This window comes from Pan paniscus, chromosome 20 (assembly GCF_029289425.2).
Source record: "Pan paniscus chromosome 20, NHGRI_mPanPan1-v2.0_pri, whole genome shotgun sequence".
Classification (NCBI taxonomy): Eukaryota; Metazoa; Chordata; class Mammalia; order Primates; family Hominidae; genus Pan; species Pan paniscus.
Window position 1 is genome coordinate 16,678,726 of NC_073269.2, and position 71,559 is coordinate 16,750,284.

Sequence of the window (71,559 nt, forward strand, 5' to 3'; positions counted from 1 at the left end):
ATTGGATTGCTGGGTCAAACGGTAAGTCAGTTTTTAGTGCTTTGAGGAATCACCACGCTGCTTTCCATAATGGCTGAACTAACTTAAACTCCCACCAGCAGAGTATAAGCATTCCCTTTTCTCCACAACCTTGCCAGCATCTGTTATTTTTTGACTTTTTATTAATGGCCATTCTAACTGGTGTGAAATGGTATCTCATTGTGGTTTTGATGTGCATTTCTCTAATGATTAGTGATATTGGGCATTTTGTTTTCATTTGCTTGTTGATTACATGCATGTCTTCTTTTGAAAAGTGTCTTTAATCCATCTTGAGTTGATTTTTGTATATGGTTTGAGAAAGGGGTTCAGTTTCAATCTTTTGCGTATGGCTAGCCAGTTATCCCAGCACCATTGATGAGTCCTTCCCCACTGCTTGTTTTTGTCAGCTTTGTGAAAGATCAGATGGTTGAAGGTGAGCAGCATTATTTCTAGGCTCTCTATTCTGTTCCACTGGTAATGTGTCAGTTTTTGTAAAAATACCTTACTGTAGCCCTGTAGTATACAGTTTGAAGTCTGGTAGCATGATGCCTCCAGCTTTGTTCTTTTTGCTTAGGATTGCCTTGACTATTTGGGACTTTTTAAGTTATTTTTTTCCAAGAACTAAGTCTTGCATTTGCTAATCTTTTGTATTTTTTTTTTTTTTTGTATCTCAATTTCCTTCAGTTTAGCTCTCATTTTGGTCATTTTAGCTCTGATTTTGGTCATTTCTTGTCTTCTGCTAGCTTTGGGATTAGTTTGCTCTTGCTTCTCTAGTTCTTCTAGTTGTGATGTTGGGTTATTAATTTCAGATCTTTCTTTTTGATTTGGGCAGTTAGTGCTATAAATTTCCATCTTAACACTTCTTCAGCTGTGCCCCAGAGATTCTGGTATGTTGTATCTTTCTTCTCAGTTTCCAAGAATTTCTTGATTTTGGTGTTAATTTCATTATTTACTCAGAAGTCATTCTGAACCAGGTCATTTAATTTTGATATAGTATGGTTTGGGGAGATTTTCTTAGTCTTGATTTCTATTTTTATTGCACTGTGGTCTGAGAGTGCAGTTGGTATGATTTTGTTTGCTTGTTTTTTTAATTTGCTGAGGGTTATTTTATGTCTGATTATGTTACTGATTTTAGAGTATGTGCCATGTGGTGAGGAGAAGAATGTATAATCTGTTGGTTTTGGGTGGAAAGTTCTGTAGATGTCATATCCATTTGGTCAGGTGTTGGTGGAAGGCTAAGGAGGAGCAAAGGCAAATGTTACATGGCGGCAGGCAAGAGAGCGTGTACAGGGAAACTGCCCTTTATAAAGCCATCAGATTTCATGAGACTTATTCACTACCACGAGAACAGCGTGGGAAAACTGCCTCCATGATTCAATTACCTCCCACTGGATCACTCCCATGACATGTGGGGATTATGGGAGCTGCAATTCAAAATGAGATTTGGGTGAGTAAGTCTCATGAGATCCGATGGCTTTATAAAGGGCAGTTCCCCTGCACACGCTCTCTTGCCTGCCGCCGTGTAACATTTGCTTTTGCTCCTCCTTTGCCTTCCACCATGATTGTGAGGCCTCCCCAGCCATACTGAATTGTGAGTGAATTAAACCTCTTTTTCTTCGTATCACCATGGGTGCCAGCTCCCAGTTAATAATGTTTTTGTTTGTTTTTAAATAGAGATGGGGGTTTCACCACATTGCCCAGGCTGGTCTTGAGCTCCTGAGCTCAAGCAATCCACCCACCTCAGCCTCCCAAAGTGGTGGGATTGCAGGCATGAGCCATGGTGCCTGGCCTCATAATGCTTTTATATCTGGTATTCTTCATAAAAATATGAAGATGAATGTTTTCAAATTCAAAGTCTAATGTCTCAGCCTTTGATTGAAGCATTTAATTCAATAACATTTAAAGGCTTGATGGAAGGAGCATTTCCACACTGTGTTTAGAAGACAGGAGGGCAAATTGAACTCCCAGAGTTAAATCCATTAGTGCCCCTGACTCATCCCCAGGTTCTGATCCACCCTAGGGCTCCATTTCAGGAATTATCGTCTGGCCTCCAAGCTTTGGAATATGTTTGGCCTCCTGAAAGTGGTTGACTTGTGACCTGTGTGTGGATGCAGCAGGCTGCTTATCTGAGCTAGTTCAAGTTTTTGCTTTATAAAATATTGCCGCCATATAATTCCAGTTTTTCCACACATTTAACAATTTTATTCTATTTTATTTTTTATTTTTTATTTATTTTTTTTTTTGAGACGGAGTCTCCCTCTGTCTCGCCCACTCTGTCACTGCAGCCTCTGCCTTCCAGGTTCAAGCGATTCCTCTGTCTCAGCCTCCTGAGTAGCTGGGACTACAGGCGTGCGCCACCACATCCGGCTAATCTTTGTATTTTAGAGACGGGATTTCACCATGTTGGCCAGACTGGTCTCGAATTTCTGACCTCAGGTGATCCACCTGCCTCGGCCTCCCAAAGTGCTGGGATTACAGGTGTGAGCCACCACACCCGGCTTTGTTGGGGTGTTTTTATATTCTGCACTGAAAATTAGTAGATTGAGACCAATCTCCCACTAAGGTGGGAGAAAGGCTTGGCCTGTGCAGCCAACAGCCTCATCCAAAACTCCTGATTCCTGGAGGACATCAGCCCCTCCCTTCTGCTGCAGTGTGGCCTGGGCTCCCTTCCTGCTCTCAAATCATGGGATAGCTCCACTGGACAGTGAGTCTGGAATTTCCTGCACAGACTTGTGGGTCCCTGTCCAAGAGGAAAAAGGAGGAAGGTCAGGACATACTGCCTAAACGCAAATGTCCCCTGGGAGGGGGTCAGGTCACAGCGCAGGGAGGAAGCTAGTCCTCTCAAGGCCTGTCTGGAATCTGTTTATCAGGCTCCACTCCGCTGCCCGAGATCGCTTCTTCCGTTACTCAGTCCCCGGGGGAGGGACCTGGCGCACTATCCAATCAGGGCCGCGGGGCGGGGTCGTGAGAACTGTCAATCAGGCGCGCTGACCGGAGGAGGGTGCAAGGTTCAAAGAGCCCGCCGAGTCCTCTCCACGCCCCTGCACTGGGCTCCGGGTTCTGTCACTGAGAGACGCCCTGGAACGTCTGTGGCAGCTTCTGTCTCGCTGGGACCCGCACTGACAGCGGGAGGCCGAGGGAGGAACCTGGACGCCGGAAGCCGGGAAATGGTGAGTGTGTGAGGTCTGGTGTCCCGACGCGTGAGAGGAGAGACTGGTTGGAACCGGCCGGAACCGGCTGTGGTGGCACCAGGGCTTCCCCGCCGGCGACACCCTGGCGCAGCTCGGCCCTCGGTTCCCTCGGCCGCACGATGGGGCTGGGGCGGCAGCCGGGACCCCGGGCGTCCTGTCCCGTCCCTGCGCGGCCACTGCGGCCCTGGCCCTGGAGGCCTGTCTGGGCAGCTCCGCGCCCGCAGTCCTGCGTCTCCCCAGATTGTGCGGCTGTAACCGGCACAGGTTCGCGGCCCGAGTCACTGCACCGAGACGCCGAGGGCTGCAGCAGAAACAGTTTAATAGGGGGAGAGGGGAGGACACCCCAGATCCGCCTTCCTGAGAGGTTTGGGGATGGGGTGTTTAGGGGTGTGGACAGGGGCGGCTGGGGCGTGGGGTCGCTGGATGGTGGGGAAGTGAGGGGTGACTCCTGGGACTGGAGGTGAAGAAACCGCATTCTTCTGCTGAGTGGGTTCCCTCGTGGGGTCTTCAGCCTGGTTGGCGCCAGCCTTTCTGCTGGGATTCAGGATCTGAGAAAGAACTCAGGCGACTCTTGAGCAACTCTCAGAGATCTCATCCCCAAGCACAATGGCGAAGCCGGCGGTCAGCATCTGCTGTGGCCTGACTCTTGGGGAGGCGGCCCCGCGAGGCAGCGGGGCTGAGGGCACCTGGTTAATACCTAACTGCAATCTCGCCTCCAGCCTGGCTCGCAGTTCCTGTGAACTCGGTGAGGAGGCTGCACGGTGACGACGGGTCACCAGGCAGACTCGTGTGTGGGGTTTGTGTGTGGGAGGAGTTGTGGTCTGTGTCCCTGTCCCTTCTTTCTTCCCAAGGGCGACCCGTTCGCCTTCAAGTCTTCCAAAGATGTGGGCAGCAGGGTCTCAAGTGCACCACTGTGTTCTCTCATCCTAACTCCTCCTAGGGCCGACAGAAAATCCCTTGGCTTCCAGAGCCTTCCTCAGGCTTTCTCTCCTCAATTCACAGCAACTTTATGAACTGCTTGTCCCCCAGTTTATTTTTCAAACAGAGGCTAGTATTTTAATTGTCATTTTGTTTATACATAGCAATATATGGCTCTTTGTAAAAGGTTTTGTGTTTGTGAACATTTCACATGTGAGGAAGCAGAGAAAAACCACCAGACATTTCGCTGTAAAAAAAATGAATATTAATAAATAAAATCTTTGTTGCTGTCCTCCCTTCATCATCCCTAGACAGAGACATCTTTTGAGAATGTCTTTGGATTAAGTTTCCTCTTTGGAAACGTTACAGAGTGATGAGTCCCCAGCCCATCCTCTATGGTTTCCTGGTCCTGGGTTTCAGAGCTGCCTGGGGCCACCCCAAGATGCCCACAGCTGCCAAGTCTTTTGTAGTGTCAAGTGAATATCAGTCCCTTTGTCACTCCTCCCAGAGGACACCCTGAGGTGGAGATGGTGGGACCTTGTAGGGAAGCAGCATGATGCCCTGTAGTGGGAGGAGTCTCCTGGTATACCCTTCCTCAATAAGCTACTTCCTTAGAACACTCAGCTTTTCTTCCCCCATCCCTTCCTTGGGGATATATGGCTGGTCAGCCAATTGGATGGTGGTATTAAGGGGACAGGACTGAAATGATTCTTCCCTTCTGATGTTCTCAGACTAATGAAGGGAGAAAACTATCCCTAAGGACAGGAAAACCAACTCCACTGAGGTGGTGCAAGAACCTGAAAAGCTAACAATGTAGTGTCTCCTGGGATCATGGTTACTGAGCACTTCGGTGAGCAGCATGGGGACGGGGGATGTTCCAGGTGATAGGAGGACCTGACTTGACACACTCTGCACCCATAGGGAGGTGGTGAAAGGAGATGATGGTATAAGGGATGATGCATATGGATCAACAAAATTGAAGAACTTGGAGAAGATAGAGAACTAGAAACTGTGTCAAGGGTCATAAAACCCCTTTTTTGGTATGGAAAAACAAAACCACATTCAAAATGGAAGCTGAGGTAACAAACTGAGTAAAAATTAATGAAAACTGGAAAGTCTATAGTTAGTTGATCATTGTATATGGAGATGCTGGGCAGAAGATGGATTATTCTCCTGTAGGTAACCATTTGTCTCCATCATTTCTGTTGAAGTGTCCCTCATTTGTATCACTGCCTGGCAATACCTGCTGTGTCATAGGTTCTTGTACCTTAAGTAGATGCTCTTGTTCCAGAATTTGCCATTTTTCATTGGTTTATGTATCCATCAGTCTGCTAATATCATACTCTCCTGATTACTATAGTCTTCAAAGCCTTGATGTGTGGTAGAGAAAGACCCTTCCTAACTTAGTCCTTTGGGTTGCTATAACAAATTTACCATAGACTGCATGCCTTACACAACAGATATTCATTTCTCAAAGCTATAAAGGCTGAGAATTCAGTTTCAAGCAGCAGGTCAGTTGTCTAGTAAAGGCCTCTTTTTTTTTTATTTTTTTTTTGAGATGGAGTCTTGCTCTGTTGCCCAGGCTGGAGAACAGTGGCATGATCTCAGCTCACTGCAACCTCCGCCTCCTGGGTTCAAGTGATTCTCCTGCCTCAGCTTCTCAAGTAGCTGGGACTACAGGCACATGCCACCACCCCAGCTAATTTTTTGTATTTTTAGTAGAGACGGTGTTTCACCATGTTAGCCAGGATGGTCTCGATCTCCTGACCTCATGATCTGCCCACCTCGGCCTCCCAAAGTGCTGGGATTACAGGTGTGAGCCACCGTGCCCAGCCTGGGCCTCTTTCTTGATTTGCAGATGGCATTCTTCCTGTTATGCCCTCACATGGTGGAGATATGTCTGTAATGTCTGTCTAGTTTTGGTGTTAAGGCAGTTGTATTAGTCCATTTTCACACTGCTATAAAGAACTACCAGAAAAGAGGTTTAATTGACTCACAGTTCCTCATGGCTGGGGAGGCCTCAGGAAACTTACAATTGTGGCGGAAGGGGAAGCAGGCACTTCTTACATGGTGGCAGGCAAGACAGCATGTGAAAGAGGAACTGTCAAACACTTATAAAACCGTCAGATTTCATGAGAACCCACTATCACAAGAACAGCGTGGGGGAAACCGCCCCCATGATCCAGTCACCTCTCACAGGTCCCTCCCTTGATACATGGGGATTATGGGGATTACAGTTGAAGATTAGATTTGGGTGGCGACAAAGAGCCAAACCATATTATCAGTGTTGGCCTTACAACATGAATTAGAAAGTGTTCCCTCTGCTTGTATTTTCTGAAAGAGATTATAGAGAATTGGTGTCATTTCTTCCATAAGTGTTTTCCAGAATTCAACAGTGAAACCATGCTGGCCTGTTCCTTTTTCTTGGGACTTTTTGTTTGTTTGTTTGCTTGAAGTGGAGTTTTGCTTTGTTGTCCAGGCTGAAGTGCAGTATCATGATCTCACTGCAACTTCTGCTCCCTGGGATCAAGTGATCCTCCCACCTCAGCCTCCTGAGTGGCTGGAACTCCCACTACAGCCTCCTGAGTGGCTGGATGTGCCACCCCATCCTGCTAATTTTTTGTGTTTTCTGTAGAGATGGGGTTTCACCATGTTGCCGAGGCTGGTCTTGAACTCCTGGGCTCAAGCAGTCTGCTGATCTTGGCCTCCCAAAGTGCTGGGATTACATGTGTGAGCCACCACGCCTAGCCTACCACTGCACGATAGCCTGGGTGACAGAACAAAACTCTGTTTCAAAAAAAAAAAAAAAAAAAAATTGAATGCAATCTCTAGAAAGCAAAGATATAAAACCAATGCTTAAAAACCTTCCACTTTAGGAAACTAAAGAAAGAATAGCAGGATACATGTAAATCGAGCAGAGGAAAATAACAATGAGAGAAGGTATTAATGAAATAGTAAGCAAGAAATCAGTAGAAAACATTAACAAACCAAAAGCTGGTTCCTTCAAAAGATCAATAAAATGAATAAGCCCATAGGCAAGCTAACTCAGAAGAAAGGGGGGTTATGATTACTCATCTCGTGTACATTAAAGGACCTCAAAGGAGTATTAGGAACAACTGCATGCCCACATAGTTGATAAATTACATGGAATGGACCAATTCCTTGAATGACACAAGCTACCAAAACTCACAAAAGGAGAACTAATTAATATGAAAAGGCTTATAACTATTGAAGAAATTGAATCAATAAATAATAAAAGTCCCAGGCTGTGGGCAGCAAGCCACCCAGGCACCGAGGCAAGAGACCGAGGACACAAGCTGTTCCAGTATAATAAAATATAAAACAAGAATAGTTATACCAGATATAGATCTTAGATATGATTATATATGAATATCATTAATCATTAGTTGGTAGTAATTACTCTTTATTCCAATATTATAATAATCCTCACTCTATAATCATAACCTACGAAAAACCAGGCCATACAGAGATAGGAGCTGAGGGGACATAGTGAGGTGTGACCAGAAGACAAGAGTGTGAGCCTTCTGTTATGCCCGGACAGGGCCACCAGAGGGCTCCTTGGTCTAGCAGTGACGCCAGCGTCTGGGAAGACGCCCGTTGCCAGGCGGACCGTGGTCTAGCGGTAGTGAAAAGTGTCAAGGAACACCCACTACTTAGCAGACCGGGAAAGGGAGTCTCCTTTTCCCCGGGGGAGTTTAGAGAAGACTGCTCCTCCACCTCTTGTGGAGGGCCTGACATCAGTCAGGTTTGCCTGCAGTTACCTGGAGGCCTAACCATCTCCCTGTGATGCTGTGCTTCAGTGGTCACACTCCTAGTCCGCCTTCATGTTCCATCCTGTACACCTGGCTCTGCCTTCTAGATAGTGGTATGCAGAAATAATGGCGTAAGCTGTCTTTCTCTCTGTCTCCTCTCCCTCTCTGCCTTGGCTGCCAGGCAGGGAAGGGCCCCCGTCCAGTGGACATGTGACCCACGTGACCTTACCTATCATTGGAGATGACTCACACTCTTTACCCTGCCCCTTTTGCTTTTGTATCCAATAAATAACAGTGCAACCAGACATTTGGGGCCACTACTGGTCTCCGCACATTGGTGGTAGTGGTCCCCGGGCCCAGCTGTCATTTCTTTTATCTCTGTCTTGTGTCTTTATTTCTACACTCTCTTGTCGCCGCACATGGGGAGAAACTCACCGACCCTGTGGGGCTGGTCCCTACACCAGGCCAGGCTGGGTGCACTGGTAGGCTAGGCATGGTGGCTCACATGTGTAATCCCAGCACTTTTAGCTGCTAGCATTCAGGAAATCTATCAGAATACTGGATGAACACAAGCTAAGGGAACAGAGACTTCAGTGACTACACTGGACAGAGAATACAGTCTCTGCAAACATACTCTGAAAATGTTACTAAACAAATGAATAATTAAAACCTTCCACAATCCCAGCACTTTGGGAGACCAAGATTGGCAGACTGCTTGAACCCAGGAGTTCAAGACCAGCCTGGGCAACATGTTGAAACCCCATCTCTACAGAAAACACAAAAAATTAGCAGGATGGGGTGGCACATCCAGCCACTCAGGAGGCTGTAGTGGGAGTTCCAGCCACTCAGGAGGCTGAGGTGGGAGGATCACTTGATCCCAGGAAGCAGAAGTTGCAGTGAGATCATGACACTGCACTTCAGCCTGGACAACAAAGCAAAACTCCTCCTGAGTTCACACCATTCTCCTGCCTAGCTCCCGAGTAGCTGGAACTACAGGCACCTGCCACCACGCCCGACTAATTTTTTGTATTTTTAGTAGAGACAGGGTTTCACCTTGTTAACGAGGATAGTCTCGATCTCCTGACCTCGTGATTCGCCCGCCTCGGCCTCCCAAAGTGCTGGGATTACAGGCGTGAGCCACCGCGCCCGGCCTGCTTTCAATTCTTTACGTTTCCTTCTAAGCACATTGTAAAAATTTTGCTATGATATACTCTTTTTTAATCAACATTGCAATATTTACATTTGCTTTAGAATTCTCTTTGACACTTTTATAGTTGAGAGGCTTGTCACTTAAATCTCCAGGTTTTTTAGGCTTTTCAAGTATGTTTCTGTTATTTATTGCTACTTTAATTATAATATAGTTTGATTGCATATTTTATAGAATTTCTATTTTTAAAAATGTGTTCAAGTGTGTTTTATGATTCAGAATATGGTCTGTCTTGGTATATACTTCATGAGGGCTTGAAAATAATGTGTAGCCTGCTGGTGTAAAATGAAAGAATCTGTAAATACACATCAATTAAATCTAGTTGATTAATAGTATTCTTGAGTTCACATGTATCATTAGTGATTTTCTGCCAAACTGATCTGTCAATTATTGAAAGAGGTGAGTTGTTTTTCTCCAACTATAGTTGTAGATTTGTGTATTTTGTCATGTGGTTTTATAAGTTTTTGCCTTATGTATTTTCATAATCTGTGTTTATGGGCATAAATGTTAAGGATTATTATGTCTTGTAGGATTGACCTCTTTATCATTATGAAATATCTCCATCGTATGTAATTTGTTTGACCTAAAATCTTATTTGTCTGAATTTAGTATCAGTGTTCCATATTTCTTTTGATTAGGGCCAGAATTGCATATATTTATCCAAACCTTTCTATTTAAAATGGTTTTCTTGTGCACATCGATGGGCCTTCTTTTTCATTATACTCTGCCAGTCCCTGCCTTTTTTACTGTTGAATATAGGTAATACACATTCTATGTCATAACTGATGTAATTGGATTAATATCACATATATGTTATTGTTTTCCATTTATTGTACATTATCTGTTTTTTTCCACTTTCTCCTTTCTGCCTTCTTTCATTTTGACTGAGCATGTATATGATTCCATTTGCTTGCTTCTATGAGTATAGTAAATCTATTTGTTTCTTAAATGTTATTAGTGAATTCACTAGAGTTGGTAGAATACTATTCACAACTAATGAGCCTACAGTTTCAAATAACACTATACCGGCTTCAGGGGTAGTGCTGATATAACAAACTATTCTGAATTCCTCTATTGTATTGCCCAATACATTGCTGATATTATTATGTTGAACAAACCTGTATCTATTATATTAGATCAGATAGGTATAAGAAAACTAAAGAATTTCAAATGTCTTCATTTAATTCTAAGACTCTTCGTGTGTGGGTGTATGATCCAAATTTCTAATCTATATAATTTTTCTTCTCTCCGATGAACTTCTTTTAACATTACTAGCAAGGCAGTTGTATCAATCATACATTCTATCAATTTCATTCCTTTTTTTTCTCCTTAGTCTAAATAACTTCAATTGTTCTATCTTCATTTTAGCTGATTTTTTACTTTGGTTGCTCACATCTGTTGAACATCTATAGAGAAATTTTCATTTTAGATGTTGTGCTTTGCAGTTGCATAAATTAAATATGGTCCAATTTCTAATTTTGTATTGATATGATTTTATTCATGCATCCCTTTTCTGGTTTTCTTTTAGTTCTTTGTTCATAATTGCCTTTACCTCATTGAACATATTTAAGACAGTTGCTTTAAAGTTTTTATTCAATAAGTCTAATGTCTGAGGTTCTCAGAGATGGTTTATCTAAATTAAATTTTTTTTTCATTGATGAGCTATATTTTTATTCTTCTTTATAGTCTTTATGGATTTCTTTGTGTTGTAAAGCAGACATTTGAATGTTATAATCTGGAAATCAGATTCCCTTCACTGTTTGCCCTTCTGGTTTGTGGAAGGTTTTAATTATTCATTTGTTTAGTAACATTTTCAGAGCATGTCTGCAGAGACTGTATTCTCTGTCCAGTGTAGTCACTGAAGTCTCTGTTCCCTTAGCTTGTGTTCATCCAGTATTCTGATAGATTTCCTGAATGCTAGCAGCTAAAAGTAAAAAAGACATGCCAAACAAAAAGCTGACCTCTTCCAGTCTTTGTGGATGGGTCTGTGATGTAGTATTTGGTGAACACTTAGCCAGACTGCTTAAAACTCTGCTTTAGCCTTACCTTTCTGTTTTACCAAACTGAGAGATGATGCAGAGCTGAAAATGAGGGCCTCCCCAGGTCTTTTGTGAAAATGTGTTTTTTCCAGTGCATGCATTTCCAGTACATGCATTCTCAATTCCCCAAAACACTGGAGTGCTTTTGAATGCCCCCTTTTTTTTGAGATGGAGTCTCGCGCTGTCGCCCAGGCTGGGGTGCAGTGGGGCAATCTCAGCTCACTGCAAGCTCCGCCTCCTGAGTTAATGCCATTCTCCTGCCTCAGCCTCCCGAGTACCTGGGACTACAGGTGCCCACCACCACGCCCGACTAATTTTTGTATTTTTAGTAGAGACGGGGTTTCACTGTGTTAGCCAGGATGGTCTCGATCTCCTGACCTCGTGATCCGCCCACCTTGGCCTCCCAAAGTGCTGGGATTACAGGCGTGAGCCACCGCGCCCAGCCTTTTTTTTTTTTTTTTTTTTTTTTTGTGACGGAATCTCGCTTTATCACCCAGGCTGGAGTGCAGTGGCTCAATCTCGGCTCACTGCAACCTCCGATTCCCAGGTTCAAGCGATTCTCGTCCCTAAGCCTCTCGAGTAGCTGGAACTACAGGTGCCCGCCACCACACCTGACTAATTTTTGTATTCTTAGTAGAGACGGGGGTTCGACATGTTGGCCAGGCTGGTCTCAAACTCCAGACCTCAGGTGATCCACCTGCCTCAGCCTCCCAAAGTGCTGGGATTACAAACGTGAGCCACCACGCTCAGCCTGAATGCCCTAATTTCTGAGGGAAATTATTCTCTCCTTTTTTATTCCCAGGACTTAGATGTTCTACCATATGTCTTAATCATAATTTGTTGTCCCAGTTGTTTGAAGGTTTTTTATGTATTTTGCAACAATTTGAAGCAGTTCCTGCCAAGCTTGACCTAATTAGGCTCCATCATTGATTAAATAAAAAAGAGAACTTTCTTTCAGACCTTTGGATAGTCCACAGATGGATTGAAAAATACAAAGGTGCAATAACTTACAAATAAGATCTGATCTGCTCTCTCTAGGGATCCACATTGGAAATTTGGTCTGCTGTTTTCAAGACTGGTGCTGATGTGAGGAGGGATTGGGACAAGGACAAATAAAAACTCCACAAAACTTTCCTACTATTTGTCACCTTCCTTATTCTATTTGTTTATCTCTGTGTTAATAGTACAGGGTACTGAATATAATATATTCACAATACTTTATCTGTTTTTGGAAAGCTGTTGCTTTCTTGGTTAGAAGGATTTTAGCATTTTTAGATGTTTGTGACTTCTATTAGATTTGGTCATGTAATTTTTAATGATGACAAAAAGGTCTGTTTAGGGATTTAGGGAAATATTATAGATATTCATGAGAGATGACATTGAGTTTTTTTCTAAGAACATATGCAATCTTGGCCCTTCTTTTCTTCTTTGACATTACTTAATAAAGTTTAATTTTTCCATTGGGATGGTAAAATATCCTTATTAGTCTTTTGTCATACTTAACTACATATGTTCTACAGTAAACCAGTTGCTAGCTTCCAAATGTTCTCTCTTAGTGTAGTCACATAGCACAGGCTAAATCACCCCAAGGCACAAGCGTCACTCATTACAGGCACAGTGACCAGAGTGTTTTTTCCCTTTTTTTTTTTTTTTGAGGCGGAGTTTCTCTCTTGTTGCCCAGGCTGGAGTGCAATGGCGCAATCTCGGCTCACCGCAACCTTCGCCTCCCGGGTTCAAGCAATTCTCCTGCCGCAGCCTCCTGAGTAGCTGGGATTACAAGCATGAACCACCATACCGGGCTAATTTTTTGTATTTTTAGTAGAGACAGGGTTTCTCCCTGTTGGTCAGGCTGGTCTCGAACTCCTGACCTCAGGTGGTCTGCCTGCCTCGGCCTTCCAAAGTGCTGGGATTACAGGTATGTGCCACTGTGCCTGGCCTCAGAGTGTTTTTTTCATGGCTTAGTCTGTTTTTTGTTGCTTATAACAGAATACTTTAACCTGGGTAATTTATAAGAAATGATATTTATTTTTTACACTTCTGGAGGGTGGGAAGCCCAGCATCAAGGCTGGGCATCTGGTGAGAGCCTTCTTGCTGGTAACTCTCTTTTGCACAATAGGTAGTAGGACTTTGTCATGACAAGAACTGCAGACCCACTGTAGAAATAGAAATGAGGAGTGATTCAGGCAATAAGACTCACTTTCTTACCTCACCAACAAGAGGCGTGTTCCTATTCAACTGTTACTTTACAAAACATGTTCATTTCTAGGATCAGAATTGTTGTGTGGGATAAAATGAGTGTAAAGAGAGAATAAGAGTGGGTTTACCATGTTCTTGAATAAATGCTTGGAAACCACAGCATCATGTGAAGGTTATGAAGTGAATTTACATTCCCAGTGCCTTCAGTTTTAATATTCCTCCTCTGCACATGTGAAATATTTCAGGACTCAGTGGCATTTGAGGATGTGGCTATAAACTTCACCTGTGAGGAGTGGGCTTTGCTGGGTCCATCACAGAAGAGTCTCTACAGAGATGTGATGCAGGAAACCATCAGAAACCTGGACTGTATAGGTAAGGATGTCATCATGTCTTCTATTAGTCAATTAGAGACATTTGTTTCTTGGTCATCAATGATGTTCAATTATTTGAAATATGGAAAGGGTATATAATTGGCCCTTGAACCAGCCACCCAAGCAGTCATACATCTTCTCCCACACAACTTAACCACTAGTAGCCTACTGTTTACTGGCAGCATTACTGGTAACAAACAGTTGATTAATACATGTATTATATGTCATATGTATTACATGCTATATATTCTCACAGGAAAGTAAGCTAGAAAAGGAAAATATTCATTAGGAAACCATAGGTAAGTGGAACATTATTTAGTATTCATAGAAAGTACATCATTACAAAGTTTTCATTCTGATTGTCTTTACATTGAGTAGACTGAATAAGAGGAGGGGTTGGTCTTGCTGTCTCAAGAGTAGCAGAGACTGAAGAAATTCATATGTAAGTAGACCTGTGCAGTTCAAACCTGTGTTGAAGACTCAACTGTAGTTTGGTGTGTGAATCATGCATGATTGTAGTGTACATAAAATCTTACAGTCTTTCTATAATTTTATAATAATTTATAGTCATTTTTCGGTTCTAACTTTTAGGAATGATATGGCAAAATCATGATATAGAAGAAGATCAGTACAAAGATCTCAGAAGAAATCTAAGGTAATTTGCACTCACAAGAGAAAGCTGTGTCCTTGGAGTGATTCATAGTATGCCAGAAATTTTATTTTATTTTGTTTGTTTTAGAGACAGTGTCTCACTTTGTTGCTCAGGCTGGAGTACAGTGGTATGATCATAGCTCGCTGTAGCCTCGGATTCCTGTGCTCAATGGTCCTCCCATTTCAGCCTCCTGAGTAGCTAGGGTTACAGGCATGCACCACCACATGTGGCTACGTATTTAGTTTTTGTAGAGATAGGGTCTTGCTATGTTTGACCAGACTCATCTCCAGCTGCTGTCCTTAAGCGTTCCTCCTGCCTTGGCCTCTCAAAAGGCGGGTATTGCAGGCATGAGCCACTGTGACCAGCCCAAAATTTTAAAAAGAAGCAAGGAAAATTAACAAGCCCACCTTAAATTTATTTATTCTTAGAAAATTTTCTTCAAAAACGTATACTTAAATGTGACATGGCTATGGCTATTCAGTGCCTGCAAAATAGTTCCCTTGGAAACAGTATTAAGAATTCCCATATGAATGTCACTATCTTCAAAACAGCTGGGGTTGAGTTATCTTGTACATCATTCTGTCCATTCATGTTCAAAGAGGGCATGAAACCTACACTTTGCATGATAATGTTAGAAATGTAAATCCAGGCCAGGTGCGATAGCTCACACCTGTAATCCCAACTATTTGGGAAGCTGAGGCAGGAAGACTGCTTGAGCCCAGGTGTTCAATCAGCCTGGGCAACGTGGCAAGATGCCCTTTCTACAAAAAATACAAAAATTAGCTAGGCATGGTGGCCTGTGCTTGTGGTTTCAGTTACTTGGGAAGCTGAGACAGGAAGGTTGCTTGAGCCCAGGAGGTCAAGGCTGCAGTAAGCCCTGTTCACATTACTATACTCCAGCCTGGGCAACAGAGCAAAACCCAGTTTCAAAAAAAAAAAAAGAAAAAGAAAAAGAAAGGCTGGGTATGGTGGCTCACCCTTGTAATCCCAGCACTACAAGAGGTCAAGGTGGGCAGATTGCTTGAGATCAGGAGTTCAAGACTAGCCTGGGCAACATGGTGAAACCTTGTCTCTATAAAAAATACAAAAATCTAATCTCAGCATTTTGGGAGGCTGAGGTGGGCAGATCACGAGGTCAGGAGATCGAGACCATCCTGGCTAACATGGTGAAACCCCATCTCTACTAAAAATACAAAAAATTAGCCAGGTGTGGTGGCAGGCGCCTGTGGTCCCAGCTACTTGGGAGGCTGAGGCAGGAGAATGGTGTGAACCCGGGGGAGGTAGAGCTTGCAGTGAGCCGAGATTGCGCCACTGCACTCCAGCCTGGGCAACAGAGTGAGACTCCGTCTCAAAAAAAAAAAAAAAATCAGCCATGTGTGGTGGCATATGCCTGTAGACCCAGCTATTTGAGAGGCTTAGGTGGGAGGATGGTTTGAGTCCGGGAGGTGGAGGTTGCAGTGAGCTGAGATCACACCACCGCACTCCAGCCTGGGCAACAGAGCAAGAACCTGTCTCAGAAAAAAAAAAGAAAAGAAAGAAAGAAAAGAAATGTAAATCCAATACTTATTAATACAAAATCATTTATAAACAAACCTTTACTAATGTACTTCTTATTTTTTACAGATGTCATATGGTAGAGAGATCCTGTGAAATTAAAGATAATAGTCAATGTGGAGGACCCTTTACCCAGATTCAAGACAGTATTGTGAACGAGAAAATACCTGGAGTAGATCCATGGGAAAGCAGTGAGTGTACAGACGCCCTCATGGGTCGTTCATCTCTTAATTGCTACATTAGAGTTGACAGTGAACACAAACCATGTGAGTATCAAGAATATGGAGAGAAGCCATATACACATACACAATGTGGGACAGCTTTCAGTTATCAGCCCTGCTTTCAAATACATGAAAGACCTCAGCATGGAAAGAAACTCTATGATTGTAAGGAATGTGCAAGCTTCAGTTCTCTTGAAAACCTTCAAAGACACATGGCAGCACACCATGGAGATGGACCTCGTATATGTAAGTTGTGTGGAAACGCCTTTATTTGGCCTAGTTTATTTCATATGCTTAGAAGAACTCACACTGAAGAGAAACCATATGAATATGAGCAGTGTTCTACAGCATTTCCTGCTTATAGTTCCACTCTAAGACATGAAAGAACACACAGTGGAGAGAAACCCTATCAATGTAAACAATGTGGGAAAGCCTTCAGTTGTTCCTGTTACACTCAACTGTATGAAAGGACTCACACTGGAGAACAATCCTATGAATGTAAGCAATGTGGGAAAGCATTTTATCATCTTGGAAGCTTTCAAAGACACATGATAGTGCACACTGGAGATGGACCTCATAAATGTAAGATATGTGGAAAAGGCTTTCTTTCTCCCAGTTCAGTTCGAAGACATAAAAGAACTCACACTGGAGAGAAACCGTATGAATGTAAGTATTGTGGGAAAGCATTCTCTGATTGCACAGGTTTTCGAAGACACATGATAACGCACACTGGAGATGGACCTCATAAATGCAAGGTATGTGGGAAAGCCTTTGATTCTCCCAGTTTATGTCGAAGGCATGAAACAACTCATACTGGGGAGAAACCCTATAAATGTGAATGTGGGAAAGCCTTTAGTGATTTCTATTACTTTCGAAATCATGAAACTACTCACACTGGAGAGAAGCCATATAAATGTAAACAATGTGGAAAAGCCTTCATTTGTTGCACTTACCTTCAAATACATGAAAGAATTCACACTGGGGAGAGACCCTATAAATGTAAACAATGCGGAAAAGCCTTCAGGTCTTCCAATTACATTCGAGTACATGAAAAGACTCACACTGGAGAAAAGCCCTATGAATGTAAGCAGTGTGGAAAAGCACTTTCTCATCTGAAAAGCTTTCAGAGACACATGATAATGCACACTGGAGATGGACCTCATAAATGTAAGATATGTGGGAAAAGCTTTGATTCTCCCAGTTCATTTCGAAGACATGAAAGAATTCACACTGGGGAGAGACCCTATAAGTGTAAACTATGTGGGAAAGCCTTCAGGTCTTCCAGTTACATTCAACTACATGAAAGGACTCACACTGGAGAGAAACCCTATGGTTGTCAGCAATGTGGGAAAGCATTATCTGATCTCTCAAGCTTTCGAAGACACATGATAACACATACTGGAAATGGACCTCATAAATGTAAGATATGTGGGAAAGGCTTTGATTATCCCAGTTCAGTGCAAAGACATGAAAGAACTCACACTGGAGAGAAACCCTATGAATGCAAGGAATGTGGTAAAGCCTTCAGTCATTCAAGTTACTTACGAATACATGAAAGAGTTCATACTGGAGAGAAGCCGTATAAATGTAAGGAATGTGGGAAACCATTCCATTGTCCCAGTGCCTTTCATAAACATGAAAGGACCCACAGTATGGAGAAACCCTATAAGTGTAAAGAATGTGGGGAAGCATTTCATTGTATCAGTTCCTTTCATAAACATGAAGTGACTCACTAGAGAAAACCCCTATGAGTGTTGAACATGTGGGAAAGCCTTAAGTACTTTCAGCTTCTTACAAATACATAAAAGAGACTCACACTGAAAAAAGTTGTATGAATATAAAAATGTACTAAAACCTTCCATTTTTTTCAGTACCTTTTGAAAACATGACCAAACTCATACTTCAAAAATATATATATAATGAATGTGAGGAATATGAAAAAACTTTCTTTCTCTAGCAAACTTTCAAAGGTGGTTATTATGACATACTAGCAATGGACCTTACTACTGTAAGGAATGTAGAAATGCATTTATTAGTCCTAATTCATTTCAGTTACATGAAAGATTTCAAACTGCAGAGAACCACTATGAATGTAAACAATGTGGTAAAGCATTTAGTAGCTTCAGTTTCTTTTGAATACAGTCCTCCCTAGTTTGTGAGGTGAATTGATTCCAGCATCCTCAGGAATACCTATATTCAGAGATATTCAAGTCCCTGATATTAAAAACAGCATATTTTCATATAACCTAGGCACATTTTTCTGTATATCTTAAATCATTTCTAGATTACTTATAATACACAATGCATTGTAAATTCTGTATAAGTTGCTTTTGTATTGTTTAGGGAATCATGACAAGAAAAAAGTCTACATGTTCAGTACAAATACAACTGTCATTCATTGTCCTAAGTACGTGTACATGTCAGCAACAATGTCAGGATCTGTGGAGTTTGCGAGTATAAGATCTTTAAGTGTTGAAGGTTTCATCTCCATAATTGCAGCTGCTTTAGCTACAAGTATTATAGGAAGCTGTTCCTTCTTTTTCTTTACATCACCAAACCTTCCAGTGGTTATAGGCATTTTGTTATCCTTCAAGTGACCTGGAGCCTTTGTTGCATGACAGGATTGTACCTGAAGATCACATTCTTTAACAATTGTACCTACTGAATCTGTAAAACTACTAGAAGAAAACATATTGAAAATACTTCAGGACATTGGTTTAGGCAAAGATTTTATGGCTAATACCTCAAAGCACAGACAACAAAGATAAAAATAGACAAATGAGACTATATTACACTAAAAAGTAGCTGTGCAAAGTAAAGGGAACAACAAGAGTGCAGAGAAAACCTGTTGAATATGAGAAAATATTTGCAAACTATGTGACAAGGGACTAATATCCAAATATACAAGGAACTCAAACATCTCAACAGCAAAAAATATAAATAATCCCATTAAAGTGGGAAAAGGATGTGAACAGACAGTTCTCAAAAGAAGACATGCAAATGGCCAAAAAGCATATGGAAATATGTTCAACATCACTAATGATTAGGAAAATGCAAATTGAAACCACAATGAGATACTCTACTTAGAATTGTTCTTACTAAAAAAGATAAAAAACAACAAATGCTGATGAGGATGTGGAGAAAAGAAAACTTTCACTGTTGGTGAAAGTATAAATTAGAACAACTACTGTGGAAAACAGTATGTAGTTTTCTCAAAAACCTAAAAATAGAACCACCATATGATCCAGCAAACCAAGTATATCCACAGGAAAAGAAATCAGTATATCAAAGAGATACTTGCACTTGCATATTTATCACAGCACTATTCATGATAACAAAGATATGGAATTAACCTAAGCGTCCATCGGTGGACACATGGATAAAGAAAATGTTTATGTACACAGTGGAATACTATTTGGCCATAAAAAAGAGTAAAATGTTATTGCTAACAACATGGATGGAACTTGAGGTCATTATGGTAAGTGAAATAAGCCAGGCACAGAAAGACAAATACCACATGTTCTCACTTATATGTGGGAGGTGAAAAACTTGATCTCATGGAGATAGGGAATAGAATAAGTTATCCAGGGCTGAGAAGGGGAAATGAAGAGAAATTGGTGAATACATACAAATTTCCATTTAGATCAAAGGAATAAGTTCTGATGTTAGAAAGCAGACTAGAGTGAACTATAGTTAGCAACAATATATTGCATATTTCAAAGTAGTTGGAAGAGAGGACTTGAAATGTTACCAACACATAGAAATGGTAAATACTCAAGATCATGGATACCCCAAATACACTGACTTGACCATTACATTCTATGCATGCAAGAAATGCTCATATGTACCTTATATATATGTAAAATATGTATCAATAAAAGAAAATATATAAAATAGTTTTAAAATAACACTATTGTCAGGTGTCTGTGGGCTGAGGAACAGCCTAAGGTGTAAACTTAAGTTCTTCTCAGGTCTTTTCTTAGTTGCACCTGTCCCTGGGCATGTGTGGTAACTGTCTAATTTTCTCTGCATGTATGGTTATTTTTGCACAACCTAATCTTCAGTGGCTCTCAAAAGGAGAGGAATAAAAGCATTAAGGGAAAAATAAAAGGCACCAGCCTGGAAGTCACTTCAGATGGAGGGGAAGGGCCTTTGAAAAATGGAGAGAGATGCGGCAGCAACAGTCACCACCACTTCTTTGTCTGTAACTCTGTGATCAGAAGCAACAATTATCAAGCAGTGCGCAGATCCCCAGTATTTGGAAGACAGGTCCTTTTTGTCCACCCTGGCCCCCCAAAACTGCATGCAGACTGCTGTTAGAACTTATGCATAGCTACCTGTCATGGAGCTGAGGAGAGGGAATGAGTCAGGGCTGCTGACTCAACTAAGAGTTGAAATTGACCGAAATTAACCCAATTTTATTAGCCAATTATTTCCCTGGAAGCTGCAAGCTTTTAATAGTATCCGCAGTTTCAAAATAGCTACATCAGTTGGATTCTGCCAATGCAAATCCAGGTGGGGGATACAGATTCTTCATGCTTTTTATTCTGCATCTTCCTTGAATCCTCTGACCTGACTTTTTATACTAATACATTACTTCAGGTCTCATCCCACATGTCACCTCCTCAGCAAGTCTTTCTGTCACCTCAGTTACTCCTTTCCATATATACATTTTTTTAAATACACTTTTCAGAGTCAGGGAAATCCAATTAGGTTCACAGACTTTACTGCTTTCTTAACAACCTATGAAAAGTCAAATCGTATAAATGAACCAAACTGAATAGTGTCACTGTTACTTTTATGAAGTGTTATCCCGTAGATTAAAAAAAAAAAAAAATAGAAAGCCAGGTGCGGTGGCTCACGCCTGTAATCCCAGCACTTTGGGAGGACGAGGAGGGTGGATCACCTGAGGTCAGAAGTTCAAGACCAGCCTGGTCAACATGGTGAAACCCCGTCTCTACTAAATATACAAAAATTAGCCGGGCGTGGTGGCGGGCGCCTGTAATCCCAGCTACTCGGGAGGCTGAGGCAGGAGAATCGCTTGAACCCGGGAGGCGGAGGTTGCAGTGAGCCGAGATTGCACCATTGCGCTCCAGCCTGGGCAACAAGAGCGAAACTTCGTCTCAAAAAAAAAAAAAAGAAAACTGCTTTGCACCGATTTGCAGAAAAAGAGACAATGAACTCCCTCTCGTGGTGAGGATGGCATTAACATCCACACATAACTCCTTTAGGGTGTGGATTTCTGAATTGTGCTGAGATCTCCAGAATTTACAGCAAGTGATGGTCAGTTTAAAATATTCTGTGCCTTCAATGAACAAGTGGTGTAGCAGGTTAGGGAGAAGAGAAGCAAATAAAATGGATGAGGTCCTCACTTAGGATATCACAATCTCTCCTGGAAGACTATTTATTTATTTATTTATTTATTTATTTATTTATTTTTTTGAGACGGAGTCTCGCTTTGTCACCCAGGCCGGAGTGCAGTGGCGTGATCTCGGGTCACTGCAAGCTCCGCCTCCCGGGTTCACACCATTCTCTTGCCTCAGCCCCCTGAGTAGCTGGGACTACAGGCGCCCGCCACCACGCCCGGCTAATTTTTTGTATTTTTAGTAGAGACGGGGTTTCACCGTGTTAGCCAGGATGGTCTCGATCTACTGACCTCGTGATCCACCCGCCTTGGCCTCCCAAAGTGCTGGGATTACAGGCATGAGCCACCGTGCCCGGCTCTGGAAGACAATTTCAAATGAATAAATCAAGGAACATGAGAGAGCCACAAGGGAGTTCAACCTGAGTCCAGTTAGACTCCTTGAAAGGGAAAGCTATTTACAGAATACTTCGGATTTAGCTGCGGAAATGATCTGATGGGTCAGTGGTGGTGGAGTGAGGTTGAGACCATTTAAAATAGGTGACGTAAACATGTGAAACCTCAGACACAGAGCCCTTGGTGTTAACCATGATCTGTTGAAAGTCAGAAGAATGAAGCAGAGGGAATTGTTGGAAGCTCACATTTGATTAGCTTTTTTACATATAACAATGTGTTGACAAGGCCGGGAGCGGTGGCTCACGCCTGTAATCCCAGCACTTTGGGAGGATGAGGAGGGTGGATCACCTGAGGTCAGGAGATCGAGACCATCCTGGCTAACACGGCGAGACCTCGTCTCTACTAAAAATACAAAAAATTAGCTGGGCGTGTTGGCGGGTGCCTGTAGTCCCAGCTACTCGGGAGGCTGAGGTAGGAGAATGGTATGAACCCAGGAGGTGGAGCTTGCAGTGAGCCGAGATGGCGCCACTGCACTCCAGCCTGGGCAACAGTGCGAGACTCCGTCTCGACAACAACAACAACAACAAAAAACAATGTGTTGACGTAGAATTTATTTATTGATGTCTTTTTCTCAAACTAATAATTATTTCGAAGGGTTTTTTTTTCCACCATGTAAACATAACCAACTCCCAGGAGCTTCCATGTGTATATGCTTAAATGTATAATATGTGTAAAAGTTCTATCAGACTTAAATCATCCATTTATCACACTTTAAACACCTATGAATGACCAGCCTGGGCAACATACCAAGACCTAATTTCTACCAAAAAATTTTCTTTCTAATGATCCAGGCATAGTGACATGTACCTGTAGTCCTAGCTACTCCAGAGGATGAGGCGGGAGGATTGCTTGAGCCTAGGAAGTTGAGGCTGCAATGATCCGTGATGGCGTCACTGCACTCCAGCCTGGGTGACACAGTGAGACCCTGTCTCAAATAGAAGAAAATGTCAAATAAGATGAATGTGATTGCTTAAACTCTTCCACACAGAAGAATTTATCAAGATGGTCTTCAGAGGTAATATCATGAGGAAGCAGTACAGTGCAATGAGGAAAAAACAACAAAAAACAAGTGAAGGGGGCAGAAGACCTCAATTCTACTCTTTACTCTCCCTAGATGTGAAACAACCTTGGGCAAGTCACTGCGCCTCTTTAAGCCTGTTATTTCATCTGTAAGAAGCTGAGATAATTAATATATCATAGATAATGTAGTGTTCTCACTAGAAACTGAAACAGCACTCTGAGATCAAACTCATTAATATTCCTACAACAAAATGAGTAAATACTTGAAACAGAACAAAACAGCCAATAAATAGCCTCTTATTTCTTGATGTCAGGTTCATGCCTACCTTACAAAAAAGAGTTGTCAGAGCTTTTTGGTTCGTAGAACTGAAGAAAAGGGACTGTAGACTCATGGAAGTGTCTAATGTCAGAAAGCCAGATATGTCAAAGATGAATTTCTGAAATTAAAACATTTTATTTGGGAAGAAATACTTGTAATTCAGGGCATACACACAGACCAAGTGGTCTTTGGTATGTCTGAAAAACAGAGAACATTGGAGGTTTCATGAAAAGGAGAAGTGTTACATATGGTTCTTCAAGAAAATTCACTGGCACTAGTAAGGTTTTTGGGAGTTGGAAAGTTCTGATTGGGAAATGATGGCAATGAGTAAAACTATTCTTAGAGTCACGGCAAGTTGTTTCAGTAACTATTAGATAAAACCGGTTTCAGGATACAACTGGCTGTTTCAGCAGCTTGGAAGAGAATGACATGCTTGGAGCATTGGTACGAGCCCTGAGTGCTTTTCCCCCTTGGCCTGTTGACTCTTATAGTTGAGTTTGGCAAGAATGACCCAATTTATATGATCAACATTCAGTTTGCTAATTCACAACAAAACAATTTTCTGCCACTCCATGACTAATGTTTTTAAATAGCCCTCAGCCTTTAGCTTGAACTTACCAAAGGACTTTTCAAACTAAACCATGTCCACTCTTTTTTTTTTTTTTTTTTTGAGACGGTCTCGCTCTGTCGCCCAGGCTGGAGTGCAGTTGTGCAATCATGGTTCATTGAAGCCTTGACCTCCTAGGCTCAGGTGATCCTCCTGCCTCAGCCTCCTGAGTAGCTGAGACCACAGGTGCATGCCACCATGCCCAACTAATTTTTATAGAGACAAGGTTTTGCAGTGTTGCCTAGGCTGGTCTCAGACTGCTGGGCTCAAGCAGTACACCTACCTCAGCCTCTCAAAGTGCTAGGATTACAGGCATGAGCCAAACATTTAAAGAACTAATACCAATCCTACTCAAATTATTCTGAAAAATAGAGGAGGAGGCCAGGTGCGCTGGCTCACACCTGTAATCCCAGCCCTTTGGGAGGCCGAGGCAGGCAGATCATGAGGACACGAGTTCGAGAACAGCCTGACCAACATGGTGAAACCCCATCTCTACTAAAAATACAAAAATTAGCCAGGCGCGGTGGCACGTGCCTGCAATCCCAGCTACTCAGGAGGCTGAGGCAGGAGAATCGCTTGAACCTGAGAGGCAGAGGTTGCAGTGAGCTGAGATCACACCACTGCACTCCAGCCTGGGAGAAAGAGCAAGACTCCACCTCAAGAAAAAAAAAATAGAGGAGGAAGGAATACTTTCAAACTCATTCTACGAGTCCAGTATTACCCAGATACCAAAACCAGGCAAAGACACATTAAGAAAACTATAGGTCAATATCCCTGATGAATATTCATGCAAACATCCTCAACAAAATACTAGCAACCGAATTCAACAACACATCAAAAAGATAATTTATCATGACCAAGTGGGATTTATCCCAGGGATGCAAGGATAGTATGTGATACATCATATCGACAGAATGAAGGACAAAAACTATATGATCATTTTAATAATGCTGAAAATGCATTTGATAAAATTTGACATCCCTTTATGATAAAAAACCTTCAAAAAAACCGAGTATAAAAAGAATATACCTCAACATAATAAAAAGTCATATATGACAGACCCACAACTAGTATACTGAATGGAGAAAAACAGCCTTTCCTCTAAAATCTGGAACAGGACAAAGATGCCCACTGTCACCACTGTTATTCAACTTGGTACTTGAAGTCCTAGTTAGAGCAATCAGATAAGAGAAAGAAATAAAGGGCATCCAAACTGGAAAGGAAGAAGTTAAATTATCCTTCTTTGCAGATCACATGATCTTATATTTGGGAAAAACCTAAGGACTTCACAAAAAAACTATTAGAACCAATAAATTCAGTAAAGTTGCAGGATACGAAATCAACATATAAAAATCAGTAGCATTTCTTTCAGAACAAGGATCACTGGGAGAAAAAAAAAAAAAAAATTAAAAAGCCAAAAATGAATAGCATTTCTATATGCTAATAGTAAACAATCTGAAAAAGAAATCAAGAAAGTCCTCTTTACAATAGCTACAAATAAAATAAAATGCCTAGGAATTAATTTAACCTAAGAAATAAGTGAAAGATCTCTACAATGAAAACCATAAACCATTGATGCAAGAAATTGAAAAGGACAAAAAATGGAACGATATTCCATGTTCATGGATTGGAAGAATAAATATTGTTAAAATGTGCCTACTACCCAAAGCAACCTACAGATTAAATACAATTCCTATCAAAATACCAAGGACATTCTTCACAGAAATAGAAAAAATAATCCTGAAATTTATATGGAACCACAAAAGACCTGGAATAGCCAAAGCTATCCTGATCAAAAAGAACAAAACTGGAGGAATCACATTACTTGACCTCAGATTATACTACAGAGCTATAGTAACCAGAACAGCATGGTCCTGGCATAAAAACAGATACATAGACCACTGGAACAGAATAGAGAACCTAGAAATAAATCTATACATTTACAGTGAACTCATTTTTTACAAAAGTGCCAAGAATGTACATTGGGGAAAGGACAGTCTCTTTAGTAAATGGTGCTGGGAAAACTGAATGTTCATATGCAGGAAAAAGAACCTAGACCCCTATCTCTCATCATATACAAAAATCAAACCAAATGATTAAAGACTTAAACCCAAGACCTCAAGCTATGAAACTACTGAAATAAAACATTGAGGAACGTCTCCAGGACATTGGAGTAGGCAAAGATTTCTTAGGTAATACCCCACAAGCATAAGCAATGAAAGCAAAAATGGACAAATGGGATCACATCAAGTTAAAAAAGAAACAACATAGTAAAGGAAACTGTCAACAAAGAGACAACCCATAGAATAGGAGAAAACACTTGCAAACTATCTATCTGACAATAGATTAATATCCAGGATATATAAGGAGTTCAAATAACTCTATAGAAAAAAATGTAATAATCTGATTTTAAAATGGGCAAAAGATCTGAATAGACGTTTCTTAAAATAAGACATACAAATGGCAAACAGACATATAAAAAAGTGCTCGATGTCACTGATCATCAGAGAAATGCAAATCAAAACTACAATAAGATATCACCTTACCTCAATTAAAATAGCTTTTACCCAAAAGACAGGCAATAACAAATGCTGGTGAGGATGTAGAGAAAAAGGAACCCTTGTACACTGTTAGTGGGAATGTAAATGAGTACAACCACTATGGACAACAGTTTGGAAGATTCTCATAAAACTGAAAATAGAGCTACCATACAATCCAGCAATCCCACAGCTGGGTGGGATTGGAAATCAATATATCAAAGAGAAGGAAAGGAAATCAGTATATCAAAGAGATATCTTCACTCCCATATTTATTTATTACAATAGCAAACATATGGAATCAACCTAAGTGTCCATCGATGATGATTGGATAAAGAAAATGTGTTATATATACACAATAGAATACTATTCAGCCATAAAAGTAATGAAATTATGTCTTTTGCAACAACATGGATGTAACTGAAGGTCATTATGTTGAGTGAAATAAGCCAAGTGCAGAAAGACAAACTTCACATGTTCTCACTTATTTGTAGGAGCTAAAAATTGCAACAATTGAACTCATTGAGATAGAGAGTCGACGGATGATTATCAAAGGCTGAGAAGGGTAGAGGGGGTGGGGAATGGGAATGGTTAATGGATATAAAAAAAGAGAAAGAATGAATAAGACCTAGTATTTGTTAGCACAACAGGCTGACTATAGTAAAAAATAATTTAGTTGTACATTTTAAAATAACTAAAAGAGTATAATTGGATTGTTTGTAACACAAAGGGTAAATACTTGAGGTGATGACCCCATTTACCCTGATGTGATTATTATGCACTGCATGCCTCTTTCAAAATATCTCATGTAACCCATAAATATATACACTTACTATGTACCCACAAAATTAAAAATAAAAAAGGAAGTAAAAAAAAGTAAATTTTATTCATATAAGTTTATGTAAGGCCAAGGCACAGTGGCTCATCCCTGTAATCCTAGCAGTTTGGGAGACCGAGGTGGGTGGATTGCCTGAGCTCAGGAGTTCAGCCTGGGCAACACGGTGAAACCCCGTCTCTAGTAAAATAAAAAAAATTAGCCGGGTGTGGCGCCTGTAGTCCCAGCTACTTGGGAGGCTGAGGCAGGAGAATCACTTGAACCCAGGTAGCAGAGATTGCAGTGAGCCGAGATCCCACCACTGCACTCCAGCCTGGGTGACAGAGCGAGACTCCATCTCCAAAAAAAAGAAAAAATTTATGTAGTACTAGTGTAATTTTGTAACATGGATATATTTGCTTAGTGGTGAAGACAGGACTTTGAGTGTATCCATCACTGGAAAAAAGTACATTGTATTCATTAAGTAATTTCTCATTGTCCCCTCCCTTCCCACTCCCCACCCTTCTAAATCTCCACTGTCAATTATTTCACACTCTATGTTTATGTGTGCACATTACTTAGCTCCCACTTATATGTGAGAACATGCGGTGTTTGTCTTTCTATGTCTGAGTTGTTTCACTTAAGATTGGGCCTCCACTTCTATTCATATTGCTGCAAAAGATATAATTTTATTCTTTTTATGGCTGAATAGTATTCTATTGTGTATATATAACACATTTTCTTTATCCAGTCATCTATTGATGGACACTTAGGTTGATTGCATATGTTTGCTATTGTGAATAGTGCTGTGATAAACATACAAGTATAGGTATCTTTCTGAAATAATGATTTCTTGTTTTTTGTGTAGATACCCAATAGTGGGATTGCTGGATCAAAGGGTAGTTCTATTTTTAGTTCTTTGAGAAATCTCTATACTGTTTTCCATAAAGATTGTACTAATTTATATCCCCATCAACAGCATATAAACATTCCCTTTTCTCTGCATCCTCACCAACATCTGTTATTTTTTCCTCTTTTTAATAATAGCCATGCTGACTGGTGTAAGATGGTATCTCATTTTGGCTTTAATTTGCATTCCTCTGATGTTAGGGATGCTGAACATTTTTTCATATGCTTGTTAACTGTTTGTATGTCTTCTTTTGAAAAATATCAGCTGGGCATGGTGGTGCACGCCTGTAATTCCCACACTTTGGGAGGCCAAGGCAGGAGAATTGCTTGAGGCCAGGAGTTTGAGACTAGCCTGGGCAACATAGTGAGACTCTGTCTCTCTCTCTGTTGTTTTTTTTTTATTTTTTGAGATACAGTCTCACTCTGTTGCCCAGGCTGGAGTGCAGTGGCGCGATCCCAGCTCACTGCAACCTTCGGTGCCTGGGTTCAAGCGATTCTCCTGCCTCAGCCTCCTGAGTAGCTGCAATTACAGGCACGTGCCACCATGCCTGGCTAATTTTTGTATTTTTAGTAGAGACGGGGTTTCACCATGTTGGTTAGGCTTGTCTCGAACTCCTGACCTCATGATCTGCTCACTTCAGCCTCCCAAAGTGCTGAGATTACAGGCGTGAGCCACCACACCCGGCCCAACCCTGTCTCTTAAAAAAAAAAAAAATTAACTGGGTGTCATGGCATGTGCCTGTAATCCCAGCTACTCAGAAGACTGAGGCAGGTGGATCTCTTGAGCCCAGGAATTTGAGTGAGCTAATATTGTACCAGTGAATTCTAGCTTGGGTGACAGAGGGAGACAGTGTCTCTGAAAAAAGAAAGGAAAGGAAAGAGAAAGAAGAAAGAGAGAAAGAAAGAAGAGCGAGAGAGAGAAAGAAAAAGAAAGGAGAGGAAGGAAGGAAGGAAAAGAAAAAGAAAGAGAGAAAGAAAAGAAAGGAAGGGAAAGGAAAAGAAAGGAAAGGAAAGGAAGGAAGAAGGAAGGAAGAAAGGGGGAGGGAGGGAGAAAAGAAAGGAAGGAAGGAAAAATGTCTATTTATGTCCTTAGACCACTTTTTACTTTTTTTTTTTTTTTTTTTGAGACAGAGTCTCTCACCCAGGCTGGAGTGCAGTGGCGTGATCTCAGCTCACTGCAACCTCTACCTCCCAGGTTCAAGTGATTCTCCTGCCTCAGCCTCTTGAGTAGCTGGAATTACAGGCACGTGCCACCACACCCAGCTGATTTTTGTATTTTTGGTAGAGATGGGGTTTCACCATGTTGGCCACTGGTCTCAAACTCCTGACCTCAGGTGATCCGCCTACCTCGGCGTCTCAAAGTGCTGGGATTACAGATGTGAGCCACCACGCCCAGCCTTTACCACTTCTTAATGGGGTTGTTTTTGTTGTTGTTGAGTTGTTTGAGTTCCTTGTATATTCTGGATATTAGTGTTTTGTTAATATATAGTTTCCAATTAATTTCTCCCATTCTTCGGGTTATTTGTTCACTTTATTGATTATGTATTTTGCTGTGCAGAAGCTTTTCCATTTACTTAAGTCACATTTGTCTATTTTGTTATTGTTGCCTGTGCTTTTGAGGTCTTAATCCGGCATTTTTTGCCTAGACCAATGTCCAGAAGAGAATTCCTTAGATTTCCTTCTAGTATTTTTATAGTTTTGGGATTTACATTTAAGTACATTTTGAATTGATTTTTGTATATGGAGAGAGATCAGGGTCCAGCTTCATTCATCTCCGTATGGCAATCCAATGTTCCCAGCACCGTTTATTGAATAGGGTGTCCTTACCCCAACGTATGTTCTTGTTGACTTTGTAAAAAACTAGTTGGATGTAAATATGTGGATTTAGTTCTAGGTTCTCTATTCTGTTTCATTTATTTCTGTGTATATTTTTATACCAGTAACATGCTGATTTGATTCCAATAGCCTTGTAGTATAACTTGAAGTTAGGTAATGTGTTGCTGTCAGAGGTATTCGAACCAGAGCGACTCCATTCTGAGGGCTAGGAAAGTGAGGCTGGGAATTGCTGGGCTTCATTCCCGGAAAGTTAGGCATACCTCGCTTCTAGATGTTTATAGTTAAAGGAACAAATTAATAATGTTTACCAAGACCCAGACTTGGTAGTGTCCAGATATCCCAATATCTGGAGAACAAAGGCATTTCTAATTTTGCTTTAAAGATAATAATATCGATTCTTGCAAAATATAGTAATTAAGAAAATTAATCCTTTATCATGGACCCTTATAGCAGAGCACATCTGCCCATATATACAAGCATCATTGTACCTAGGGTGGATGCGTTCCTCCTCTTACTTACAGAAACGTCCAACTCTTTCTGTGGAGTAGCTGTTCTTTCACCACTTTACTTTCTTAATAAACTTGCTTTTACTTTGCACTGCAGACTCGCCTTGAACTCTTTCTTGCAGGAAATTCGAAAACCCTCTCTTGGGGTCTGGATTGGGACCCCTGTCCTGTAACATTGCCTCCAACTTTGTTCTTTTTGTTTAGGATTGCTTTGGTTATTCGGGCACTTTTTTGGTTCTATATGAATTTTAGGATTGTTTTTCCTAATTATGTGAAAACTAACATTGGTATTTTGATAAGAATTGCATTGACTCTGTAGATTGCTTTGGGAAGTATAGTCATTTTAATGATATTAATTCTTTCTGAATAATTAATGAAATTAATTCTTCTGATATTAGTTCTTTCCATAAGCATGAAATGTTTTTTCCATTTGTTTGTGTCATCTATAATTCTTTAATCAGTGTTTTATAGATTTTTTTCTTTTTGTAGAGGCCTTTCACCTCCTTGGTGCAATATATTCCCATGTGGGGTGGGGTGTTATTTGGTAGCTCTCGTAAGTGGTATTGCTTTCTCGATTTGGTTCTCAGCTAGATTGTTGTTGCTGTATAGAAACACTGCTGACTTTTGTACACTGACTTTGTATCCTGAAACTCCTGAATTAATTTAACTAATCTAAGAGATTTTTGGTGGAGTCTTAAGCGTTTCTAGATGTAAGATTATATATCACTGAACAGGAATAATTTGACTTCCTCTTTTCCAATTTGCATGTCTTTTATTTCTTTCTCTTGCCTGATTGCTCTGGCCAAGACTTCCTATACTAGGGTTGAATAAGAGTGGTGAAAGTAGGCATCCTTAATCTTGTTCTAGTTTTTATCATTCAACTATTTCCCCATTCAGTATGATGTTGGCTGTGTGTTTATCATGTGTGGCTTTTATTATTTTGAGATATGTTCATTCTATACCTAGTTTTTTGAGCTTTTATCATGAAGGATGCTGAATTTTATCAAGTGTGTTTTCTAAATCTATTGAGATGATCATATGGTTTTTATTCTTCATTCTGTTTTTGTGATGTGTTACATATATTAACTTGTGTATGTTGGACCATTTTTGCATTCCTGGTATAAAACCTACTTTATCATGCTGTATTATCTTTTTAATGTGCTGTTGGATTCAGTTTGCTAGTGTTTTGTTGGGGATTTTCACATCCGTGTTCATCGGGGATATTGGTCTGTAGTTTTGTTGTTGTGTCCTTGTCTGTTTTTGGTATTAGGATGTTACTGGCCTCATAGAATGAGTTAGGGAGATTTCCCTCCTCTGTGATTTTTAGGGACAGTTTCAGGATTATTAGTATAGTTCTTTTTGTATGTTTGGTATAATTTTTTTAATGTTGATTTTTAAATTTTTATTTTTTTACTTAGAGATGGGGTCTTGTTATGTTGGCCAGGGTGGTCTCAAACTCCTGGCCTCAAGCAATCCTCCTGTCTCAGGCTCCACAGTGCTATGATTACAGACATGAGCCACCACATCTGGCCTATTTGGTACAATTTAGGTATAAATCTGTCTGGCCCAGAGCTTTCATTTTTGGGAATTTTTTATTGCTGATTCAATATTGCTACTTATTATTGGTCTTTTCAGGATATCTGTTTCTTCTTGGTTCAATCTTCGGAGGTTATACGTTTCAAAGAAACCTATAGGTTTTCTAGGTTGTGAGCATATAGTTGTTCATAGTAGTCTCTGATGGTATTTCTGTGGTATTGGTGTAATGTCTTCTTTTTCAATTCTGGTTTTGTTCATTTGAATCTTCTTTTTTTTCTTGGCTAGTCTAGCCAGCAGTTTATTACTTTTGTTGATATTTTCAAAGAACCAACTTTTTGTTTCGTTGATCATTTGTGTTGTTTTTTAGTCTTGATTTTGTTTAATTCTGCTCTGATCTTTGTTATTTCTTTTCTGCCAACTTTGGATTTGTTTTGTTCTTGTTTTCCTAGTTCCATGGGGTACCATGTTAGGTTGTTAATTTGTTACTTTTTTGACAGAGGCATATAATTCTATAAACTTCCCTCTTAGCATGACATTTCCTATATCCCAGAGGTTTTGATATGTTGTGTTGCCATTTTTGTTCATTTCAAACAAAATTTTTATTTTCTGTTTTTATTTCTTCTTTGACTCAGAGATCATTCAGGAGCACATTGTTTAATTTCCATGTATTTATACAGTTTTCAAAGTTCCTCTTGGTATTGATTTTTAGTTTTATTCAGCAGTCTGAGAAGATGCTTGAAATGATTTTGACTTTAAAATTTGTCGAGACTAGTTTTGTGGCCTAACATACGGTCTACCTTGGAGAATGTTTCACGTACTGATGAGAAGAATGTATATTCTGCAGTTGTTGGGTTCTGTAAATGTCTGTTAGCTCCATTTGGTCCAAAGTCCAACTTAAGTCCAATTTTTTTGTTGATTGTCTGTCTTGATGATATATCTACTACTGTGTGTGAGGTGCTGAAGTCCCATACTATTATTGTATTGCTATCTATATCTTTCTTTAGGTCTAGGAATATTTGCTTTATTAATTTGGCCTCTCCAATGTTGGATGCATATATATTTAGTATTATTATATTATCTTGCTGAATTGATTCTGTTATCAGTATCTCATGATCTTCTTTGTCTTTTTGTACTGTTTTTTATTTAAAGTCTATTTTATCTGATACAACTATCACAACTCTTGCTGAAGCACAGTGGCGAGATCATAGGTCACTGAAGCTTCAAACTCCTGGGCTCAAGATCTTCCCACCTCAGCCTCCCGAGTAGCTGGGACTACAGGTTCAGGACACCACGCACTGCTAATTTTTAAATTTTTAGTACAGACGAGGTGTGGCTCCGTTTTCCAGGATGATGAACTCCTGGGTTCAAGCAGTCCTCCCGCTTCAGCCTCCAAAAGGGTTGGGATTATAGGCGTGAGCCCCCGCACCCTGCCTGCAAGTCTTTTAATTCACTTCAATTATCTTAGAATTTTCCTTCCCCACTTTATACATACATACAGTGGAACTGAGGGTGTTTGTCTCAGGTAACCGATCAATGAGGTGAATAACCTGCAGGGGGCAGCAGAGCCTAAGGCCAGTGACTCCCTGCTGAGGCCAGTCTGGAGCCAGCAAAGGGAGGGAAAGGGAGCTCCCCTGGGTGTTTCCCGGGCAGCCTGCCCTCTACTGCAGGTGGCCTCCAGCTGCTCAGAACAGCTGCAGAAGGAATGTGGATCCTGAGAAGCTACAGAGCCCTGGAAAGCAGGAGACTCATGTGCAGGTGCACTTTGTGTAGGGGGGTTGGAGGGAGGTTCTGTCCTTACTGGGGCTGTACCTAGAGCCTAGGGACGTTTTGCGGGGGCAGTGTTTGGTTTTTACGTGCAAAGGGTCCAGGCGACAGACTGTAATTTGTACATACAAAGATCATCTGTGAAGGTCAGGCTCAGTAAGATTTGTCTGACATGTCACCTGGAGAAAGGGTTTGTGAAGGTAATAGTTTACTTAGGTTAGAAGCTTAAACTGACCCCAGGTGAGAACATCTGCTGGTGAAAATGAAGTCTAGGGGGAGGAAGCGGTTCCATATTCAGGGGTGGGACGGGGGGAGTGTGAGGAAGTCTCATCCCCAATTCCCGCCCTGTAGAGGACACCTGCCTCTCCCTCCTGGTGCAGTCTTGCCTGGCCTGGCCTGGCCTGGATTTCCTTCCTGCTATGAGGCAAAGGAATGACTCCATTGAACACCGAGTCTGGAATTCCCAGCACACATTTCTGAAAGATCGAGGAAGCTAACAGTGCCCCTTCTAACAATAAGTAGCAAGTTTGGCTGAAATGCAGATATCCAATGACCGGGGCGCAGGGAGGGAGCTTAGCCTTAGAAAGGCTGTAGCTAGGATTGATCAGCCGGGCTCTGCAGGGCTCCGTTACCCAGGGCTTACCCTGTCACTCAGGGCTGAGGGGCGGAGCCTGGAACCCCATCCAATCAGGGGCCCTGGGACGGGGCCCTGCCAACTGTCAATCCGGGGAAGCAGAAGGCCGCACTCAGAGTTTCTGCACTCCTTTGTTGCTGGGGTCCGTTGCGTTCTGCATCCAGTCCTTGCTGCTCCGAGAGGCCCCAGGTGCCTCCGCCACGGCTTCTGTGACGCTGTCACCTGCGCTGTGACCTGCTCCGGAGTCATAAAGAGGACGCCGGGACACCAAGAAGCAGGGAAATGGTAAAGTGCCCGGCCTAGCGTCCAGATACGTGGAAGAGGGGCTGGGTGGAACCAACAGGATCCTGCTGTGGCGGGACCCAGGCCTCCGCTCGGGCGACCCCGGCGATTGGGACCCGCGTCCCCCATGGCGTGGCTTGGCCCTTGGTCCCCTCGGCCGCCAGGTGGGGCTGGGCCCGCAGCTGGGACCCCGGGCGTCCTGTCCCGTCCCTACGCGGCGACTGCGGCCCCGGCCCCGGAGTCCTCTCTGGGCAGCTCCGCGCCCGCAGCCCGGCGTCTTCCCAGATTGTGCGGGGGCCACGGGAGGGTCATGGGGGGTCGGATGTGTCCCGCCTTTCTTCTGCTAAAAATTAAACTGAGGCTCTGTTAACAGTTAAAGAGTTTGTTGGAGCAACAGCGATTCCGAGTGAGAAACACCCGGTCATGGCTTGTGATTGAAGAAAAGGCTTTTATAAGTTGCATGAGGAGGCAAACAGGATTAAATACTTGATTAGTTATAGTGATGCTGTCGCCGTATGTGGACTTGTCAACCTGAAATAAAAGAATCAGATTCCAGTTTTTTAAAGTTTACTCAAGCAAGAAGCTGGGAATGGCCCATTTGGAATACACAGGATCCACGGAAATGGGCTCAGTGTTTCAAATTTAAAAGTTTAAGTTCTTGCTTATATAGGCAAGAAATTTAACAGGATTACAACGTTTTTTATACAAGGCTAGTTTGTGAGGCACAACAATTTAATTAGAGTTTGGCCCGCCCCCTCCCCCCGCCCCCATAGAGCTTTTTTTTTTTTTTTCTTTACATTTGGGTTTCATTTCCTTTCCAATTTAAAAGAGTATATTTAACATTCCAGCGTAAGGCAAGGTGATGCCAGCGTGGACAACATGGCGAGAACCCGTCTGTACAAAATATTTTTAAAAATTAGTCGGGTATGGCCGGGCGCAGTGGCTCACGTCTATAATCCCAGCACTTTGGGAGGCCGAGGCGGGCGGATGACGAGGTCAGGAATTCGAGACCATCCTGGCCAACATGGTGAAACCCCGACTCTACCAAAAATACAAAAATTAGCTGGGCGTGGTGGCACGTGCCTGTAATCCGGCTACTCGGGAGGCTGAGGCAAGACAATCGCTTGAACGCAGGAGGCGGAGGTTGCAGTGAGCCGAGATGGTGCCACTGCACTCCAGCCTGGCGACAGAGCGAGACTCTGTTAAAAAAAAAAAAAAAAAATTAGTCAGGTATGATGGCCGCTTCTGTAGTTAGTCTGGAGGCTGAGGCAGGAGAATTGCTTGAGCCCAGGAGGTGAAGGCTGCATCAACGACAGTATTGAATTTACAGCTAATAGGCAAGGTGAGGGAGAGGATGGAAGTTGGTTTAGTGTCAAGAATTAGGGAAGAGATTGTCAGACGTAGGGAAAAGGGACTTGATTGGATATCAGGTTTGGGGGAATTTTCTCTAAACTCCCTTAGAAGGGTTTTTGCTACCACAGGGCTCTGCAGGAAAAGGCCAAAGTCTACTCAAGAAGAGGGGGGCTCTGAGGAGCCTGACTAGTTTGATCAAAGAGGGAGTTTTTGGGACCCCTCTCCCAGCCTAGTTCTTCCCAGGTATGACAGTAAATCCCTAAATTTCTGGTTTTCTCCTCACATTCAAAAACACCAACTTCCCCTCGCCAATTGACATCCTTATCAATTATGTGTTTCCCATGCTACATTTGAAACAGCTGCCATATTTTATCATTTTTCCACAGACAAATGAATGGCACTATTTAAAAATGTTATCAACACCTCTGAAAATAAGGAAAAATTTTTTTTTTTTTTTGAGACAGTCTCACTGTGTCTGTCGCCCAGGCTGGAGTGCAATGGTGCTATCTTGGCTCACTGCAACCTCGGCCTCCTGGGTTCAAGCGATTCCCCTGCCTCAGCCTCCCAAGTAGCTGGGATTACAGGCATGTGCCGACATGCCCGGCAGATTTTTGTATTTTTAGTAGAGACACGGGAAAGAAAACATTTTTAAAAAATTTTAGTCCAGGCACAGTGACTCACTCCTGTAATCCCAGCACTTTCAGAGGCCCAGGTGGGAGGATTGCTTGAGCCCAGGAGTTCAAGACCAGAGTGGGCAGGGCAACATAGCAAGATCTCATCTCTACTGAAAACAACCAAACAAAATAGCTGGGCATGGTGTCATATTCCTGTAGTCTCAGCTACTATACTCGGGAGACTAAGGCGGGAGGATCGCTTGAGCCCCGAAGATCCAAGGCTGCAGTGAGCCTTGAGGGCACCACTGCACTCCAGCCTGGGAGACAGGGTGAAAATTTTCCTCAAAAAAAACAAAAACTTTAGGGCTTGGCATGCTGGCTTACACCTGTAATCCCAGCACTTTGGCAGGCCGAGGTGGGAGGATCACTTGAGTCCAGAAGTTTAAGACCAGCTCAGCAACATAGAGAGACCCCGTCTCTATTAAATAAATAAATAAAATTTAAAAAAAATTATATTTTGTTTATGAATATTTTTTTATGAGAGGAAACTATTCAGTAACTACCCAAAACGACATTGGGTAAAACCCCATGGCTGATTCTTGACATTGATCATCTTTTCATGTGTTTGTTGGCCATTTGTGTATGTCTGGGAGAAATGTCATTAAAATCCATTGCTTGGCTGGATGTGGTGGCTCATGCCTATAATCTCAGCACTTTGGGAGGCTGAGGCAGGTGGATCACGAGGTCAGGAGTTCAAGACCAGCCTGGCCAACATAGTGAAACCCTGTCTTTACTAAAAATACAAAAATTAGCTGGGCATGGTGGTGCGTGCCTATAGTCCCAGCTACTCAGGAGGCTGAGGCAGGAGAATTGCTTGAACCTGGGAGGCGGAGGTTGCAGTGAACCAAGATCGCGCCATTGCCCATATTTTAGTCAATTAGTTTTCTTTTTGGTACAATAATTTTTCTAGTTAATTACAATAAGAAAAACCTTAAAAATTTTACTAGCTCAAGCATTTTAAGTGTACCATTGAGTTAGTTTGACAATTTTATATAACTTCTCTAAGATGAGTCATACCGCATTTTTCTTTTTCTGACTGGTCTTTTGCAGTTAGCATAGTATCATGAAGTTTCATGCCTGTTGTAGTATGGGACAGGATGTCATTTTATAAGAATAAATAATATCCTGTTGTGTATATATATACATTTTCATTATCCATTCATCCATCGATTGGCATTTAGGTTGATCTACCTGTTGGGTGTTGTGAACAATGGATTTCAATTCATTTTATTTTATTTTTTATAGAGATTGGATCTCACTCTGTTGCCTAGGCTGGTCTCAAACTCCTGGGCTCAATTGATCTTCCTGCCTCAGCCTCCTGAAAGTGTTGGGGTTACAGGCATCAGCCACTGTACCCAGTCATCGATGGTTTTCAAATATTTCTTTGAGATCCTACTTTTAATTCTTTTGAATTGAATATAATTCGACCCAAAAGTGGGTTGCTGGAACATTTGGTAATTTTGTTTTTAATTTTTGAGGCACCGCCATACTGTTTTTCATAGCTAAGCCATTTTACAATCCCTTGGACAGTGTACATAGGTTCCAGTTTGTCAGCATGCTCATCAAAGCTTTCCATTTGGCATGTTTGATGTGTTTTTTATAGTTGAATTATGGAAATTCTTTATATTTGCTGAAAATTAAGACCATACCAGATATATGACTTACCAACATTTTCTCCAAATTGATGAGTTTTCTTTTCCCTTGTTGATAGTGTGTTCCCTTGCACAAAAGTTCTTAATTTTCATAAATCACATTACCTTTTTGTTAAGATTGCCCCCTCACAGAGTTTTTACCTCTAAACCTTGTCCCCATTCAGCCTTCAGCACTTCATCAATTACAATTTATGTTGTCTTACCCCAGTATTATTTCCCATAATGGTTTTGGTCATGGGTTTCTGTTTCAGTTAGTTATGACTCTCTTAATCAGTTGGGTTGGTGAGATCCCATGCAAAATTCGGTTTTTGTTTGTTTTTGGATTTGCCTGTGCTGTTTGAATGAGAATCAAATCCACTTTCCAGATACCATCAAAGGTTAAACTTTGTGAACACACATTTTCAAGTATATGTAGTCTCAGGACTGCTGTTGTGAGCTTTTTTTCTGCACATGAATTAGTAGGACTCTGTTACAAAAGACGCTACACACCCAATGTACAGAGAGACATTGGGGTACCCAGGAAACACATCTTTCTCTCCGGATTCACCAAAAAGAGACATTTTCCTATTCTTTTTTTTTTTTTTTCCAAGATGGAGTCTCACTCTGTTGTCCAGGCTGGAGTGCAGTGGCTCTCTCTTGGCTCACTGCAACCTCTGCCTCCTGGGTTCAAGCGATTCTCATGCCTCAGCCTCCCTGAGTAGCTGGGATTACAGGCGCCTGCCACCACACCCGGCTAATTTTTGTATTTTTAGTAGAGATGGGGTTTTGCCACATTGGCCAGCCTGGTTTTGAACTCCTAACCTCAGGTGATCTGCCTGCCTTGGCCTCCCAAAGTGCTGGGATTACAGGCGTGAGCCACCATACCTGGCCATAAATTTGTTATTTTGGAATAATTTTAGATTTATAGAAAACTTGCAAAGATAATCTACAAAGTTCCCATATACCCGTCACCCATTTTCTTCTAATGTGAGCATCTTACATAACCATGGTCCAACAAAACTAAGAAGTTATCATTTGTATATTACTATTAATGAAATTCCAGATTTTCAACAGTTTTTCCACTAATATCCTTTTTCTATTCCAGGACCCAATCCAGTATACCCCACTGTATTTAGTTCTCATGTCTCCTTGATCTGCTTTGTGACAATTTCTCAGTCTTCCCTTGTTTTTTAAAATCACTTTGACAGTTTTAAGAGTGCTGGTCAGGTATTCCATAGAATGTTCCTCAATTTGGAATTTTTCTCATGATTAGACTGGAGTTAGGTGTTTTGCGGGAGAATGCCACAAAGGTGAAGTGTCCAGGCTCATCACTTGATACACCTGGTGACAGTAACCTTGATCACTTGATTGAAGCAGTGTTTGTCAGGTTTCTCCACTTTAAAGTTACTATTTTTACCCCTTTCCATACTCTGTTCTTTGGAAGTGAGTCACTAAGTCCAGCACACGTCCAAGGGAGGAAGGCCAATTCAGCTCCACAGTTCTGGAGGCTGGGAAGTCTAAGATCAAGGCACGCCAGGCACGGTGGCTCACGCCTGTAATCCCAACACTCTGGGAGGCCAAGGTGGGCAGATCACGAGATCAGGAGTTTGAGACCAGCCTGACCAACACGGTGAAACCCCGTCTCTACTAAAAATACAAAAATTAGCTGGGCATGGTGGCGCGTGCCTGTAATCCCAGCTACTCAGGAGGCTGAGGCAGGAGAACTGCTTGAACCCGGGAGGCAGAGGTTGCAGTGAGCCAAGATCGCGCCACTGCGCTCCAGCCTGGGTGACAGAGTGAGACCCCATCTCAGAAAAAAAAAAAAAAAAAAAAAAGATCAAGGCACTGGCAGGTACCATGTCCAGAGGGTCCATTCCTCATGAACTCCATCCTCTTGCTGTGTCCTCACGTGGCAAAAGGCTACATTTTCCTATTCTGCTGTTGCTTTACCCATAGTTACACTCTGGCATCAAAATTGCTGTTTGAGAGGAAGTGAGTGTAGACAGGGGAGTAAGAGGTCTGATGACAGAGGCAGGGAATAAATGTTTGGAGTCCACGGCATCATGAGAACTTCTTGGGAATAGAGTCTAGGCCCCCAGTGCTGTCACTCTCACCCATCCTCCTCTACACATGTGAGATGTTTCAGGACCCAGTGGCCTTTGAGGATGTGGCTGTGAACTTCACCCAGGAGGAGTGGGCCTTGTTGAATCCTTTCCAGAAGAATCTCTACAGAGATGTGATGCAGGAAACCTTCAGGAACCTCATTTCTATAGGTAGGGGTGACAATATTACCTCCCTCAGTGAATTGAAGAACACATGTTTCTAGTTCATCAGTGCTATTCAGGGATTTGGAATATGGATAGGCAATCCTTCGATGAACAAATCAGGCATGGCTGCAGTGTCCCATAAACATGGAATCTAATGATTTTTAAATAATCTTATACTAATTCAGGACTATTTTTTAGGGAAAAAATGGAAAGACCAGAACATTGAAGATCAATACAAACATCCCAGGAGAAATCTAAGATAATTTACACTCACAAGACAAAGAAATGTCTCTAAAGAAAATCTCAGATTGTCAGAAATTGTTAAAAAGAAGCCAACAAAAGAAATAAGCTCAGCATAAAATGTATTTATTCTTAGAAACTTTTCTCGAAAAACATATATTTCAATGTGATATAGAGGTTTAATGTTCATAAAATAGTTTACTTGGAAATAGTATTAAGAAACCTCAGCTGGCCGTGATGGCTCACACCTGTAATCCCAGGACTTTGGGAGGCCAAGGTGGGCGGATCACCTGAGGTCGGGAGTTGAAGACCAGTCTGACCAACATGGACAAACCCTGTTGCTAGTAAACATGTGCCATCCAGGCGTGGTGGCACATGCCTGTAATCCCAGCTATTCAGGAGGCTGAGGCAGGAGAGTCGCATGAATCCGGGAGGCGGAGGTTGCAGTGAGCTGAGATCACGCCATGGCACTCCAGCCTGGGCAACAAGAGCAAAACTCCGTCTCAAAAAAAAAAAAAAAATAGAAACCTCATGTAAATATTCTTTTTTTGATGATAGATATAGACAGGCCATCTTGTAGAGTGTGTGATCCATTCATGTTTAAACAATTCAGACAGGGCAGAAAGCCTACACTTCATGGGATAATGTTAAAAATGCAGCTGGACATGGTGGCTCATGCCTGTAATCCCAGCACTTTGGGAGACTAAGGCAAGAGGACCACTTGAGGTCAAGAGCCCAAGATCAGCCTGGGAGACACAGCAAGACTCTATCTCTACCAAAAATAAAAAATTAGCTGGGTATGGTGGCACACACCTGTAGTCCAACTTTCTGGGGAGCCTGAGGTGGGAGGATCACTTGAGCCCAGGAGGTGAAGGCTGCAGTGTGTTATGATCACGCCACTGCACTCCAGCCTGGGTAACAGAGTGAGACTTTGTACCAAAAAAAAACAAAAACATTAAAAATGCAAGTGTAATACTTATTAACGAATATTAAATCGCTTATAAACAGACCCTTAATTATGTGCTTGGCATTTTTCACAGAAATTTTATGGGAGAGAGACTCTTTGAGAGTACAGAAGGTAGTCAGTGTGGAGAAACTTTCACCCAGGTTCTGGAAGACATGCTGAACAAGAAAACTCTTCCTGGAGTAAAATCATGTGAAAGTGGTACATGTGGAGAAGTCTTCATGGGATATTCATCCCTTAATAGGAACATCAGAACTGACACTGGACACCAACCATATAAGTGTCAGAAATTTTTAGAGAAGCCATATAAACATAAACAACGTGGGAAAGCCTTGAGCCATAGCCACTGCTTTCGAACACATGAAAGGCCTCACACTAGACAGAAACCTTTTGATTGTAAGGAATGTGGAAAATCTTTCATTTCTCCTGCAAGTATTCGAAGACATATGGTAATGCACAGTGGAGATGGACCTTATAAATGTAAGTTTTGTGGGAAAGCCTTGGATTGTCTCAGTTTATACCTTACCCATGAACGAACTCACACTGGAGAGAAACGATATGAATGTAAACAATGTGGTAAAGCCTTCAGTTGGCACAGTTCTGTTCAAATCCATGAAAGAACTCACACTGGGGAGAAGCCATATGAATGTAAGGAGTGTGGGAAATCATTCAATTTTTCCAGTTCCTTTCGCAGACATGAAAGGACACACACAGGAGAGAAGCCGTACAAATGTAAGGAATGTGGGAAAGCCTTCAATTGTCCCAGTTCTTTTCACAGGCATGAAAGGACTCACACAGGAGAAAAACCCTATGAATGTAAACTATATGGGAAAGCATTATCTCGCCTTATAAGCTTTCGAAGACACATGAGAATGCACACTGGAGAGAGGCCTCATAAATGTAAGATATGTGGGAAAGCCTTTTACTCTCCCAGTTCGTTTCAAAGGCATGAAAGAAGTCACACTGGAGAGAAACCCTACAAATGAAAGCAACGTGGGAAAGCCTTCACTTGTTCCACTTCGTTTCAATATCATGAAACGACTCACACTGGAGAGAAACCCTATGGGTGTAAGCAATGTGGGAAAGCCTTCAGATCTGCCAAGTATATTCGAATACATGGAAGGACTCACACTGGTGAGAAACCCTATGAATGTAAGCAATGTGGGAAAGCATTTCATTGTGTCAGCTCCTTTCATAGACATGAAAGGACTCACACTGGAGAAAAACCTTATGAATGTAAGCATTGTGGGAAAGCCTTCACTTGTTCCATATATATTAGAATACATGAAAGAATTCACACTGGAGAGAAACCTTACCAATGTAAGGAATGTGGGAAAGCCTTCATTCATTCCAGTTACTGTCGAAAACATGAAAGAACTCACACTATTAATATATGAGAGAAATGCTATTTTTTAATTTTTATTTTTATAGAGACAGGGTCTCACTATCTTGTCCAGGTTGGTCTTGAACTCCTGGCCTCAAGCATCCCTCCCAGCTTGAGGTGTCAATAAAGGAAAGCAATAAAATGTAGAGATGGAGTTAGGTGATGCCACTCTGGGATTCACTGGTGGCCTATCTTACATATGATTTTGAAGGCAGACATGAGGAAGGCCTTAGTCACATTTTAGAGCCAGCCAAATTCACATGGGCTGTGTGGCCCCCTGATTCTAGCCCATTTTCCTGATTCTCTGGCTTGTCAATCAAGGGTATCCTCCAAATCTCTTGACTGTCCTTTTTTCAGAGGTGTAGGTTTCCAAAGATGTCCCCAGAAGCTCCACATTCAAGTTCTATCTACAGTTTGGTTTTTCTTTAAGTATTGTAATGTCCATACCAGAGAGATAATGCAGACTGTCATGGGTGGGGAATGTTCTCTGATGCTCTACTCCCCTAGTCTGCAGATTGAGTTGGTAGGAGGTATGATTTGTTTACATGCACCTTTGTTCCTGCTGGTAGTGACCTTGTTCTTGATTCAGCCTGACAGCTACTATGCTGCCATCAGAACCAACTTGATGAGAGCTCTGCTGCCCTGTGCAGTGACTGGTCTCATCCAGGACTCTCATGTGAGAAGGAACACCTTGCTCTGGTCAGGAAATGTCCAGTGTTTCCTGTTATCCACAGGAGAATGTAATGCCTCAGTTCATTTTCAGTTATCTTTGATTATATGTGATTGACAATGTGTACTTTTGAGGGAGCAAAGATTTCTGTACATATTTCTTAAAAATAGTTTATTCAGCTGTGTGCAGTGGCTCATGCCTGTAACCCCAGCACTTTGGGAGGCCGAGGTGGGCGGATCACGAGGTCAGGAGTTTAAGACTAGCCTGGCCAACACGGTGAAACCCCATCTCTACTAAAAGTACCAAAATTAGCCGGGTGTGGTGGTGGATACCTGTAATCCCAGCTACTCGGGAGGCTGAGGCAGGAGAATCTCCTGATCCTGGGAGGTGGAGGTTGCAGTGAGCCAAGATCACGCCACTGTACTCCAGCCTGGATGAGAGAGCAATACTCTGTCTCAAAAAAAAAAAAAGTTTATTCACTGTTTTTCAGTTGTGTACTTACAAATGTTGTTCTCTTTTTTTTGTATACTGAGAAGCTCTATTAAAATATCCCTTGTTAACATGGATCAGATCAAATGTATACTGTTACCAAATTATTTGTTTGATATTGTGAATCAGTATCACCATGTGTATAAACCTCATTTATTTCCTGATGTAAATTATACATTTCATGCATATCTACTTATAATTTTTACCTTTTTTTTTTTTTGAGACAGGGTCTTTCCCTATAACCCAGGCTGGAGTGCAGTGGTGCAATCATAGCTCATTGCAGCTCTGAGCTCCTGGTCTTAAGCAATCCTCCTGCCTCAGCCTCCTGAGTCGCTGGGACTACAGGTGTGCACCATCATGCCTGGCTAATTTTTTTTTTAATTTTTAGTACAGAGGAGGTCTTGTTATGCTCCCCAGGCTAGTCTCCAACTCCTGGGCCAAAGCAATCCTCCTGTCTCAGTCTTCCAAAGTGCTGAGATTATAGGCGTGAGCCACTGTTCCCAGCCACAATTTTTATCTTGACCATAATTTGTCATTCTTTTATAATCCCCGAAGTTAAATCTTGCTGTTATGAGTGCTCTCTTGCCCAAAACCACCAGTACTAAAAAAAACTGTTGTCAAAGAGGATGTAATAAATTGTAGTAATAAATATGACCACAAGCCATAAATGACTGCAGGACATACCAATAAGAGGGTTCTCCGTAGAATTTCTTACAGGATTTCTGTTTTAGGTGCGTTGTTCTCTATTCAAGGAGGTGAGTCATTTTTGTATATTGGATGCTGTCAGGATGTGAACTTAATTGTACCACTGCTAATCATAGTAGTTCTCACCTAGAAGGAGAAAGAATGGATTGGAGGTAAACCTAATTGAAGACAATTGCTGGTCAGTCCATTATGAGAAGAGGGGAACTGGAATTTTTGGTTATTTTTATGATTTGAAATATGTTTTCTTCTATCCCATCTAGGGACGTGGTTACAGAATGCCCTCGTTTTTGTCCTGCTCCATCATGGTCACTGAGGAGCACTGTTTCACACTGCAGGTGTCTGACATGGCTTAAGATTTGGCCTTGTGGTGAGGGGAGGCAGCTCCCAGACTTGTGGACCTGTTTTTGCTTTACTTATTCTCCAAAACCTAAGATATTTCTTAGAGTGTATGAACACTGTTCCACAAAATGCTCCAGTTAAAAATATATAAAGTCACTTACTCCTTAGGAAGCTGTATAATACTTTTAAAGAAATTCCTTACTGAGTCAAGTGTGGTCAATATATTTATGTAACTGTCTGAATGCATGCCTAGGAAGGATGAAAGTCAGCATCACTATTCCAACCAAGCCTTTCTTGCTCAGATAATATGCCCTTGATGCACCCCTCTTTTTTCTTTTTGACACAGGGTCTCATTCTATCACCCAGGCTATGTGGAGTGCAGTGGCGTGATCTCGGCTCACTGCAATCTCCACCTCCTGGGCTCAAGCAGTCCTCCCACCTTAGCCTCCCAAGTAGCTGGGACCATGCCCAGCTAATTTTTGTATTTTTTTTTAGAGACAAGGTTTCACCATGTTGCCCAGGCTGATCTCGAACAGGAGTTCAGCAACCCTTTTATGCCACACTGTAGAGTAATAGGCAACATGGAAAAGTTAGTTTTATATATTATACAGTGGCATGGAACAATCCAATCACTTTTTTGAAGTGCCAGCCAAACTCTTCTTCAGAGAAGCCTGTTTGAAACCCCCTAGAGTCAAAACCTGGTACCACAGGACAGAGCAGCAATGAGTGACCAACCCCTGACTCTATGTGCAGATGACACATCCATCCCCAGATTAGGTATCAACATAAGTGAAAGGTACTGTCATTGCCTGTCATTTTTTTTTTTTTGCGATGGAGTCTCACTTTGTCACCCAGGCTGGAGTGCAGTGGCACGATCTTGGCTCACTGCAACCTCTGCCTCCTGGGTTCAAGCTATTGTCCTGCCTCAGCCTCCCAAGTAGCTGGGATTACAGGTGTCTGTCACCACACCCGGCTAATTTTTGTATTTTTAGTAGAGACGGCGTTTCACCATGTTGGCCAGGCTAGTCTTGAACTCCTGACCTTGTGATCCACCTGCCTCGGCCTCCCAAAGTGCTGGGATTACAGGCATGAGCTACTGCACCCAGCCCATTGCCTATCAGTTTTTATAGAGTGTCGCTTAGATCAAGAAAGAGATGGTAATACAGAGTTAGGTGTGTCTGAAACCAAACACGACCTCATCCTTCTCCCTTGAAGGCCAAATGCACTCTGAGAGTTTGGTTAGAGTACAAACAACGCCACCAACTTCACTACAGATGTGATTTTCTACAGGAGGCGGGCACTGTGTTGGGATGGCCAGTGAAGGTAAGGAACACTAGAGGTGCAGGTTTAGGTGATGAACAGGACACAGCCTGGACATTATTAGCCTTGACTATGGAGGTGTCTTGATGTTTCTCAAATTGAGACCAGTCTGGCCAACAGGAAACTGAACTGGTTTTCAGTGGAAAAACTCATCTGTATAGGGATCTATTCGCTTCCTTTAAGTTTCAGTTTCGTTATGTGGCATTTAGCATGAGTGACTCCATTTTGGTCTGATCTGGTTTCTAAGTGCCTAGTGCAGAAGCTCAGTCCAAAACAATGGCCTCCCATAATTTTCATTTTAACATTTCCTTTATACTAATACATTATATCAGGTCACCTCAAATGTCACCTCCACAGAGGGTTCTTCCTCTCACCTCAGTTAGTCCTACTTCTTTCCATTCAGTTTTTTGTTACACTGCACTTTTTAGGATCTGGGAAATCTAATCAAAGTTCACAGGGTTTATTGCTTTTTCTTTTTCTTTTTCTTTTTTTGAGACAGAGTCTCTTTTTGTCACTACCCAGGCTGGAGTGCAATGGTGTGATCTCGGCTCACTGCAACCTCCACCTTCCGGGTTCAAGCGATTCTCCTGCTTCAGCCTCCTGAGTAGCTGGGATTACAGGCATGCACCACCACACTCAGCTAATTTTTGTATTTTTAGTAGAGATGGGGTTTCACCATGTTGGCTAGGCTGGTCTCGAACTCCCAACCTCAGGTGATCCACTCACCTCAGCCTCCCAAAGTGCTGGGATTACAGGCATGACCACTATGCCCAGCCAGGTTCATTACTTTTTAAAAATCAATCTATGAAAAATTAAATTGGCCAGGCATGGTGCCTCAGAACCTGTAATCCCAGCACTTTAGGAAGCTAAAGTGGGAGGGTCACTTGAGGCCAGGAGTTGGAGAGCAGTCTGGGCAACACAGTGAAACCCCATCTGTACAAAAAATACAAAAATTCGCTGGGCATGGTGGCGCACACCTGTGGTCCCAGGCTCTACTTGGGAGGCTGAGGTGGGAGAATTGCTTGAGTCCGGAAGATCAAGGCTGCAGTGAGCTCTGTTTGCACCACTGTACTCCAGCCTGGGTGACAGAGGGAGACCTTGTCAAAAAAAAAAAAAAAGAAAAGAAAGAAAAAAGAAAAGAAAAGAAAAATCATGTAAATGAAACCAAATTCAGTGATGTTAGCTTAACTTTTTTTCTTTTTTCGGGTAGAGACAGGGTCCCACTATGTTGCCCAGGCTGGTCTCAAACTCCTGGCCTCAAGCGATCCTCCTACCTTGGCCTTCCAAAATGCTGGTATTACTGGTGTGAGCCACCACACCTGTCCTACCTTTATTTCTAATAACTGATATGCCTTACATTAAAAAGTCCTTTAGAAAACACCTTTGAGCCATTTTCCAGATAGGGGAAGTCAATGAAGCTCCCTCTTGTGGTGAGGGTGACTTTAACATCCACACATCCTGTCTGGGGGACTGGATTTCTGAGTTGTGCTGAGACTTAAGAGTGGAAAAAAAGTCTACTCTTTTTCCTCTGCTCTCACACAACACGGAATACTTTTGTGACCAAATGCAAATATTTGAGAAGTGTCCCCCACATACCAAGCAAAGCATCAATTCTGCAACTGACTCCAGCTCGATGTCTTCTAGTTCCAACACTTTCTACCTTTACATAAGGTACAAAACTGCCTCAGAAATCATCTGACCATGTGTCCTGGTTTGCCAAGGATAATCCTTGATAGTACCTGTTGTCCCAACATAGTTTTTCATAGCACCTCATCTTCTTGCCATGGTTATCTGTGTCTGAACAATGAATATGTATGCTTTCACACATAAGCAAAATTAGGTTTATTAAATGAAGTTTCCAGGAATGTTCAAATTTCAACACCTGATTTGCCTTATCACAAGTTATGGCTGTGCTAATTTCTCCAGGAAATATTCACAGAATATTGAATTTATCATTGTAAGGTGTGGAGCAATGAAGATGCCCAAGAGGCCAGGCGCACACCTGTAATCCCAACACTTTGGGAGGCTGAGGCTGGAGGATCACTTAAGCTCAGGAGTTTGAGATCAACCTGAACAACCGAATGAGACCTCATCTCTACCAAAAATAAAAAACTAGCCAGGCATGGTGGCAGGCACTTGTAGTCCCACCTACTTAGGAGGCTGAGGTGGGAGGATTGCTTGAGTCTGGGAGGTTGAGGCTGCAGTGAGCAGCCATCGCACCACTGCACTCCAGCTTGGGCGACAGAGTGAGACCCCGTCTCAAAAAAAGATGGCTAAAACATAATTTTTTTTTTTTTTGAGACGGAGCCTCACTCTGTCTCAGGCTGGAATGCAGTGGCACGATCTTGGCTCACTGCAACCTCTGCCTCCCGGTTCAAGCAATTCTCCTGCCTCAGCCTTTCAAGTAGCTGGGATTACAGGCATGCGCCACCATTCCTGGCTAATTTTTGTATTTTTAGTAGAGACAGGATTTCACCATGTTGGCCAGGCTGGTCTTGAACTCCTGACCTCGTGATCTGCCTGCCTCAGCCTCTCAAAGTGCTGGGATTACAGGCATGAGCCACCGCGCCCGGCCTGCCTAAGTCATAATTTCTATGACAGAATTTCTCATTTACAGCTTCCCCTGAGACCGTCTTTCATTTCGGTTAACCCTGCTCCTTGGGGGTTATATGTGAGATAAAAGTGCCATGCTATATCATGTTCCCTGGCTCGGTCCTACACAGCATGTCCTGAAAAATGAGTCTTCAGTCACTGTCAATGCACCAGGGATAGATATACATAGTACTGAGAGCCTCTAAATCTTTAATAAGTTCGGGCTTGGTTAGCTCCCTTACAAGGAAAACCTTGCTGCAGTCCATAGCAGTGTGAGGAAGCCTTGGCCATGCCTCATCCCATTTCCCGCACCCTGGAAGACATCTGCCTCTCTCTCCTGGTGCAGTCGTGCCTTGCCTGATCTGGGCTCCCCTCCTGCTCTGAGGCAAGCGTATCTCTCCATTGAACACTGAGTCTGAAATGCCCTGCACACACTTGTGATCCCGTGCAGAAGGAAGGAGCAGGGACAGCCCCTTGAATGAGGAAGCTAACAGTGCCTCTTCTAACAATAAGGAGCAAGTCGCCTTGAAATGCAAATATCTGATGACCAGGGCGCAAGGAAGGCGCTGGCTTAGAGAGGCTGCTCGCTTAGAGAGGCTGCTCGCTTAGAGAGGCTGCTCGCTTAGAGAGGCTGCTCGCTTAGAGAGGCTGCTCGCTTAGAGAGGCTGCTCGCTCAGAGACGCTGTGGCCAGAACAAGTCAGACATGATCTGCAGGACCCGGTTACCCAGGGCTTCTGCTGTCACTCAGCACGGAGGAGGCGGGGCCTGGCGCCCCATCCAATCAGGGGTGCTGGGGCGGGGCCCTGTCAACTGTCCATCCGGGGAAGGGGGAAGGGACAGTCGCCCTCCGTCCATTCCTTTAGTGCTGCGCCGACTGCGGTCGGGATCTCGGCTTTCTTGCTTCGAGAGGGACTAAGTGCCTCCACCAGAGCTTTTGTCGCTCTGTAACCTGCACTGTGACCTACACTAGTCGCGGGAGCCACGCAGAGGACGCCGGAACACCCTGGAAGCCGAGAAATGGTGTGTGTGAGAGGGCTGGCGTCCGGGCGACTGGGAGAGGGGCTGGAATCGGCCGGAACCGGCTGAGGCGGGACCCGGGCCTCCACGCGGCGACTCCGGGGTCGTGGACGCGAGTCCCCTCGGTCGCAGGGTGGGGCTGGGCCGGCAGCCGGGACCCCGGGCCTCCTGTCCCGTCCCTTCACGGCGACTGCGGCCCCGGCTCCGGAGCCTAATCTGGGCAGCTCCGCGTCTCCCCACATTATGCGGGGGCCACGGGAGGGATATGGGGGGATCCCGCCTCGGATATGGGGTTTGTTAGAAACAAGTGCCCGGTGCCGCAAAGAAAACCAGCATCTAGGCAGAAAATTCCTCAGCAAGGCAAATTTATTTCTACACAAGGGTGCAGCTTGCGCCAGTCACAAGAGCACAGCGAGCGGGGTAGGGCAGGGGTTTTTCTCCTTAACGCAGTTCCTAGCACTTCTGTGTCCTTTCCTCATTGGCTAGGGTTGGACCTCACAATCTAAGCTAACTCGATTGGTTAAGGTTTAAAATTAAATAGGGTCTGGCCAGGCGCGGTGGGTCACGCCTGTAACCCCAGCACTTTGGGAGGCCGAGGCAGGCGGATCACGAGGTCAGGAGATCGAGACCATCCCTGGCTAACACGGTGAAACCCCGTCTCTACTAAAAATACAAAAAAATTAACTGGGTGTGGTGGCGGGCGCCTGTAGTTCCAGCTACTCGGGAGGCTGAGGCAGGAGAATGGCGTGAACCCGGGAGGTGGAGCTTGCAGTGAGCCGAGATCGCACCACTGTACTCCAGCCTGGGCAACAGAGCGAGACAACTGGGCAACTCCGTCACACACACACACACACACACACACACACACACACACACACACACACACACAAATTAAATAGGGTCTATGAGACGGGAAGGAACAGGGACTGTCCGTTACTAGGCGGGAAGGCGTATCTGGACTTGTCTGGGCGCGGCAAAAGCGGGAAGGTTGTTTACAGAACAGGTAGCTAGGAGACAAGGAAGTCGGTCTCAAGAAACAACAGCTTACTAAAGCTTTTAGAAAAGTAATTTATCATCTCTGACAGGTTCGTGTGGGAGGAGTAACGGTCTTTGGGGTCCCCAGTGCCGACTTTTTTCTGTTAAAAATTAAACTGAGGTACGTTAACAATTAAAGAGTTTAGGGCCGGGCGCGGTGGCTCACGCCTGTAATCCCAGCACTTTGGGAGGCCGAGGCGGGCGGATCAGGAAGTCAGGAGTTCAAGACCAGCCTGGCCAACATGGTGAAACCCCATCTCTACTAAAAATACAAAAATTAGCTGGGCATGGTGGCGCGTGCCTGTAATCCCAGCTACTTGAGAGGCTGAGGCAGAAGAATTGCTTGAACCCAGGAGGCGGCGGTTGCAGTCAGCCAAGACGGCGTCATTCCAGCCTGGCAACAGAGCCAGACTCCATCTCAAAACAACAACAACGATTCACGAATGAGAAACACCCAGTCCTGGCTTGTGGTTTGTCAACGGAAAAAGCCAAGCTATGTAAAATAAAGAAGTTTATTAGGAGCCGAATAGGAGAGCCGTTGGCCGAGGGAAACACAATCCCAAGCAGCCTGGAGTAAGTGGTCCCGAGGCAGCTCAAGACAGTTTGGTTTTATTCATTTCAGAGAGACAGGAATTGCAGGGAAAATCATGAATCAGTGCCTGGAAGGTGTAAGTTCCATTGGCAGAAAGGGTGGGACCTGTGGAAGGGGGGTTAGAAGGCACAGGTGGTTGAGGGATTCTGTAGGTGGCAGCTGGTTGAGAGTGTTGAATCTTTGTCTAAAGTTTGGAGGAGGTAGGAAGGAATGCTGAAGGAAGGGGGTCTGTTATCTGCCACTTGATTCCATCCCAGCCAAAAAACAGACCTGTTTCTCGAGATTTTATGAATTCTAAGGCGTAACTTTACCTTTGCCTTGCGTGGCCTTAGGTCTTGTTTGTAAGTTAGTATCTTCTTGCCACAAGGAGTCTGTTTTTCTATTCTGATGATATCTATTTTTACATGAATGTGCGTCAGTTGCTGCATGTAAACTCCTAAAGGGAGAGGGTATAAGGAGACCTGTCTCACCTCCCATCCTGTCATACAGAGGCACTCAATTTTCAGGGTTTTTTGGGGGTTCCCTTGGCCAAGAGCCAGTCACTTCACTTAGCTGGGAAGGTACTTTGTTTTTGTTTTTGTTTGAGACAGAGTCTCCTGTAGCCCAGGGTGGTGTGCAGTGGCTCTATCTTGGCTCACTGCAACCTCCACCTTCCGGGTTCAAGCGATTCTCCTGCCTCAGCTTCCCGAGTGGCTGGGATTACAGGCATGTGCCACCACACCCGGCTAATTTTTGTATTTTTAGTAGAGATGGGGTTTCACCATGTTGGCCAGGCTGTTCTTGAACTCCTGACCTCAAGTGATCCACTGGCCTCGGCCTCCCAAAATGCTGGGATTACATGTGTGATCCACCTCACCAGGCCAGAAGGTATGTTTTTATTTTTAGTTTACAGGTTGAAGGCTGGACTTTTATAAGGTACATGAGGAGACAAACCAGATAAATGCTTGATTGGTTGCAGAGATGCAGTCACCTTATTTGGACTTGTCAACCCGAAATAATCGAAAGTTTCACATTTCAACTGGAAGAGTTTATTCAAGCAAAAAGATAGCAATGGCCCATTTGGGAAAAACACAGACTCCAGAGAAATGGACTCAGTACTCCAAAATTGGAAGTTAAGTTCTTGCTTATATTACTGGGAAAAGAGGTCCTGATCAGATCCCAAGAGAGTTCTTGGATCTCACACAGGAAGGAATTCAAGACGAGTCGGAAAGTACAGTGCAAAGAGAGTTTATTGAAAGCTACTCTGGGCCAGCATGATGGCTTAGGCCTGTAATCTAAGCACTTTGGGAGGCCGAGGTGGGAGGATCACTTGAGGTCAGGAGTTTGAGACCAGCCTGGGCAATATAGCGAAACCCCATCTCTTCCAAAAATAACAAAAATTAGCCGGGTGTGGTGGCCTGCACCTGTAGTCCCAGGTACTCGGGAGGCTGGATGGGACAATCACTTGAACCCGGGAGGCAGAGGTTGCAGCCCAGCTGAGGACACGCCACTGCACTCCAGCCTGGGTAACAGAGTGAGACCCCATCTCAAAAACCAAAACCAAAACAAACAAACAAGACAGAGTTCAAGACCAACCTGGCCAACACAGTGAGACCCTGTCTCTATTTAAAAAAAAAAAAAAGGAAAGAAAGAAAGAAAGCCTCTCTTACAGAGTAGGGCATCCTCATAAAGCAAGTGGAGGAACGTACTGTCTAAGTGTTTCTTATGTAGGGATCTTGTCTGTGTAAAAGACTAAACTGAGCTGTGCCTACGTGCATGTGGGCTGACAGCGTCACAAAATTTATTACTCTGTTGATTTAAAGAAAACTATCCTTTACATTTTAGTGCATACAAGTGCATTAAAACATAACTATAATTATCAGGCCAGGTGTGGTGGCTCACGCCTGTAATCCCAGCAGTTTGGGAGGCCGAGGTGGGTGGATCACTTGAGGTTAGGGGTTCGATAGCAGCCTGATGAAACCCTGTCTGTACTAAAAATACAAAAAAAATTAACTGGGCATGGTGGCATGTGCCTGTGATCCCAGCTACTCGGGAGGCTGAGACAAGAGAATTGCTTGAACTTGGAAGGTGGAGGTCGCAGTGAGCCGTGATTGTGCCATTGCACTCCAGCCTGGGCAACAAGAGTGAAACTCTGTCTCAAAAAAAAACCAAAACGAAACAAACAAAAAAAACTATAATTATCTTGAAAGCACATATTATTATGGGTATTGGGACATCAGGACATTCTGTTGTTGTGGGAGTGTAAGGATACTTGCAGGCATCTTCAGGCTGTCTCCTTCATGGGAAACATTTTGTGATCATGGGTTGCGACTGGCAAGGAGTGTTTCTTGTTAGTCTCAAGATGGAGCTGAACTTAAATTGGTGTGTTACTCTGGCTCCCCTAGGCACCTGCTTCCCTAACACTTATATAGGCAAAAGGCAAATAAATATAACAGGATTACATTTTCCATAGAAGGCTGATGTATGAGGTACAACAATTTAATTATTATTATTATTATTATTATTATTATTGAGACAATATCTTGCTCTGTGGCCCAGGCTGGAGCAGTGGTGCGATCATGGCTTACTGCAACCTTGACCTCCCCGGCTCAAGCACCTCCGCCTCCCAAGTAGCTGAGACTATAGTCGCCCACCAGCACACCTGGCTAATTTTTTATTTTTTACAGAGGTGGGGTCCCAATACATTGCTCAGGCTGGTCTCTAGCTCCTGGCCTCAAACAGTCTTCCTTCTTTGGCTTCCAAAATAGCTGAGATTACAGGCGTGAGCCACTGCACCTGGCTAACAACCTAATTCATTATGGTTTTTTTCCCCCCAGAGCTTGTATTCTTTAAAGCTCGTTTTTATTTCCTTTTCAATTTAAGAGTGAATTTAACATTCCAGCTGAAGACAATGTGATAGCCGTGAAGTCTTTGTGTGAGAAAGTTAAGAGGGAAGTTAGTCTACTACAGAGATCAGTAGTGAAGAGAGGCCCAGTGGGATGGCTCACACCTGTAACCCCAGCACTTTGGGAGGCCAAGGCAGGTGGATGGCTTGATCTCAGGAGTTCAAGACCAGCCTGGGCAACATAAGTGAGACCCTCCCCCCCATCTCAATTATGAAAAATCATATTAAATTTTAAAAAAATAGTGATGAGGGAAAGGGTCTTTCCTGTTTTCCTTCAGTCATTTACAACATTTTACAAAACAGTATAGGTAAGAAAGAAGGCGAATCTGTAATCAGGGAAAGGAGGGTTCCAACTGGCTATGTAAAAGCTGTGTGTCAGGTGACTCAACTCCATGATCACATTGCTTGAAGATAATTTAGAGATTAAATTTTTTAATTACTTGTGTTTTGTTTGTTTGTTTGTTTTTTGATTTTTTTTGAGACAGGATCTTACTCTGTCACCCAGGCTGGAGCGCGGTGGCACCATCTGGGCCCACCGCAGCCTCCGCCTCCTGGGTTAAAGTAGTTCTCCTGCCTCAGCCTCCCAAGTATCTGGGATTACAGGTGCGTACCACCACACTTGGCTAATTTTTATATTATTAGTAAAGGTGGGGGTTTCACCATGTTGGCCAGGCTGGCCTCGAACTCCTGGCCTCAAGTGATCCGTCTGCCTTGGCCTTCCAAAGTGTTGGGATTACAGGAGTGAGCCACCATGCCTGGCCTGACTTACTTGTTCACACAGCCTATATAGGTAGAAGATTTCTAGTCATGTAATCACAGGTTAATTGGTGGATTATGCCTGATTAAGCATAAATTTCATTTCCCTATAAATTAGTAATTTTCAAGCGTTTTATTTAAATTTGATTTTAGTGTCCTTAGGTAGGACCTTAGAATACTACACACAGTTTGGTCTCATTGCTTCTTATTTAAATTTTTTCACACTTTCCAGGGTGAGTGGTTTCCCACTACAATTTCCAAATATATGGGATGCAGGGCCTCAAATCCTCTATCCTCATACCACAGCCTAACTCTTCAAGGGTTTGCAGTAAAATCTGTGTCTGAACATTTCACATGAGAGGAAAGCAGAGAATAACCACTAGACATTTTCCCGAAAAAACCTTTCTGCCTCTCCTCCTTTTATCTTTCCTAGACACAGTCACCTTATCAGGATGTCTTTGGGATGAGGTTCCTTTGTGGAAACTTTACAGGGTGATGTGTCTTCAGTACACCCTCGTATCCTTTTTGTTTGTTTGTTTTTGAGACGGAGTCTCACTCTGTCGCCCAGGCTGGAGTGCAGTGGCGCGATCTCGGCTCACTGCAAGCTCCGCTTTCCGGGTTCATGCCATTCTCCTGCCTCAGCCTCCCGAGTAGCTGGGATTACAGGCGCCTGCCACCACGCCCGGCTAATTTTTTTTGTATTTTTTGTAGAGACGGGGTTTCACCGTGTTAGTCAGGATGTTCTCGATCTCTTGACCTTGTGATCCGCCTGCCTCGGCCTCCCAAAGTGCTGGGATTACAGGCGTAATCCGGCCACTGTGCCCGGCCCTACACCCTCCTGTCTTTTCCAGGTTTTGGGTTTTAGAACTGCCTGGGGATGCCTCAAAATCCCCACGACTGCCCTGTCTCCTGGAGGGTCTATTGGCTATCAGTGCCTAGGGGAGTGGAGCCTCCTGAGGGAGCAGCTGAATGAATAATGGTGGAGGAGATGCCTGGTATGCTCTTCATCTACATAACCAATACTTGGGGTGCTCAGCTTCTCTCTCCCAACTCCAGTTTCCATTCATTGGAGACACATGACTGTCAGCCAATTGGATGTTGCTATTGAGGAAAAGGAGAAATGATTCCTATCTTCTGGATTGTCTCATCTCTGAAGAGAGAACTATCCCAAAAGACAAGGAAAGGCCACTTCAACGGGGTGGAGCAATAGCCTGCAAAGCAAAATATACATGGGGGTACACAGGGGACACAATGCCGTGTTGGTGGGAAATAGTCAATGAGCACTTCTCCTTTCCTCTATGTGAAATGTTCAGAGAATCACCACCAGACACTTTCCTGTCAAAATATGCATGCTTCTCCTCCATTCGTCTGTTCTGGAAACAGATTTTATCAGATTGTCTTTTGGTTGAGGCTCCCCTTTGGAAACTTCAAAGGGTGTTATGTCTTCAGCGCACTCTCCTATGTTTTCTTGGTCCTGGGTGGCAGAATTGGGGTGACCTAATATGCCCACAGTTGCCATGTCTCTTGGAGGGTCTAGTGAGTATCAGCCCCTGAGTCACTCCTCCCAGGGGACAGACTGAGGTAGGAGAATGGGGACTCCCAAGAGAGCAGCTGAATGCCTTGTGATGGAAGGAGACTCCTAGTATACTCTGCATCTAGATAGCCAACCCCTCGAGATGCTCAGCATTTCTTTCCAAACCCCAGTTTCCTGAACTTGGAGACCTATGGCTGGTCAGCCAGTTGGATGGTGCTATTGAGAGAAAAGAGAAATGATTCCTGTCCTCTGGATTGTGTCAACTGTGAAGGGAGACAAAACCCCAAAAAACAAAGACCACCCCAGCAGGGTGGACCAGTAGCCTGCAAATCAGAATATGAAAGGGGGCACACAGGGGGGCATAGTGCGGTGTTGGTGGAAAGTAGTCATGAGCGCTTCGGTGAGCAGGATGGGGGTGGAGAGATGTCTCATGTGATAGGGTGACTGTGCTGACACATGAGTCAGACATCACTGTGTTCCAGCCAGCACTGCCCCTCTGTGGGCTTGTCCCTTGTAAAGAATTGTTCATAGATTGCAGCTTGAGTGTTTCAAATTAACTTTACATTGCATTTTTCACTAGAGCCAATCCAAGAATGATTGCGTAGGTCAGTGAGACACAGAAGAGGCAACTCAACAAAGCCCATGACATACAGTGCATGGCTCACAATCCCAGGAGATGAGGGCAGCACAGCTGCAGAGCAACACAGAGTGGGGGGACCATCCAGGATGCACATTCAACCAGCAGGTGGGGAGCAAGACAGACGGGGGCCTGTGGGCCAAAGCGTTTCTCGGGGTCCAGGGAATTGACCAAGGAGACGTCGCTCAGGGAGTTGTTTCTGCTGGATTTAGAGCAAGCAGGCACTAGCTCTGTGAAGTCGCACTGTGATTAAGAGGTGGTCTGTGCCATCCATGTGGGGTGTAAGGGTCAGTGGAACAAGTCAAATTGGTTATATCTAGCTGTCCCACAGGGAGGTGGTCACCAGAATGCAGTCGTGTAAGAAATATATGTGAGTTGACCACATGGAGGAAATGGGAGGAGGTGGAGAACTAGAAACTCTGTTGAGTTTGAATAAAGTTTTCTTCCGTTATGAGAAAGTTAAATCCATAAAGAAAATGCATGCTAAGTTAACATATAACTATAAGAACTCAGTATAAGAGGCAACTCTAGAATTAATTAAATTATTGTATATGGAGATGATGGGTAGTAAACTGATTATTCTCCTGTAGATAACCATTTGTCGCTGCTTTTTCTGTTAAGTGTTCACCACTTGTATCATTGGCTGGCAATACCTGGTTTGTCATAGTTTCACATTACCTTAAATAGATGTCCAGACTGGGCATGGTGGCTGACGCCTGTAATCCCAGCACTTTGGGAGGCTGAGGCGGGGGGAACACCTGAGGTCAGGAGTTTAAGATCAGCCTGACCAATATGGTGAAACCCTGTCTCTACTAAAAGTACAAAATTAGCCAAGCGTGGTGGTACATGGCTGTAATCCCAGCTACTCAGGAGGCTGAAACAGGAGAATCACGAGAACCTGGGAGATGGAGGTTGTAGTGAGCCGAGATCACACCATTGCTCTCCAGCCTGGGCAACAAGAGTGAAACTCCGTTAAAAAAAAAAAAAAAAAAAAAAAGATGCCCTGGTTTCACAATTTGCTGTTTTCCATTGGTCTATCTTTCCATCTCTCTGATAATACCATTTTCTCTTAATTAGTATAACGTTCAAAGCTGTGGTGTTTAGTGGGTATATTGCTTGTCTATCTTAGTCATCTTGGGCTGCTATATCAAATTACCATAGACTGGGTGACTTAAGGGATAAACATTTATTTCTGGCAGTTCTTGAGGTTGTGAAGTCCATGTTCAGGCAGCTGGCAGATCTAGTGTCTGGTAAGGGCCCGCTTCCTGGTTTTGCAGATGGTCGTCTTCTTGTGTTTCTTCACGTGACAGAGGAGAGGAAGCCGGCTCTCCTGTGTCTTCTCATAAGAGCACTAATCTCATTCAGAAAGGATCGACTCTTATGCTGTCATCTAATCCTAATTACTTTTCAGAGATGTCAACTTCTAATACTATATTGGGGGGTAGGTTATTAATGTGTGATTTTTTTGGAGTGATGCAAATATTCATGCTGTAACACCCCCCCAACCATACTCTATAGAGCATCTTGGCTATTCTTAGTCATTGTCTTGTATTTCAGTTTTTAGAAGTAGTTTTTTCTTAATTTTAGTGAAAAAAACAAACTGCCTTGTAAATTTCATGGACTAAAATATAACTGTAGTCATATTTCAGAAACGTTACATCATAGTGCTATTTAATCTCCTTTTAAGGACACATGACATTTTTTCATTTATTTCATTTTATATTGATGTTTTTCAGTGTAGACTTTTTGCATAATAATCATTTTATATCCTTCCTGAGACTTTTTTGGACTTGAAGAAAATTAGTTTTAATAGAAATTAGTGGCTGGGCATGGTGGCTCATGCCTGTAATCCCAATATTTGGGAGGCTGAGGTGGGTGGATCACCTGAGGTCAGGAGTTCAAGACCAGCCTGATGAACATGGAAAAACCTTGTCTCTACTAAAAATACAAAATTAGCCAGGCCTGGTGGCACATGCTTGTAATCCCAGCTACCTGGGAGACTGAGGCAGGAGAATCACTTGAACCTGGGAGGCCAAGGTTGCGGTGAGCCAAGATCATGCCATTGCACTCCAGCCTGGGCAACAAGAGTGAAACTCCATCTCAAAAAATAAATAAAAATAAAAATAAAAATAAAAATAAAGAGATTATTCCAGCATCGGCAACATGGCAAACTTTGCCTATACAAAAAATTACCTCGTCACTGTGATGCGTGCCTGTAGTCCCAGCTACTCAGGAGGCTGAGGTAGAAGGATCTGTTGAGCCTAAGAGTTCGAGGCTGCAGTGAGCTATGATTGCACCGCTACACTCCAGCCTGGGCAACAGAATGAGACCCTGTTTGAAAAAAAAAAAAGAAAAGAGTCAGGTGCGGTAGCTCACGTCTCTAATCCCAGCACTCTGGGAGGCCGAGGCGGGTGGATCACAAGGTCAGGAGATCGAGACCATCCTGGCTAACATGGTGAATCCCCGCCTCTACTAAAAATATAAAAAATTAGCCGGGCGTGGTGGTGGGTGCCTGTAGTCCCAGCTACTCGGGAGGCCGAGGCAGGAGAATGGCATGAACCTGGGAGACGGAGGTTGCAGTGAGCCAAGATGGCGCCACTGCACTCCAGCCTGGGTGAGAGAGTGAGACTCCATCTCAAAAAAAAAAAAAAAAGAAAAGAAAAAAGAAAAAAATTAGTTTCAATAGAGTGTGCTCTTTTAAAAATTATATTTAGCAGACTGTTGCTGATAATTAAAATTCACTGATAGTTATTTCTGTATAGAGTGTGCATTCTAGAATCTTACTAAAAATATTACATATGCACAAAATACATAAAAGAATTGCACAATTAATCCAAATAATGATGGAGCCAGTATTGGGAATAAGATAACTGCCTTACTTTTTTTTATACTTTCACAACCTGGGTCTGCATCCTCATCAGTATGTTTTATTTTTGCATGTTTTTCATGCAAATGATAACCAATATGTGATATTTCATATTGGATTTTATTTTAACTCAGTTATGAACCTTATATGGAATGATACTTAATTCACTTTCTTATTTAATGGGTTTTATTATTTAGAACAGTGGTTGTTTCCCCAAAACATTGAGCAGATAATCCACAGAGTTCCCGCAGTTTTCTTCCAGGCTCATAGTTCCTCCTGGCTTTTTTTTTTTTTTTTTTTTTGAGACAGAATCTCGCTCTGTTGCCCAGGCTGGAGGGCAGTGGCATGATCTCGGCTCACAGCAACCTCCGCCTCCCGGGTTCTAGCAATTCTTCTGCCTCAGCCTCCGGAGTAGCTGGGAATACAGGCACACACCACCACACCCAACTAATTTTTGTATTTTTAGTAGAGAGAGGGTTTCACCATATTGACCAGGCTGGTCTCGAACTCCTGACCTCATAATTCACCCACCTCAGCCTTCCAAAGTGCTGGGATTACAGGCGTGAGCCACCACGCCCAGCATAGTTCCCACTGTTTTAAACATCTTGACTGGCCAGGTGCTGAGCCTCATACCTGTAATCCTACCATTTAGGGAGGCCAAAGCAGGAGGACAGCTTGGACTCAGGAGTTGGAGGCCAGCCTAGGCAACATAGCAAGACCCTGTTTCAAAAAAAAAAATTGTTTTAAACCAAAAAAACCATATTGACTTTGTGTAGTGTATCCTACAACTTATGCAAGAACATATTACATGTGAACATGATGAAAATTGAAGAAGCCAATGTTATTATTACCTAAAGTCCATCTTTTACATTAGGCTTCACTCTTTGTGTTCTGTGGTTTAAGACAACTACATGTGTCATGTATGCACCATCACAGTCTTATACAGAAGCGTTTCACTGCCCTCAAAATCCCCTGTGCTCCTCCTAATTCTATGTCTCCCCTCCCTCTTTTGCCACCCCTATTTATCCCTGGCAACAAATGATGATGTTCCTGCCTCAGTTTTGCATTTTCCAGAATATCACATATTTGGAATGATGCTGTAAGTGGCCATTTCAGACTTGCTTCTTTCATGTAAAAATATGCATTGAAGGTCTCTCGATACCTTTGTTGCTTGACAACTCACTTATTTTTTATTTTTCTTTCTTTATCTAAAGATTTTTGTTTTGTGAGAGACAGGGTCTCAAACTCCCCAGCTCAGGTGATCCTCCCGCCTCAGCTTCCCAAATGCCTGGATTCCACTTGTGAGCCACCATGTCCGGCCACTCACTTTCTTTCATTACTGAGTAACATTCCATTGTACAGATGTTACCATAGTTTGTTTCTTTATTCATCTACTGAAAGACTCATCTTGAGCCTGGTGTGATGCCTCATCCCTGAGTTCCCAGCACACGGGAGACTGAGGTGAGATTGCTTAAGGCCAGAAGTTAGAGAACAGCCTGGTAGATACAGTGTGAGACCTTATCTATTTTTTTTTTTTAAAGACTCACCTTGTTTGATTCTAGTTTTTGGCAGTTATGAGTAAGGCTGCTAAAAACATTTGTGGGAGGACTTTTGTGTGGACATCAGTTTTCAGTTCATTTGAATCAATATGTAGGAATGAGACTACTGAATCAGTAAGACCATGCCTATTTTCTTCAGAGCTCCACAGACTGTCTTCCAAATTGGCTGTAGAATTTTCCATTCACATCCCTAGTGAAGGAGAGTTCACTGTCTCCAGCATTTGGAAGTGTCAATGTTTTGGATTTTAGCTACTCCACCAGGTATTTGCTGGTGCTTTATTTTTGTTTTCCTTTTTTTTTTCCTTTGGAGACGGAGTTTCGTTCTTGTTGCCCAGACTGGAGTACAATGGTGTGATTGAGCTCACTGCAGCCTCTGCCTCCCGGGTTTAAGCGATTCTCCTGACTCAGACTCCCAATTAACTGGGATTACAGGTGTACGCCGCCACGCATGGCTGCTGTTCGTATTATTAGTAGAGACAGGGTTTCACCATGTTGTCCAGGCTGGTCTCAAACTTTTGACCTCAGGTGATCCACCCGCCTCAGCTTCCCAAAGGGCTGGATTACAGGCATGAGCCACTGCGCCCGGGCTGTTTTCATTTGCTCTTTAATAACATGTAATGTAGAGCATCCTGTCATATGTTTGTTTGCCATAATTACATTCTTTAGGGGGAGGTATACTTGGAAAGATTGGGCTTTTTTTTTTTTTTGAGACTGAGTCTGGCTCTGTCACCCAGGCTAGAGGGCAGTGGCGTGATCTCGGCTCACTGCAACCTCTGTCTCCTGGGTTCCAGCGATTCTCCTGCCTCAGCCTCCTGAGTAGCTGGGATTACAGGCTCACGCCACCAGGCCCAGCTAATTTTTGTATTTTTACTAGAGACGGGGTTTCACCATGTTAGTCAGGCTGGTCTCAAACTCCTGACTTCGGTGATCCACCCGTCTCTGCCTCCCAAAGTGCTGGGATTAAGGCATGAGCCACTGTAACCGGCCTTTTGCTTATTTTTTGATTGGTTGGTTTTTTTCTTATAGAATTTTAGGAGTTCTTTATACCTTTTGGGTACCAATCCTTGATCAGATAGGTGTCTTGCAAATATTTTGTCCCTGTCTGCTGCCTGTCTTTTTCTTCTTTTAACAAAGTCTTTTCCAAAACATTTTTGTTTTAAATGAAGTCCAATTTATCGATTTTCTCATTCACAGATCATGCTTTTTGTGTTGTGTGTGAAACCTTATTGCCAAATCCAAGGTCGTCTTGGTTTTCTCAGTGTTACGTTCTAGAAATTGTGAGTTTTGCATTTTCCATTTAAGTAAACGATTTATTAGGAAGTAGTTTTGTAAAAGGTGCAGTTCTGTGTCTAATTCATTTCTTTGCATTTGCTAATTCAGGTGTTTCAATACCATTTGTTTTGTGCCACCATGTCTAATTTTTTATTTTATTATGGAGACGGGTATCTCCTTATGTTGCCCAGGCTGGTCTCGAACTGCGGGGCTCAAATGATCTGTCCGCCTTGGCCTCCGGCTTGCATTTTTAATACACGTCTTTATAGTAGATTTTTCTGTGTTCCTAGTGCCTCTCTTGTCATCTTATGGAATCTTCTCTTATATATTTAGTTTATTGAGTGTTTCTAATCATCAGGAGATATTAACTTATTTATGCTGGAGGTTGCACTTTTTTGAATTGCCGACGTGTGAAAAATCAGACTTTGGCCATGACCTTGAGCAGTAGGATATAAATAACTCCCACATGCTTAGCGTTCCAAAAATGGAACACTAGGCATAAATTGGTTAAGGCTTGTCAGATGCCTTTTCTGCCTCTATTAAGGACATTCTTGTGGTGTTTTGTTTGTTTAAAGATAGAGTCTCACTCTGTTGCCCCGGCTGGAGTGCAGTAGCGCAATCTCGGCTCACTGCAACCTCTGCCTCCCAGATTCAAATGATTCTCCCACGTCAGCCTGTCAAGTGACTGGGACTACACGTGCCACCACACCTGGCTAATTTTTGTATTTTTTAGAGATGGAGTTCCACCACGTTGGCCAGGCTGGTCTCAAACTGCTGACCTCAAGTGATCTGCCCACCTCAACCTCCCAAAGTGCTGGGATTATAGGCATGAGCCACCATGCCTGGCTGCTACCATGATTTATTATCATTACTTATCTTAAAACAAAATGTAAAACTTATCAGCTTAAGAAATTTTACATGTACAGTTGAGATAGTTTGACAAATCTACATAAGTTCTCTAAGATGAATTCTATTGTATTTTGCTTTTTTCAATTATCCCGAGGTTTCATGCATGTTGTAGTTTAGGCCAAGATGTTATTTTTTCTTTTTCTTTTTCTTTTTTTTTTTTGAATCAAGTTTCACTCTTGTTGCCCAGGCTGGAGTGCAATGGTGCAATCTTGGCTCACCACAACCTCCTGCCTCCCAGCTTCAAGCAATTCTCCTGCCTCAGCCTCCTGAGTAGCTGGGTTTACAGGAAAGCGCCATTACACCCGGATAATTTTGTATTTTTAGTAGAAATGGGGTTTCTCCATGCTGGTCAGGCTGATCTTGAACTCCAACCCTCAGGTGATCTGCCTACCTTGGCCTTCCAAAGTGCTGGGATTACAGGCGTGAGCCACCACGCCTGGCTAAGATGTCATTTTCTAAGAGTAAATAATATCCCATTTTATGTATATGCTTACCACATTTTGTTTTTACATTCAGCCATCAATGGATATGTGGGTGGCTGCATTGCTCATTACTGCCACCTCAGGAAGGTCGTATAGTGGTTAAATCTGTGCTTATGACACCTGGGTATCTCTTAGGAGTTTCTTGTTTGCCCTCTTGTGTACATACGGTGCCAGGTTTTGCTTAGGAGTGTCCCCTTTGCCCTATCAGCATCTATCTAGCTACATTCTGACAGGATAACTGCAAAGTGAATGATTCCTGGGCATCATAATGGAAGTTTCTTTCTACCTAGGTGATTCCCCTCCTCTCTGCTTATATCTAGCATGCCTGATTTGGGTGGTCCCTGGGGGTGTGGGATTTCCCAGGGGCTCTCCCTCCTGCTCTTTGCTACCTACATGCTTCCTCTGACAATATCATCAAAGATTACACTTTGGGAACAGGCATTTTCAAGGATACACAGCCTCAGGACTGCTAATGTTAACTTTGTTTTGCCTATGAATTCGTAGGACTCTATCATGACAGGTGCTACAGACCCACAGTCCAAAGAGACATTAGGGACAGCCCAGGCAACCCGCTTTTCTCCCTGGGTTCGGTAAATACATTTCCTATCCTGCTGTGGCTTTAGCCCTTGTTCAGTTCTAGCATCACAATTGCTTTATGAACTAGCCAGGTGTGGTGGCACATGCCTGTGGTCTCAACTACTCAGGAGGCTGAGGCATGAGAATTGCATGAACCCAGGAGTAAGAGGTTGTAGTGAGCCAAGATGGTGCCACTACACTCCAGCCTGGGTAACAGAATGAGATGCTGTCTTAAAAAAAAAAACAACTGCTAGCTGGGCATGGTGGCTCATGCCTGTAATCCCAGAACTTTGGGAGCCTGAGGCAGGCAGATCACCTGAGGTCGGCAGCCTGACCAACGTGGAGAAACTCTGTCTCTACTAAAAATACAACATTAGCCAGGCATGGTGGCATATGCCTGTAATCTTAGCTACTCAGGAGGCTGAGGAAGAAGAAGTGCTAGAACCCCGGCAGTGAGCCGAGATCATGCCATTGCACTGCAGCCTGGGCAACAAGAGTGAAAAAAAAAAAAGTTGCTTTATGGAAGAAAGTAAGTATACGCAGGGAGAAAGAGATCTGATGACCAAAGCAGGGAATACATGTTTGGAGTCCACGGCATCCTGAGAACTTCTTGGGAATAGAGTCTAGGCCCCCAGTGCTGTCACTCTCACCCATCTTCCTCTACACATGTGAGATGTTTCAGGACCCAGTGGCTTTTAAGGATGTGGCTGTGAACTTCACCCAGGAGGAGTGGGCTTTGCTGGATATTTCCCAGAGGAGACTCTACAGGGAAGTGATGCTGGAAACTTTCAGGAACCTGACCTCTGTAGGTAAGGATGACATATTCCTTCCCTCAGTCCATTAGTGAACCAGTGTTTCTAGCTCATTAATGCTGTTGAGTGATTTAGAACATAGACAGGAAATACTTTGATGAATAAATGAGGTACGGCTGCAGTAAATCATGGGCATAGAATCTAATAATTTTTTCACAATTTTATACTGCCTCAGGACTATTTTTTCTGTGTCTGTATTTTAGGAAAAAGGTGGAAAGACCAGAACATTGAATATGAGTACCAAAACCCCAGGAGAAACTTCAGGTAATTTGTACTTACAAGACAAAGCAGTGTCTCTCTAGACAATCTTAGAATATGACAATATATTAAAAATAAGTAAAACAAAGAACTAAGTCCAGGATCAAATTCATTTATTTTTAGAATATTTGATCAAAAAACATATATATAAATGTGACCTAGGCTGTGGGCTCACTCCTGTAATCCCAATCCTTTGAGAAGTGGAGATAGGAGGATAGCTTGAGGCCAGCAGTTCAAGAACAGCCTGGGCAACATAACGAGACCACATATCAACAACAGCAAAAAATTAGCTGGGCATTGTGGTCTGTAGTCCCAGCTACTCAGGAGGCTGAGTGAGGCAGGAGGATCACTTGAGCCAGTAAAGGCTGCAGTAAGCTATGATGATATCACTGCACTCCAGTGTGGGCAACAGGACAAGACCCTGAAACAAAAGAAAAATGACACAGAGTATTTAGTATTTTAAAATAGTTTACATGGGAAGAGTATTAAGATACCCCATATAAACAGTTTTTTAAATAATAGGTATGGCTGGGTCACCTTGTAGAATATGTTGTCCAGTCACCTTCAAACAATTCAGACAGGGCAGAAAGCCTACACTTTGATGGACAGTGTTAAAAATGCAAGTGCAATACTTGTTGATTAATATAGAAGTACTTATAAACAAACCCTTCATAATATGCTTCTCATTTTTGACAGTAGTCTCATAGAAGAAAAAGTCAATGAAATTAAACAAGACAGTCATTGTGGAGAAACTTTTACCCCGGTTCCAGATGACAGACTGAACTTCCAGGAGAAGAAAGCTTCTCCTGAAGTAAAATCATGTGAAAGCTTTGTGTGTGGAGAAGTTGGCCTAGGTAACTCATCTTTTAATATGAGCATCAGAGGTGACATTGGACACAAGGCATATGAGTATCAGGAATATGGACCAAAGCCATGTAAGTGTCAACAACCTAAAAAAGCCTTCAGATACCGCCCCTCCTTGAGAACACAAGAAAGGGATCACACTGGAGAGAAACCCAATGCTTGTAAAGTATGTGGAAAAACCTTTATTTCCCATTCAAGTGTTCGAAGACACATGGTAATGCACAGTGGGGATGGACCTTATAAATGTAAGTTTTGTGGGAAAGCCTTCCATTGTCTCAGATTATATCTTATCCATGAAAGAATTCACACTGGAGAGAAACCATGTGAATGTAAACAGTGTGGTAAATCCTTTAGTTATTCTGCTACCCATCGAATACATAAAAGAACTCACACTGGAGAAAAGCCTTATGAATGTCAGGAATGTGGGAAAGCATTTCATAGTCCCAGATCCTATCGTAGACATGAAAGGATTCACACGGGAGAGAAGGCTTATCAATGTAAGGAATGTGGAAAAGCATTCACATGTCCCCGTTATGTTCGTATACATGAAAGGACCCACTCTAGGAAAAATCTCTATGAATGTAAGCAGTGTGGGAAAGCATTATCCTCTCTTACAAGTTTTCAAACACACATAAGATTGCACTCTGGAGAAAGACCTTATGAATGTAAGATATGTGGAAAAGACTTTTGTTCTGTGAATTCATTTCAAAGACATGAAAAAATTCACAGTGGAGAGAAACCCTATAAATGTAAGCAGTGTGGTAAAGCCTTCCCTCATTCCAGTTCCCTTCGATATCATGAAAGGACTCACACTGGAGAGAAACCCTATGAGTGTAAGCAATGTGGGAAAGCCTTCAGATCTGCCTCACACCTTCGAGTGCATGGTAGGACTCACACTGGAGAGAAACCGTATGAATGTAAGGAATGTGGGAAAGCCTTCAGATATGTGAATAACCTTCAAAGTCATGAAAGGACACAAACACACATAAGAATACACTCTAGAGAAAGACGTTATAAATGTAAGATATGTGGGAAAGGCTTTTATTGTCCCAAATCATTTCAAAGACATGAAAAAACTCACACTGGAGAGAAACTCTATGAATGCAAGCAACGTTCAGTAGTTCCTTCAGTAGTTCCAGTTCCTTTTGACATCATGAAAGGACTCACACTGGAGAGAAGCCCTATAAATGCGAGCAATGTGGGAAAGCCTTCAGAGCTGCGTCAATCCTTTGAATGCATGGTAGGACTCACCCTGAAGAGAAACCCTATGAGTGTGAGCAATGACGGAAAGCCTTCAGATCTGCCCCACACCTTTGAATACGTGGTAGGACACACAATGGAGAGAAACCCTATGAATGTAAGGAATGTGGGAAACCCTTCGGATCTGCCCAGAACCTTCGAATTCATGAAAGGACACAAACACACATAATGCACTCTGTAGAGAGACCTTATAAATGTAAGATATGTGGGAGAGGCTTTTATTCTGCCAAGTCATTTCAAATACATGAAAAATCTTACACTGGAGAGAAACCCTATGAGTGTAAGCAATGTGGGAAAGCCTTTGTTTCTTTCACTTCCTTTCAATATCATGAAAGGACTCACACTGGAGAGAACCCCTATGAGTGTAAGCAATTCGGGAAAGCCTTCAGATCTGTCAAAAATCTTCGATTTCATAAAAGGACACACACTGGAGAGAAACCCTGTGAATGTAAGAAATGTGGAAAAGCATTCCATAATTTCTCTTCTTTGCAAATACATGAAAGGATGCACAGAGGAGAGAAGCTCTGTGAATGTAAGCATTGTGGGAAAGCATTCATATCTGCCAAGATCCTTTGAATACATGCAAGAACACACAATGGAGAGAAACCCTATGAATGTAAAGAATGCAGAAAAGCATTCAGCTTGCCTACTTCCTTTCATAGACATGAAAAGACTCACACTGGAAGGAAACACTATGAATGCAAGCAATGTAGCAAAGCTTTCACTTCTTCCAGTTCTTTTCAATATCATGAAAGAACTCACACTAGGGAGAAACCCTATCAATGTAAGCAATGTGCAAAAGCCTTTATTTCTTCCACTTCTTTTCAATATCATGAAAGGACTCACATGGGAGAGAAACCCTATGAGTGTATGCCAAGTGGGAAAGCCTTCATTTCTTCTAGTTCCCTTCGATATCATGAAAGGACTCACACTGGAGAGAAGCCCTATGAATATAAGCAATGTGGGAAAGCCTTCAGATCAGCCTCGCACCTTCAAATGCATGGAAGGACTCACACTGGAGAAAAACCCTATGAATGTAAGCAGTATGGGAAAGCGTTCAGACCTGACAAGATTCTTTGAATACAGATAATGAATGTAAACAATTAACTGTTTATAATAAGTGTATACTAACAAATGATATTCTTTTTAAATAAGAAGCTATAATATCCCATTGGTGTCATGTATTAGATCAGCCTTATACTGTTAAATTGTTATTATTTGGACATTGTGAGTCAGTATAACCATGTGGATAAAATGCCAGACATCTTTTTATTCGAAAATTTTACTTTTCATGCTTATGTACTTACATTTTTATCTCAACCTTAATTTTTCTCTCTTTCTTTTTTTTTTCCCCCAGAAAGAATCTCACTCTGTCACCCAGGCTGGAGTGCAGTGGCATGATCTCAGGTTGCTGCAACCTCTGCCTCCAGGGTTCAAGCAATTCTCCTGCCTCAGTCTCCTGAGTAGCTGGGACTACAGGCATGCACCACCATGCCAGGCTAATTTTTTGTATTTTTTAGTAGAGACGGGGTTTCACCATATTGGCTAGGCTGGTCTCAAACTCCAGACCTCATGATTTACCCACCTCGGCCTCCCAAAATGCTGGGATTACAGACATGAACCATCATGCCCAGCTGCAACCCTAATTTTTCATTCAGTCATAATACCAATAGTTATCTCATGCACCTCTGAGTGCCTTCTTCCCCAAAACCAGCAGTGCCATACCTGCTGTCAGCAAGGGTGTAATATACCATAGTGATAAATATGACCAAAAGCCATAAATGACTGTGAGATGTATGAGAATTACAAGTCACATTAGTAAGAAGAGAAAAATTTTGGTCATGTTTATGATTTGAAATATGTTTTCCTCTATCACATTTAGAAATATAGTTACAAAATGCCCTTGTTTTTGTCCTGATTCATCATGGTCACTGAGGAGCATCGTCTCATATGCCTGGTATGTGACATGTGTCTCTCCAACAATAAAAGACTTGGCCTTGGTTGGGCATGGTGGCTCACGCCTGTATTCCCAGCACTTTGGGAGGCCGAGGTCAGGAGTTTGAGACCATTCTGACCAATATGATCAAACCCCGTCTCTACTAAAAATACAAAAGTTAGCAGGGCGTGGTGGCATGCTCCTGTAATCCTAGCTATTCAGGAGGCTGACATAGGAGAATTGCTTGAATATAGGAAGCAGAGGTTGCAGTGAGCCGAGGTTGCACCATTGTACTCCAGCCTGGGCAACAAGAGTGAAACTCTGTCTCAAAAAACACAAAAAAAGACTTGGCCTTAGGGCCGAGTGCGGTGGCTTACGCCTATAATCCTAGCACTTTGGGAGGCCGAGGCGGGCGGATCACTAGGTCAGGAAATGGAGACCATCCTGGCCAACACAGTGAAACCCAGTCTCTACTAAAAAATACAAAAAATTAGCGGGGCGTGGTCTCAGGCTCCTGCAGTCCCAGCTACTTGGGAGGCTGAGGCAGGAGAATGGTGTGAACCTGTGAGGTGGAGCTTGCAGTGAGCCGAGATCGCGCCATTGCACTCCAACCTGGACGACAGAGCAAGACTCCATCTCAAAAAAAAAAAAAAAATGACTTGGCCTTGTGGTGAGGGGAGGTCATCTGTAGACTCCTGGACCTGTTTTTGCCTTACTTATTCTCTAAAGACTAAAATATTTCCTAAAATGTACAGGCACTGTTTACCAGAAAGTACCTTAGTTAAAACATATAAATTTGTTTATGCCTTATAAAGCTATATTTTTTCAAATTGCTTTACTGAGTCGTAGGAGGCTAATAAATTTGTGTAAATTGTCTAAATACAAGCCTGTCTTATATTTCTCTGATAATGTGCTGCTGATAATGTGCTGCTGAGGCTAACGTTCTCTGATAATGTGCT

The 71,559-nt window shown here is 42.8% G+C and overlaps 3 protein-coding genes and 1 pseudogene across 8 annotated transcripts; all 4 read left to right on the top strand.

Annotated features, from left to right (window-relative positions):
• Positions 1-1,801: 1,801 nt before the first annotated feature.
• On the top strand, positions 1,802-20,025 carry LOC100988783 (zinc finger protein 441). Its single transcript, XM_003830522.4, has 4 exons — positions 1,802-3,188; positions 13,588-13,714; positions 14,305-14,368; positions 15,989-20,025. The coding sequence occupies exons 1-4, from the start codon at positions 3,186-3,188 to the stop codon at positions 17,874-17,876; spliced, it is 2,082 nt and encodes a 693-aa protein (XP_003830570.1). The 5' UTR covers positions 1,802-3,185; the 3' UTR covers positions 17,877-20,025.
• Positions 20,026-34,731: 14,706 nt separating this feature from the next.
• Positions 34,732-43,384, top strand: ZNF491 (zinc finger protein 491). The gene is given in 2 exon segments (XM_008955982.6): positions 34,732-40,653; positions 41,928-43,384. A coding segment is annotated over 1 exon segment (1,314 nt). The 5' UTR covers positions 34,732-40,653; positions 41,928-41,934; the 3' UTR covers positions 43,249-43,384.
• A 6,769-nt stretch (positions 43,385-50,153) lies between these two features.
• LOC117976962 (zinc finger protein 440) lies at positions 50,154-69,944 on the top strand. Of its 6 annotated transcripts, none has more exons than XM_034945045.3 (4): positions 50,154-50,371; positions 66,153-66,279; positions 66,486-66,546; positions 67,237-69,944. In XM_034945045.3, the coding sequence occupies exons 1-4, from the start codon at positions 50,369-50,371 to the stop codon at positions 68,831-68,833; spliced, it is 1,788 nt and encodes a 595-aa protein (XP_034800936.3). In that variant the 5' UTR covers positions 50,154-50,368; the 3' UTR covers positions 68,834-69,944. The 6 variants fall into 6 exon arrangements, with proteins under 6 accessions (XP_034800936.3, XP_054959609.2, XP_063455982.1 ...); XM_055103634.2 differs by having other exon boundaries at positions 50,171-50,371; positions 67,240-69,944; XM_055103631.2 differs by lacking the exon at positions 50,154-50,371 and adding an exon at positions 50,377-57,914.
• On the top strand, positions 68,909-69,944 carry LOC134729604 (zinc finger protein 440-like; annotated as a pseudogene).
• Positions 69,945-71,559: the final 1,615 nt, after the last annotated feature.

Excerpts from the sequence above, each read along its gene's own strand:
- LOC100988783 (XM_003830522.4), top strand. Across the intron at positions 13,715-14,304 it reads CAGAAACCTGGACTGTATAG|GAATGATATGGCAAAATCAT; the intron begins GTAAGGATGTCA and ends TCTAACTTTTAG. Across the intron at positions 14,369-15,988 it reads GATCTCAGAAGAAATCTAAG|ATGTCATATGGTAGAGAGAT; the intron begins GTAATTTGCACT and ends TATTTTTTACAG.
- LOC117976962 (XM_055103631.2), top strand. The coding sequence starts at position 57,846 with ATGAGGGCAGCACAGCTGCAGAGCAACACAGAGTGGGGGGACCATCCA. Across the intron at positions 66,280-66,485 it reads CAGGAACCTGACCTCTGTAG|GAAAAAGGTGGAAAGACCAG; the intron begins GTAAGGATGACA and ends TCTGTATTTTAG. Across the intron at positions 66,547-67,236 it reads AACCCCAGGAGAAACTTCAG|TAGTCTCATAGAAGAAAAAG; the intron begins GTAATTTGTACT and ends CATTTTTGACAG.